The sequence below is a fragment of the Hyperolius riggenbachi genome, chromosome 3 (assembly GCF_040937935.1).
Source record: "Hyperolius riggenbachi isolate aHypRig1 chromosome 3, aHypRig1.pri, whole genome shotgun sequence".
Classification (NCBI taxonomy): Eukaryota; Metazoa; Chordata; class Amphibia; order Anura; family Hyperoliidae; genus Hyperolius; species Hyperolius riggenbachi.
In genome coordinates this window covers 100941741-101007441 of record NC_090648.1, presented here as the reverse complement: position 1 = coordinate 101007441, position 65701 = coordinate 100941741, and the positions used below count along the sequence as shown (strand labels likewise).

At 45.1% G+C, this 65701-nt stretch overlaps 1 long non-coding RNA gene across 1 annotated transcript; it reads left to right on the top strand.

Moving 5' to 3' along the window:
- The first annotated feature begins 30930 nt into the window (after positions 1-30930).
- Positions 30931-65429, top strand: LOC137561072 (uncharacterized). Its single transcript, XR_011029864.1, has 3 exons — positions 30931-31014; positions 58667-58721; positions 65236-65429. It is a non-coding gene; the product is annotated as an uncharacterized lncRNA (long non-coding RNA).
- Positions 65430-65701: the final 272 nt, after the last annotated feature.

Genomic DNA, 65701 nt, shown 5'->3' with positions numbered 1-65701 from the left:
TTATGGAAATTCAACCCATTCTGGCTTGAACTTATAAATTCAGACGACAATATCCCTCGAGATATATCCCAATTCTTGCATATACACAGAGATGAAGAAAATCGGGGATTGGTCTGGGACACCTTAAAAGCCTACCTACGGGGAACCCTGATGCGGGCTGTGGCAACATACAAGAGAATTAATTCCCTAAATGAACGTAATATACAAACACAAATCCTGGCAGCAAAACAAAGTTATGTACAGAACCCATCGCCAACCCTTTATGAGGAATGGCAAAAATTAATCCGTAAGTTGACCAGCTATAGTGAGCAGAAAGCAAAATCTGCTATCTTTTTTAAGAAGCAAGCATTTTATGAACAAGGGGAGCGTACCGGCACACTGCTAGCTAAAATGTCCCAAAATTACTCATCCCCGCCAGTGATATCCTCTATTATGAATGCGGCGGGAGTGGAGGAGAGGGGCCCAGACAAAGTTAACCAGGTTTTTAAAGATTACTATTCAGACCTCTATAAGTCTAAATCCCCAGCCAGTCAGAGCGACTCAGAGATATACCTTTCAGAAATAGCCCTTCCTAGACTTACCCCCGAGCAGAGACAACAGCTTGAGGAACCCTTCACAATTGCGGAACTTGAAATGGCCATAGCTAGCTTTCCGAATAAAAAAGCACCTGGCCTGGATGGCATCCCTGTCGAGATCTATAAAAATTTTTCGGAAGACCTAGCCCCCATCCTTCTCGAAATGTACAATGAAGCATACGAAAAGGGAATACTTCCACCCTCTATGCGTGAAGCATTAATAGTGGTCCTACCCAAACCAGGAAAAAATCCAGTACTATGCGAATCTTATAGACCTATTTCCCTTCTCCCAGTAGATGCTAAAATACTCGCCAAAATGTTAGCTATCCGATTGAATGGAGTTATATTGTCCCTAATCCATCCAGATCAAACTGGATTCATGCCAGGCAAAAATACCGCCATAAATATACGTAGATTGATCGCTAACTTACAATGCACCCATTTAAATACTGGTCAACGGGCTGTCGCCTCGCTAGATATGGCCAAGGCGTTCGATACTGTAGAATGGCCCTACTTACAAGCCACGTTATCCAGATTCGGTTTTGGGGATGGATTTATGAGGTGGGTTAGTATACTCTACACAGACCCCCGTGCAAAAATATGCACTAATTCATGGGTATCTGGGTCTTTTGATTTACAACGTGGAACCCGACAGGGATGCCCGCTTTCTCCCCTTCTCTACGCCCTCGCGGCAGAACCCCTGGCATGCCGTATCCGGGCACACACTGGCATAACAGGCCTACTCACCCAACACACCCAAGAAAAATTGTCTATGTATGCAGACGATACAATTCTATACCTATCTGACCCGGGCCCCTCCCTCTCGCTCGCACTAGAAGTCATTCAGGAGTCGGGATACTACTCTGGCTTACAATTAAATAAAGATAAGTCGGTTGTTCTACTAATTGATGCCCCACCCAACCCTGGTTCCTTACCAACTTCCCCACTACAGATAGTTAACTCTTTTAAATACCTAGGAGTAACCATTCAACTAGATCCCAGGGAGTACTTAACAAATGAGGTGTACCCATTGCTCCAGCTGGTCAGGGACAAAAGTAGAACCTGGACCAAGTTGCCATTGTCAGTAGCTGGCAGGGTGAACCTGGTCAAAATGGTGCTCTTACCCAAAATATTATACATTATACACCACTCTCCCATTTACATCACACAGCAATTTTTTAAAAAACTACGCTCTTTATTACTAAGTTTGATATGGTGCAATGGCAGAGCCAAACTTAAATATCTAATAATGCAAAACCCCAATGGAGAAGGAGGGATGGCCCTCCCCTCATTTCAGAAATATTACATGGCAGCCCAGCTGCACCAGATGGCTGCATGGTTTACCTCTGATGTCTCCTACAATCCAGAACTGTACGGATATGACATTGACCCCCACCGTAGCTCCCTAGCATTAAACCTATTAAGGGCTACCCTCACAAGCCTGGCACCTGGCAATACTCTGTTAGAGCAGGCAACCAAGGTGTGGCGATGGGTTCTTAAATATTACTCCAGTACTGACTATGAGACAAATACTCCACTATGGGAAAATCCCAAACTCCCTGAGTTCTCCAAGATTCCTGACTTTCATATATGGGTCTCTAGAGGTGTAATCTTTCTTGGTCAGATCATACATAATGGAAGGCTGCTCCCATTCTCAGACTTGGCTGCTAGATTCGCCCTTCCCCCACAATATGCATTTAGATACGCCCAACTACACCATGCATACAACGCCCAATTTGGATCCGCTCAGATCCCCGCTTCTACCTCTGTAATTATTGACCTGATTAAGGATGGTCAAGCTAGACACATGATTGGCTCCCTCTATTCAGCTCTCCTACACCACAAAGCTGACATCTATAATGCCCCCTCAAGAGATAAATGGGTTGTATGCGGGTTACATATAGAAAACGATGACTGGGATGATATCCTTGTAGCAGTTAGACTAGCCTCCCCGTGCGTAAGAGATAGACTTACTCAACTATATATTATCCATCAGGCGTATCTCACTCCTGCAAAAGTTGTTAAATTTGACAAAAGCCGCTCTGACCAATGTCCTAAATGTCTACTTCCCAACCCAACTTTCTTTCACCTGATATGGGAATGCCCAACTGTTGTTACCTACTGGACTCAGGTGGTAGCATTTCTTCATGACAAAATGGGCTGCCCAGTCACGCTTGATCCCGCACTTTGTTTACTAGGCCTTATCACAGATGAGGATACTCGAATGACAAGCTGTTCGTAAGTCAGACCCTATTCCATGCTAGGCAAGAAATCTCCCTTAAGTGGCTTTCTCCAAACTCCCCTACACTTGCTGAATGGATAAGGCGTGTTGACAATATGATACCCTACAAGAAACTCATCTATATACATAGAAAGGCCCCCAATAAATTTCATCTAATATGGGATAGATGGATAAACAGATAGATACCTCCTCTAGTCCTGATGCAACAAGAGTATATATAAGTTTATATCTTTATGTATGCGCTGTTTGGTTTGCTGGAACCCACTTTATATGTCAAAGTTGTCCCCCGGTACTCTGTGCTAGTTCCATTGTATTAAAACCTATATAGGAAAAATGTTTATATGGAATAATATTCTGCTTGTGCATACTGGATTTTGTACTTGATCTCTGCCTCACACCGGCAGTGTTGTATTATTACCTTGATGCTTAATAAACTCGTTTTGGGTTAAAAAAAAAAACGGAATGTGTTTTTTTTTTTATCCACTTTCATTTGATGTACTTTTTAAAGTCGTTATCTATTCTCGAACAGAATAATCAAATTATTTACTCCCCTCCACCCACAGGATCTGTGTGTGTTTCTGTTTCTGGAATAATTATATTTTTGCCAAATGTTTCTGCAGTATAAATAATTACAAAACACTTGTTTATAGTAAGACACATCTTTAGAAAAGATTATTCATATGGACCCATCTGGCAGGGGACCACGTTTCTCCACACAGGACCAGATAGCACTAGCAGAAAAGAGATCTCTACTTTTGGCCATGAGGCCACCACTTCTAATTCAGACGCACTGGTGCCACTAAGCACCTGTAGAGCTGTTGCTTGCTTGCTTCACAACATGACAGCTCTGGATTCATTTGCCTCACTTTCCAAAGATGAGATGAATGCTTATAATGAACTGACAGTGTGAGAGAGGCCATCTATGTTAAACAACCATTCCAAAACATTTTTAGGGAAGGCGGGCTTCACCACCACGTATCGTTGACCAGGGGCGTTGCTAGGATCCTAAGAGATTGGGGGCACTTTTGGGCACTCTAGCCGAAAAATGAGTGTGGCCATGCACATGAATGTGGGTGGCCATGGGTGGAGCCTAATTTACATGAACTTAACAGCAGTCTAGGTAGGCCTGCCGAGCAGAATGTTGGATGAAGCTCCCTTCTCCATTAATAAAAAGAAATAGCATTTCCTGACTTTCTAGTAGACTCCCTCCCAGGCTTCCAGCTCACCACAACTCCTAGCTTGTCCCCATAGAAGAACTATAACTCCCTGCATGCCCCCATAAAGGCATCATAACACCTAGCATGGCATCACAGCACCTAATATGTACACATAGAGGCACCATAGCACCCAGCATATTCCCCATTGCTGTGTTCTGTGGTGCCATGCTGCGTACTATGGTGCCTCTATGGGGCACACTGGATGCTGTGTGGTGCCATGCTGGGTGCTGTGGTGCCTCTACTCTGTCTTGGGGACAACCGGGGCACCCCAGAATAGATCCGGGGCACGTGCCATTGATCTTTGGAGCTAGCAACACCCCTGTCGTTGACATACAATGCTGTGCATTGATCATGTAGCCCTGCCATACAACAGTGACATGTTCCTGACTCCCTGGACTTCAGACCAACTTTCAGGTACAGTTTGCTTTGCTGCAGATTGAAGACGGAAAGGGACATGAGTCGCTGCCTGTGAGTCACAGGTGACTTTTGTCCCTTTCTGTCCCTGATCGGTGGGCATTACAAATGACAGATCATCCACAGGACAACAGCCACCACAGTAGCAACAGATAGGTGCGTCCAGGGCGTTAAACCAGCACACAGTCCGGTCCATGGCCACCGTTGCCCGCAGCAGCACACACACACACAGTCAGTCTGTGCAGTGCAGACAGACTGTGCACAGCAAAGCGGGCAGGCGGCTGCGGATCGGGAGAGAGATGGCTTCTTTGCTCTCCCAAGTCCTGGCGGCTGTTGCTCTTTCAATTTTGGCGCCCTAGTCCTGGGCCTTTATGGGCCTTCCCACAAATCTGGCCCTGCTTGTGTCTCCACCCGACTAGCCTTTAGATTGTAAACATGGAAGGGCAGGAACCTCCCCCTAGTGTTTCCCGCTTCTGCTGCACTTTACCAAATGAACATTTATTATTATTATTTAGTATTTATATAGCGCTAACATCTTCTGCAGCGATGTACAAAGTATATTGCTATAGGAAGATACCAAACTACAAAGCTAAAGTAATGATGATAATAGATAAGGTCCTATAGCAATATTGGGGTCTCCCATTAAATAGTAGATCAGAGCATTTAGTGGGAGATATAGAGTCTACAAAATAAGTAAAGACTGTGTTTTTAGTAAGAATACGTTTGGTGAACCTAGAATTAAGATGGAATATAATTTGATGTGATATATAATGTATTATAATATCATATTTAGTAAGCAGTGCGTACCTGTGTATATATATATATATATATATATATATATATATATATATATATATATATATATATATATATATATATATATATATATATATATATATATATATATATATATATATATATATATATATATATATTTTATTTTTATTTTTATTTATTTATTTATTTATTTTTTGAAAAATGAAAATAAAGAATCTTTAAAAAGAAAAGTATATTGTCTTGTTACTTAATTGTCCCTCAGAGGGGCTCCCAATCTAATCCCTGTCAAAGTCATACATCTATGTATGTATCGTGTGGTGTTGTGGTGTATGTGTCATAATCTAGGGCCAACTTAAGGGAAAGCCAATTAACTTGCATGTATGTTTTTGGGACATGGGAGGAAACTAGAGTACCCGGGGGAAACCCACACAGACACAGGGAGAACATACAACCCCTGTGCAGATAGTGCCCTGGCTGGGATTCGAACCGGGGACCCAGCACTTTACCAGTATCGGTGATGTTTTCATACTATACATCATTTGTGTGTATTTGTCCTTGTGTTGATGGATGTTCTGATTGTTAAGTGTGTTGAACTGCTCATGTATCTATGCTCCCCAGTATTGTTAGTGAATGGGGAGGTTTCTTTGCTAATTGGCTGCACTTGCTTTTGGGGAGAGGGAGGTGAAGGAGTCCCGATGTGCAATCGTAATGCAAAATTTTGGGAAAAATCGTAACGAAGTTTGTCTGTAATTGTAATCATTCTTAATTTTGCATAATTTTTGCGTAATTTCGTGCCGACTTTAGTGGTTAATAGTAACGCTCCCATACATGCTATTGGCACCAGAATTGCTGCATATGTTCAGGAAAATAGTGTGTAGGGGTACAAGTAAAAAAAAAATAATAATTTTTAAAAAAGACCTTGTAGTATTTGAGAAAATCAATTTTAAAAATGCAAGAGACAAATGGTTTTTATTTTTTCTGAGCTTCAAAACCATTTTCCTCTGAATCTTTAAAATCGATTTTCTCAAAAACTACTACGTCTTTTTGAAAAATTTACTTTTACCCGCTATTCTTCTTAACATATGTAGCAATTGTGGTGACAACAATAGCATGTTAGGGAGCTTTTCAATTCACCGCTAAAGTTGGCACAAAATTATGTGAAAGTGATGCAAGATTACGAATGAGTGCACAAAATCAATTGAATTTACAAATCGTAATTCCGTATAGGGGTAATTGCAAAAATGTATGTGAAATTTTGTGTAATCATAATTAGCTATTTAGATCATCACTAATGTAGAAGTCTCTCTCTTTATCACATAGGCTCTATGTTCCCCAACCCTGTCCTCAAGGCCCACCAACAGTGCATGTATTGTAGAAATCCACAGAGGTAGTTAATCGGCTCTGCTTAGACTCTAATTAACTCACCTGTGAATGTTTGTGGTTTCCTGCAAAACATGTACTGTTGGTGGGCCTTGAGGACAGGGTTGGGGAACTCTGATTATAGAGTACAGCCTGCTTCCCTTTCTCCAAAGACTACAGAAAGGTAGACTGTGGGACCTTGCATATAGCATATTCTGATTCAGATAGCATATTCTGGCTTAATTATTTGTTATGACTATCAACACATAATATGGTATTTAAATAAATGGGTGAAAACAGCTGCATGGTTTAAGTATGCCTAGGGAACGATGAATACTAGATACAGCCCCGCCCACAATGGCATGCTTGAAATTCATTGCCTCAGTGTCTACTTTTGTCAAATCCAGATGCTCTCTTTGTTAACTCCTATGCTGCCCAGTTAAAAGGTACAGAGACTGGATTCAGGCTGGGTTCACAGTTTACACATAAAAGGTGACCAGTCCTGTCCTGTTTTTGACAGTTGACATTAGTTTTGTATGAGTTTATATAGGTGTGTACACACATAATTCTTTACATTTCCAGTCCTGTCCTGTCAGTTTTGCATCAGTTTTGTATGAGTTTTCTATTGCTTGGTTCACGCTTAAAAGGTGTACATTTCTGGTCCAGTCCAGTCCTGTCCTGTCAATTTTATATATTTTTTTATGGGTGTGTTCACACATGTTCTCTGGTTGAACTCGATGGACGTATGTCTTTTTTCAACCAAAATAACTATGTAACTATATATTTTTAATAACGCTTTTCTCCTGTTGGACTCAAATCGCTTGCGCGGCAGCCACTACAGTGCACTCAGAGGGCAGTAGCAGGAAGTCTTGCCCAAGAACTGTGCTGGCTAAGATTTGAACTCAGGTCTCCTATGTCAGACACTACACTATCCAGCCACTATAGGTGTAAAGTTCCAATCCTGTCAGATAAAACTGCTGGAAAATGAATGCAAAGCTGACAGGACTGAACTAGACCGGAAATGTACAGATTTATGTGTGAGCCCGGTTTAAAAAGGGCCTCTGTAGGTAAGCGGCATCTGCCCAAAAGTGTAAGGAAACGCGGAAATGCCGCCGTCTCTCAAGGTGAGGCGGCTGTTTCCGCGTCCAGCATGGCGTCACAACGCGGAAAAAACGCTGCATGCCGCATAGGCAGTGCGGCGGAATCCGCATCAGAGGCGGCCCCCGCACTAGATACATTGCATGACAGTACTGGTGTGGCTGGGACTGATAGTCCACCAAGATTCAGACTTACACGCGCGCGAGCAGAAAGGCAGAGTTTAAATAACAGTTAGAAGGGTGTCGGCTGACCAGCTGGGTCAGCTGACAAATTCCACTGCTCTCATTGGACCAGCAATCAGGGAGGTCCTGGAAAGGTCCTAGAGTATATATACTGCTGGTTGTTCACTTGCTCTTTGTCTGGCGTGCGATCACATACGTGGGAGCACCCAGATCCGTAGTCAGATCCTGAAGTGTGCCGGGACCAGCTGGAGCTGTAATCCTACACTTAGCTAGATATTTGATAGCTAAAGTATTAGTTTGATTGTGATTATATGTTATGACTTTTGCCTGCCTCGACTATCCTCCTGAACTCTGACCTTGTACCTCGATATTTCTGATACTCTGTTGCCGAACCTCGGCTCGTTCCAAGACTCTGTTTCTGCCTCCTGATTTTGTACCCCGATATATCTGATACCCCGTTGCCGAACCCTGCCTGTACTTTGACTCCGCCTTTGCCTACTGTATTTGTACTTTATCTGTCCGTGTGTGTACGACCTGGCTTGTCTGACCTCGAGAACCGACCTCACGATTGGAGGCGGTTCCCAGTCCTGTTAGTGACACTTCTTCCTGAGTGTCACTCTCGGACTTTCCTTCCTACTGTCAGTCTGACTCCTCCCGTCTTGGAGAGCTCAGGTCTGCAGAAGGAATACGTGCAGTTCTCCCTGCTGCACTGAGGCCTAGGCCTCCTAGTGTTACTGTTACACCAAAACACTACACTCTACTCAGGCGAACAGAGGTTAGTTTGTATATCGGATTATCGGTGAGACTGCAGATCACTTATAATCTGGTATATATCTGTATTTCCGGCGATACTGCAGATCACCGGTAAATCAGATACTCTCTGCGCCCACCGATCGTTACAGAACGCCAGACCCAAATACAAAATGGACGCAAACACTGATTGTCTGGGTGTACTTGCCGCTTCGGTGGACAACATCAATCAAGTACTGGGCACCCACATAACTCTTATTGATGCCCTATCAGGGTCTGTACAAACCCTCCAGACATCAGTGAATCATGTGCGATCCTCTCCTAGCTCTGACATACGTATGCCTGTCCCTGAAAGCTTTTCCGGCCACAGATCTGACTTCCGGAATTTTAGGAGTAGAGTATTTTCCTATTTTGAGTTGAGACCCCAATCTTCGGGTACTGAGACCCAGAGGGTCACGTTTATTAAAACTTTGTTGTCCGGCGACTCCCAGTCATGGGCATATAGCCTGCCCACCGGAGACAAAGCGCTTACCTCTGTAGAGGAATTCTTTAAGGCTATGGCGGTAATTTACGACGATCCAGACCTTGCCTCGACTTCTGAGCGGAAGCTCAAGCTATTGCGTCAAGGCGAAGGTCCGGTCGAAGATTACGCGGCCGAGTTTAGGAGGTGGTCAGTTACGGCCAGGTGGGACACTCATGCCCTGTTAGATTGTTTCTTGTCAGGGCTGTCCGATGAGGTCTCTGACATGATGTTAAGTCAGCCCGAACCCAGAACAGTCGATGAGGCCATCTCAGCGGCCATCCGGATCGACCGCAGGCTGGGCTACCAAAGGCAGACCAGGGGTAGTTCCCGTGTCAGAGGGGTGTCTTACGCCACAGCCCCAGTGATTCCACCTCCTACTGTTTCGTCTTCTCCGGTCTTGCTTCCATCCGAGCCAATACAGATTGGTCGGTCAAAATTGACCCAGGTGGAGCGAAGACGGAGAATGACCGAACAGCTGTGTCTGTATTGCGCTGAAGGGGGGCATATAGTACGAAACTGCCCTAATAAGCCGGGAAAACGCTACCGCCTGGGAGTGGTAGGGGGTAACACCCTGGGCGTCCGACTTTTACCCTTAGAAGAAAAACGGTTGCTTCTTCCCTGCACCATTACGTGGGAAGATAAAACCGAGGTCACGGAAGCCTTTATCGATTCAGGCTCCGCGGCAAATTTTATGGATTTTGAGTTTGCTAAGAAATTGGGTATCCCACTCACACCTGTACAACCACCCATCCAGGTTACGGCAGTGGATGACTCTCCTCTGCAAGGGAGTCACCCACTGTCTCAGACACCAGAGGTGGGAGTCACCATAGGGGTTCTGCACTGGGAAAAATTACAATTCTTTGTGTTGCATATGTCTACTTCCACCATTATACTCGGCATGCCATGGTTGCACCTTCATTCTCCGCACATCGATTGGGCCACCGGCCAACTGGTTTCTTGGTCAGCACGCTGCTTTCAGCAATGTTTAGGGAAGGTGACACTGGGCCAAATCAGGGTTCATGTACAAGGGGTCCCTGAGCAATATTTAGAATATTCTGATGTGTTCTGTCCCAAGGCAGCAGACAAATTACCCCCACATCGCTCTTTTGATTGCCCCATAGATATCCGTTCTGGTTGTATGCCTCCTCGGGGTCATCTGTACAATTTATCTGGGCCAGAAAAGTTGGCCATGCAAGAATATATCCGTGAGAATTTAGCCAAGGGTTTCATTCGTCCGTCCCGATCGCCTGCTGGAGCAGGTTTCTTTTTCGTTAAAAAGAAAGACGGGGGCCTGCGGCCCTGTATCGATTACCGGGGACTGAATAAAATCACGGTAAAGAACCGATATCCGTTACCCCTGATAGACGATTTATTTACGCAGGTCACAGACGCCAAGATCTTCTCAAAACTGGATTTACGGGGCGCGTACAACCTGGTACGCATAAGAAAGGGTGATGAGTGGAAAACGGCCTTTAACACGCCAGACGGGCATTACGAGTACCTAGTGATGCCCTTTGGGTTATGTAATGCCCCGGCCGTTTTCCAGGAACTCATCAACGAGGTCTTCAGAGAGGTGTTGGGGAGATTCGTGCTGGTCTATCTAGACGATATACTTGTTTTCTCCAACAACCTCTCTGAGCACAGAACGCATGTGAAATTTGTACTCAGCAAACTAAGACAAAACTCGTTATACGCTAAACTTGAGAAATGTATTTTCGAAGTAACATCTGTCGCCTTTCTGGGTTACATTATTTCCACCATGGGCCTGTGTATGGATCCCGCCAAAGTCTCTGCTGTGTTAGAGTGGCCCCAACCCGTGGGGTTAAAATCTTTACAGCGGTTCTTAGGCTTTGCGAACTATTACAGAAGGTTCATAAAGGGGTATTCCACGGTCATTTCACCCCTCACCAGTCTTACAAAAAAAGGGGCAGATACTAACCACTGGACTCCAGAAGCTCTACGAGCATTCTCCACTCTGAAAGACTTGTTTTGCTCAGCACCCATTCTGAGGCACGTTGACACTTCTTACCCCTTTATTGTTGAGGTGGACGCCTCAGAGGTCGGGGTAGGGGCTGTGCTGTCTCAGCGATCAGGGTTGCAGGGAAGATTACATCCCTGTGCCTATTTCTCTCGTAGGTTCTCTCCGGCAGAGAGAAACTACGATATAGGCAACAGAGAGCTCCTTGCCATTAAACTTGCCTTTGAGGAGTGGCGTCATTGGCTGGAAGGAGCAGAGCATATGATTACGGTATACACCGATCACAAAAACCTGGAATACATCGAGGGGGCTAAGAGGTTAAGTCCCCGTCAGGCTCGATGGTCGTTATTTTTTTCGAGGTTCAGGTTCCTGATTACATACACCCCGGGCAGCAAGAACGTTAAGGCAGATGCTCTGTCCAGATGCTTTGAGCCAGAGACAGCCGAGCCTCCTGCCCCAGAGTCCATTATCCCACAGAGGCTAGTGTTAGCGGCAGCTGAGACTTGGGAGGACTGGACAGAGACCCTGAGGCCTTTTCAGCAGGATGTCCCCGAAGGGAAACCTGAAGGGGTGATGTTTGTACCCCTACCCTTTCGTCTCCGCACTTTGCAGATGTTTCATTCTCACAAGAATGCGGGACACCCTGGGGCATCTAGAACTCAGGATCTAGTATCCAGGTGTGCCTGGTGGCCTTCTTTAGCAGCAGACTGCAAGGAGTTCGTTAGGGAGTGTGCAGTTTGCGCTAAGAGTAAACCCTCCCGGCTGGCACCTGTGGGTACCTTGCAGCCTTTACCCACCCCGAGTGAGCCATGGACTCATTTGTCCATGGATTTTGTGGGCGAACTTCCCAAGTCAGAAGGTATGTCGGTCATTTGGGTGGTAGTCGACCGCTTCAGTAAAATGGCCCATTTCGTGCCCTTGAAAGGACTCCCCTCAGCCCAGGAATTGGCCGACTTGTTTATTACACATGTCTTCCGGCTGCACGGCATTCCGGAGAACATAGTGTCGGATCGGGGAGTCCAGTTCGTTTCTAGATTCTGGAGGGCATTCTGCCAACAGATGGGCATGAAGCTGTCATTTTCATCGGGCTACCACCCACAGACCAATGGGCAAACGGAGAGAATCAACCAGTCATTGGAGCAATTTTTGAGGTGCTACGTTGCGGAGACGCAGAGCGATTGGGTTAAATTTCTGCCCTTCGCGGAGTTCGCACAAAATAATTTGAAAAGCTCTTCCACCGGATTCTCTCCGTTCCAGGTTGTGTCTGGAAAATTGCCCAAGTTCTCACCATTTCCAGTGGCCTCCACCCCGTTTCCAGCTCTGGAGGCCTGGCAGAGGTCTTTTAAAGACATTTGGCGCACGGTGAGAGATAGTTTACAAAAGGCGTTTTTGAGTCAGAAGGGTCAAGCTGACAAAAAACGCTCAGTGGAGTGGAGGTTCAGACCAGGGGACTTGGTCTGGGTATCTACACGTCACTTGACCCTGAGACAACCTTCTGACAAACTTGGTCCCAGGTTCGTGGGTCCATTCCCGGTTGCTAGGAAGATCAACGAGGTCACATATACCGTTGATCTTCCCACCAGCATGCGGGGAGTGAGGTCCTTCCACGTATCACTTCTTAAACCCGCAGTCCAGGTGGGTCCCACTCCTCCTCCTCCTGTGTTAGTAGATGCCCAACCTGAATATGAAGTGGAAAAGATTTTAGATTCCCGCACGGTTCAAAACTCGGTTCAGTACCTCGTACATTGGAAAGGGTACGGCATTGAGGAGAGACAATGGGTACCGGGTTCACGCATGCATGCAGACGAGTTAAGAAGGGAGTTTCATGCCTTACATCCCGAGAAACCTGGTAGGAGTTGTCCGGAGTCCACTCCTCGGGGGGGGGGGGTACTGTAAGGAAACGCGGAAATGCCGCCGTCTCTCAAGGTGAGGCGGCTGTTTCCGCGTCCAGCATGGCGTCACAACGCGGAAAAAACGCTGCATGCCGCATAGGCAGTGCGGCGGAATCCGCATCAGAGGCGGCCCCCGCACTAGATACATTGCATGACAGTACTGGTGTGGCTGGGACTGATAGTCCACCAAGATTCAGACTTACACGCGCGCGAGCAGAAAGGCAGAGTTTAAATAACAGTTAGAAGGGTGTCGGCTGACCAGCTGGGTCAGCTGACAAATTCCACTGCTCTCATTGGACCAGCAATTAGGGAGGTCCTGGAAAGGTCCTAGAGTATATATACTGCTGGTTGTTCACTTGCTCTTTGTCTGGCGTGCGATCACATACGTGGGAGCACCCAGATCCGTAGTCAGATCCTGAAGTGTGCCGGGACCAGCTGGAGCTGTAATCCTACACTTAGCTAGATATTTGATAGCTAAAGTACTAGTTTGATTGTGATTATATGTTATGACTTTTGCCTGCCTCGACTATCCTCCTGAACTCTGACCTTGTACCTCGATATTTCTGATACTCTGTTGCCGAACCTCGGCTCGTTCCAAGACTCTGTTTCTGCCTCCTGATTTTGTACCCCGATATATCTGATACCCCGTTGCCGAACCCTGCCTGTACTTTGACTCCGCCTTTGCCTACTGTATTTGTACTTTATCTGTCCGTGTGTGTACGACCTGGCTTGTCTGACCTCGAGAACCGACCTCACGATTGGAGGCGGTTCCCAGTCCTGTTAGTGACACTTCTTCCTGAGTGTCACTCTCGGACTTTCCTTCCTACTGTCAGTCTGACTCCTCCCGTCTTGGAGAGCTCAGGTCTGCAGAAGGAATACGTGCAGTTCTCCCTGCTGCACTGAGGCCTAGGCCTCCTAGTGTTACTGTTACACCAAAACACTACACTCTACTCAGGCGAACAGAGGTTAGTTTGTATATCGGATTATCGGTGAGACTGCAGATCACTTATAATCTGGTATATATCTGTATTTCCGGCGATACTGCAGATCACCGGTAAATCAGATACTCTCTGCGCCCACCGATCGTTACAAAAAGGTATTGGAATTGCCTGGTCTGTGGTATGTAGTTTTCAGCCTCATTTGTGCCCAGAGATAGGTACTTCCTCCAGATATTTATCTGATGCTCCCATTTTCCTGGCATAGGGTGTTGCCAATATCAAATTGTTATAATATTTAAAGACCATCTCCAGCCAAAAAAAGGTCTGAATGGCAATACATATGTAGTCTAGGCACTGTGTACAGTTAGATTAACATATAAAGTTTACATTTGGTACATCATAATGGATAGAACAGACTCACATTTATATCTGTAAGTAGCACTTCCTTATTCCTCCTGAAGCTGAAAGCATTTTGCCCACCTCTTCAGCCTAGTTAACTCCCCTGCCCCTCCCTCCCCTCCTGTCTGCCTGCATGGATCAAATTACTTCTCTTTTCACAGTTTGTAGGAGTGAGAAGACATCGGAAAACTGCTGCAGCCTATCTTTTCATGTCTGTCTGCTATAATTCTTATTTCTGATGTCTGTCTGTCTGCCTAGATTAGATCACATGGATATGAGGGGTGGAGTTATGACATCAATATCCCAACATCCTTTGCATCTATGGTTTGGAAAAAACAAACAAAAAAAAGGCCCAGGGCCCAATTTCACACTGGGGACGGGGATTTCAAGACAATATGTGGAATTCGGACACTGGGGGAGAGAAAATCACACTTTATCATGTGTGATTTTATATATTTTGGCAACTTAGTAGGTTTAAAGCAAACTGTAATTTATAATTTAGGTACTCTTTTTAAAAAAACTTTTCTTCTCTACTTGCTGCTCATCCCTCCCTATTCCCCCTCCCTGCGCCAAGAGGAAGCACTGCCCAGGGCAACATCATTTGTCATCTGGGGTATGTTTGGATGGGTTTCCTCGCTAGTGAAATTTAGGTAATCTACAGGTAGCATTAAGTTTTAGTTGAACCCGAAAGCCATGTAAATAATTACATTTTCTCTGTGATAAGCCCCCGCAGACCTGCACGCTTTCGCCATTGCGGCTTACTTTAGAAGCAGGCGCAGTTCACATTGCAGCAGCAACATCTCCAGTAATTGTAAACACATTTATGGACCCTTTTTTAAAGGTTATGTGAGTTGTTCTCATTTTTCCTTTTGTGTTTTGTCTTCTCTGACACTGTTATGCATTCCATTTCTGCCCTTCACAGAGCTCTGGTGACACACAAAAGCTCTATTTTTTCTCTTTTTTTATTGAAAAAGGTACCATGGCAAATTATATATCATTTTATCTACAAAAATTCTATAAGATCGTCCTGTAATTCCATGGCAATGTAATTGCCCTCTAATGGTGTTTCCTTTATGCCTATAGACTTCCCATGCTGTTGGATAGCATGGACTTTAAAAGCAGCTCTTTCACTACTCAGTGGGGTTGGCTTACCAAGCTCCAGGTTGTCCTGGATTTATTAAAGGGCCACTATCGTGAAAAATTGTAAAATGTCAAATAGATGTTTGCACATATTCATAAAAAGTATATTTCACCCAGATTAAAATACACTATGAATTGCCTTTCTCCTATGTTCCTGTCACTAGTAAGCAGCAAAAATCTGACAGACCTGACATGTTCTGGACTAGTTTACCTCCTCATGGGGGATTCTCCGGGTTTATTTAATCATATCAAAAGCTCTTACTGAATGGCAGTTGCATCAACCAGCCACCGAAATAGTGTGCAAATGAGTAGGCAGGCTGGTATCTGCTTTTTGTAAAGAACAAGGAAATACTGAGAATCACCAATGAAGAGATGGACTAGTCTAAAACCTGTCAGATCTTTACTGCATACTGGAAATGCCCATACCCACGCTGGTCTGAACTCGACCGTGGCAGACGATAACGACCGCCATGGCCAGAGCCGGGACAAGGTCCTCCAGCACCCAAAGCTGAGACACCAAAGTGCGAGCCTCCATCCTTCCCACCCCAGCCGTCACACACTGATTGCTATTAGACTAAGAGGCGCCCCAGGGCCCACAACACCTTATTCTCTAGTTATATGACTTGCAGTCACTTTCATGTATCCCCTTTTCTTATTTTTCTCTGCATCAAACACAATAGGGGAATGATTATCTGAGTAATTTGTGCGCCCCCTTCTACACTGCACCCTGAGGCTGGAGCCTCTCTCGCCTCTGCCCTGGCCATGGCTGAGAATTGGCTGGTCAGACCAGCATAGGTACAGCAGCTGCACGTAGTGGTATAGCTACAGATTTCGGGGCCCAATGCGGAATTAGGACCGCCCCCTACCTTAAATAATGTGCCCCCCTCCCACCCCAGTATAGGTATAGTAGCCAGATGGGCCCTACTTCCTCCCACCCAATCCCCCCCCCCCCCCGTATGGTAGCCAGGTATAGGTGTCTACGGTATAGCTAGCCATGTATAGGTGCCCCCAGCATAAGTAGCCTGATTTAGGTGCCCCCAGTATAGGTAACCAGATACTCACATTGCGGTGATCCACGCCTCACATGTACTTACTTTTTCCTGTTCTGCGTTCCATCTCACAGTAACAGCACCCTCTTGGACTCCAATAGAGCCCAGCCTGCTACAAAGAAAATAGGAGATCTAGCATGCAAGAAAAAAGGGCGCCAGGAAAAAAGAGCCGGTTGGATAACGAATTGATGCCGGTGGATAACAAAATCTCAATAACGATAAACTTTGTTAAGGAAATAGGTTAACGATAAATACCGTTTTAAAACAGATGGGCGATAATAACGAAAAGAGAAAAGATATTAAAGTTAAAAATCACTACGAAATTCAACAATACAGCTTAATCCAACCCTAATCTCACACAGAACCCTCCCCTGGTGGTGCCTAAAACTAAACCCTCCCACAACTCCTCCCCCCCATTGGTGCCTAACCCTAAACATCCCCCCCGGTGGTGCCTAACCCATTTTCATAATTAAAATAACTGTTTCTATACAAAACACAAAATTACTAAATTTTGTGTTAAACACGAATTTGCACTGAAACGCGAAATTACGTGAAGGAAATTTTGCATACGGAAGTCCGAATTACTGTTTGTATGGCACTTACGAAATTGCAAATTTGGGACGTAGTGGCAAAATTTGCGTCCGTAATTATAGAAACACGAAATTACGCAAATTTCATCTCAACACTAGTACATACAAACAAAATAATATGACAAAAGCTATAACGTTGCAAGATTCTAAAACAATAACATATTTCAAAAACTTTAATGTTGTTAACGATATTTATCTGGCGCCCTTTTTTCTGCTTTGGGCGCCATATTAATGATAAATGCATTAGAACCTATGGCGGCGCCCTTTTCGTCCACTAGCCACCGGCGCCCTTTTTTCCTGTTTCTGATATCTATCCATCAGGGTCACCTCTGAGGGAGGGAAACCCTCTTCAATTCAGGAAATGCTTGCCAACCTACAACATATACATTTCCCTACGTATATAATCACATACATACACAGACACACACCCTCTCCCCCCCCCCCCCCCCCCTCCCACCATTCCAGTCCTCTCCTTGTCTCTCTAACTATCCCTACCCTCATTTTGTCTGTCTCATTAACTATTTCTGACTGCCAGGGCATTCTCCCTCTCTTGCATAATTTTAGCTCTTGAAGAATCGTCAGCTTTTCCATCTCACTGACCAGCTAAATTCTTGGATTTCTGGAAGGCTGCTACGAGGGCCTGCTTGACGCGCACGTGTATCTGAGAGTTAATTACAGCCGAGGAATGGCAGCAAGACTCCTGCTTTACATTCGGAATGACCTATAATGATTTAAATTGGTTACATCAAGTAACTGACAAAGCACATACATAGCTGCCAACATTTTAACGTAATTTCCAGAGACAATTTGCTGTCCAGCTGAAGAAGCAAAGCTCCTGCTGTAGCTGAGGGCCAAACAAGCTCTGGGAAGAATTCAGCAATGCTTCCAAGTGCTTCAAATAGGAGGCATTGCTTGATGCAGACCAGCGATATAATGTACAAAACAACAGAATGATAGGAATTTAGAATATGTTTTTATATCTTGCTTCATTTAGTTTATGTACTGGTGAATGCAATTGAAGAGTGGAATCTCTAGCCGCTATGGCTCTGTGTTGGAGAGGAGGGCCAGAGACGCACATGTTCAGGGCTGGAGTTCTGGAAAGACCACAAAGGCCTGGGCCCTGGGTGGCTGCAGCCCCAATGGGGCACCTGGACCTGAATTAGGGGTTGCTACATAGAAAAGAGAAGACAGCAAATGTGGAGCAACAAATGAAAAGGGAAGTTGATGTCCATAGGAAGCTGTACATGAAAGAAAGAGGCTGCAGTACATGGATGTTACACATGGAAGAGGGGGCTGCACATGGAATGGGAGGGGCGCTGCCACACATGGAAGGGGAGCCACAATATACTTGGCTTAGGGGTGAAAAAGTATAAATACAGCCTTGCAAGTGTTAGGCTCCATTCACACCTAAAAATGTAAACTGTTTTTTTCCCCTCCCAGTGCTCCGCTGCGCGCTGCGTTTTTGTAAAAATCGCTTTTCTTAGGGCTCTTTCACACTACAGTCCTTTTTAAGCATTTCAATGCAAAGTCGAAACTTTGCATTGACCAAGGTAAAATGAAAGTCCATAGACTTTAATTTTACCTTGCACACCCGACGCTGCGTTTCGATGCGTTGCGGTCCGATGCACCCAGGAGCATTTTAACGTCGAGAAACGGCCTTTCCCCATCGGGTTAATTAATTAATACTGCCGCTACTCAGCGTCACACCGCAGATTCCCGACGACACGCCGCAGGCTAGTCAACGCGTGCAGGAGAACGGCTCCTGCACACATTGTCTAATGTGAAAGAGGCCTAGAGCGGTTTTGTAATTCACTACCTGACGCAAGTCAGGAAGTGAACTCTTTGACCCGGAAAAGAATAAATACAATGTATTTATTCTTAAAAACGCTCACGCAATCACTGCACAAAGCGATTTTGTGAGCATTTGCGTTTTTCCCATATCTTTTATTATAGCAAAAACGCCTCAAAAATAGTACAGGCACCTCTTTACTGAGTGGATCGGAAACAATTTATTTTTTAATATAATAAGTCTTCTGTTTTTTTAATATAATAACTGTAACTGTAGTTCAATGGAGATCTTGAACTGAAAAAAAAAAATAATAATATGTAGATATTTTATAATATTTATTATTTATTTTTACAATTTCTGGTGAAATGTTCTTTAAAGAGAACCCAAAGTGGGATTTCATTATGTTACTGGGGCACAGAGGCTGGTTGTGCACACTAACACCAGCCTCTGTTGCCCCATGGTGTGCCTCCATGTCCCCCCTGCGCGCTGCTATAGCCCCCACAGTGCTGGCGACACGCAGCGTGTCACCAGCACAATGTTTACCTATGCGCTGTCAGTCAGCGCCGCTCCCCCGCCTCCTCAGCATCGGCGCTACCCGCTGATAGGAGGGAAGTGACGCGGGTGGGTAGCGCCAATGCGGAGGAGGCAGCCTCTGTGCCCCACTAACATAATTAAATACCACCTCGGGTTCTCTTTAAGCTAATTAAAGGGATACTGTAGGGGGGGTCGGGGGAAAATGAGTTAAAGTTACCCGGGGCTTCTAATGGTCCCCCACAGACATCCTGTGCCCACGCAGCCACTCCCCAATGCTCCGGCCCTGCCTCTGGTTCACTTCTGGAATTTCAGACTTTAAAGTCTGAAAACCACTGCGCCTGCGTTGCCGTGTCCTCACTGCCGCTGATGTCACCAGGAGGGTACTGCGCATCCCCAGTATGGTCTGTGCCTGTGCAGTACGTTCCTGGTGACATCGGGGGGGGGGGGGGGGGGCGAGGATGCGGCAACGCAAGCGCAGTGGTTTTCAGACTTTAAAGTCTGAAATTCTAGAAGTGAACCGGAGGCGGGGCCGGAGCATCGGTGAGTGGCTGCGCGGGCACAGGATGCCTGCGGGGGACCTTTAGAAGCCCCAGGTAAGTTCAACTTATTTTCCCCCGACCCCCCCTACAGTATCCCTTTAAGTGAAAATGATTATATGATATTGTATGTGTGATACCTTAGGGTTGTCTATCAGTATACACTGTATAACCATAACAGGTGAAATCAAAAGAGGGCAAATTATTTCTCACGGTACTGCACAGAAAAACAAGTATAGCGGGTTGCTAGCACTGGAATACAGGTACCTTGACACAAATGCTGCATTTCTACATGCTAAGTGGAAAAAATGGGTTTTTCATATATTCACATTTTTAGCTATTCTACCTATTATAGTATTGCAATATTCTTTCCTCCATTATATTTAATCATCTATAATGTTCCTATTCATATATTTTTACTTTGATGTGTTCTACCGCTATGTGTGGTCTGTGGACACATGAACTCCAAACTCTCTTTAAACATAATGGCTACATGACAACTATCTGACCTAAATATTACTGCAGATTAATCATAGCACACATTACTAGCACTTTAACTGGGCAGCACTGTGGTGTAGTGGTTAGAACTAGGGCACTGCATGGAGTTTCCATGTTCTCCCCATGTCTGCATGGATTTTCAGTCACAGGTGTCCCCTAATATCAGCCTGAACTCATGGGTAGCTTCTAATATCAACCAGCACTCATAAATAGGTCCCAATATTAGCCAGCAGCCATAGATGAATCGTATTGTCTGCAAGCAGTCCCCCCCCCCCCCCCCCCCCCCCCCCCATATCAACCAGAAGTCATAGATGGCTCTTAGTATCTTCCAGCAATCATAGGTGGCCACAGTCTCTGGCAGAGGTGATCAGTGCCTCTCTCAGTTATTAGCAAATACTACAAAGCTGAGAACATACTGTGGGGTAAACTAGAACGTTGTCACACGTTCTGAGGGTAATTCAGACATAAGGCACTGAACAGCAGGATACACTGGAGAGGACTGAAGAGATGGGGCACAGCACTCATGGCACCACCCAATCCTCTCTCCCAATCACCCTTCTAGAAAGGGTCACTTAGTTGTGTTTTCTGCCAAAGCCTCTCTAATTTATTCCTCACATTCAATCTATAAACAGCTCCTATCTTCTCTAGCTTTTCCAGAGGATCTAGTTCAAACTCTTAACCCTAACCTACAAATATAGGGTTTTTTTCTTTGGTGATTCTCGTAAGGGCCAAGAATACCTAAGTGAGAAGTAGAGAGAGACCAGGAGCCCGATGGTGCAGTATCATCAGGCATAGGATAAACTTGTATAAATACTGTATATACTCACAAAGGTGGATTGCAGTTCCTGCAACCACCGTATAGGCCGGCAAGGAATTAACCATCCCTGCTCGGTACTCCAGGTCCTGCTGGATACTGGATGGTCGCTCTCCTGTAGTACGATAGACTTTCCAGAAAAACTGCAAAGCTATTACCTCCAAAAGAGCTCTGACTGGTAATGTGGAGGATGGAGGCGCCCAATGTGTGTTCTATTTTAGTATTTTAAAATACAAATAAAAAAATTATATAATAAAAAGAGAGGTAATTGCTTACCTCTCCTGAGATATAGACACTAGTGTTGGGCGAACATCCAGATGTTCGGAGCGAACTTGAAAGAAAATAAAGCAGAGGGACACCAAGAGCCCCAATAGTGTAATTCGTCTTGGGGACAACAAAATAAATGAGAAGTTAAAATTATACTCACAAACCAGGGTTACCAATAGGCAACCACTGTATAGGCAGGTGGGGAGAACAATCCTGACCCCACTCAGGAATAAAAAGTCGCTCTCTGTAGACAGGAAGATAGGGTAACAACCCTCCACCCAGGGTGGACTCAATGTAGTGTACAAGATACAGAGGCGCCAAAAGAATAAAAGGTAATTAAATGAACTTAAAAAACCAACTGGTTAAACAGAGGAGGCAGCGGTGGTCTTACCCCCTCCAAACAGACACAGGCAAGGACTGCGATTCAGACAGTCAACAATTTATTCGGAACTCCAAAAAACAATGCAACGCGTTTCACGGGCCATACATCCCGCTTCCTCAGGCAAAATACAGTAGGAGTCACAGCTGCAGAAAATACACAAACAGACAACCAGAGGCATAAAATCGTCAAAGTGCTGATATGAATACGTAAATTTACATTTTGCATTACATTTTAGTGACAAGTTGTGCGCGGGTTATAAATATTAGTTTCAGACTGATAGTAGTCTCATAGGTATGCTTGACAGCTATAGAATGGGTAGGGGGAATGTTAAAGGTGCATTGTGCTAAACAGAGTAAGACCAATGATAAATACAAACAAATATGCAAATACATAAAGTAAAAAATTGGCTGGGTTTGCTGCCGGTTGTTGTGGACATCATACAGAACAACAGTGAATAGTGGGTGAAATTGGGAGAAAGGGTTGACATGGTCTAGAGGAGGAGGAGGAACAGAGGGTGTTGGAATGGCTAAAAAACAGGTGGGGTGTTTTAGGCAGCAAGTAAACAAGAGTATAAGGAGAAGGCAGACTTACCATCTGTATTATATCAGCGAGCTCGGCGCCTCTGTAATGCCAGAGGACACCTGAGTTCATTAAGTAGCATGGATCAGTATGAGGAATGTGAGAGTACTTCCGGGCGGAAGTGTGTCATAGAGGGGCGGGGCCATCATGTGTGTAAACTTTGTAAATTTTGTAAATAAAGTTGAAGAAGAAAAAAAAAAAAAAAAGGAACGGCTAGAAAAATTAGTTTCGAACTGATGGAAGTCTCAAAGGTATGCTTGACCACTTTAGAATGGATAAGGGGGGGTGTAAAACGTTGCATTGTACTGAATCAGAGTAAGACCAATGATAAATACAAACAAATATACAAGTACTCAACATAAAAATGGTAGAAAGACATGTAAAATGCATAAAATGTATAAAAATCAAAATAAACGTTGTATATCATAAAATAAGAATAAACATATACATTATTAGAAGGATAAAAGAGAGGACTATTAAAAGACTGAACGGATTAGGTAAAGTGCTTAATGTATTTTTTCTAGTACTTCATTAAGACCCTCAGGAACCAAAGTCCTGAGGGTCTGTATCCAATACATTTCCAGTTTTTTTAGGGTAACAGAGGCCGCCGGGGCACTGTCGTTGATCTGATCAATGAGAGTGATGGTGAAGGTGTCAGGGGTGCCGTCGTGTGCGTGGTGAAAGTGACGTGAGACACTGTGCAAAAGGAAGTGTTTGAGGATATTCCTTTTGTGTTGTCCTATCCTACTACGGGCTTCTTGTGTGGTTCTGCCAATATACTGGAGACGGCAAGAACAGGAAATGAGATAGATGATAAATTTGGAATGGCATGAGATATGTTTTTTTATTTGGTATTGAGTACCTGTGGTGTGAGAACTAAAGCTGACTGTGTTGGTAATGAAAGGACAGGCTAAACAGCGGGTGTGGTTACAGGCCCAGGAGCCGGGGGGAAGTGTACTAGAAGAGGCGGAGGGAGGATGGTTGCGAAGTTTACTAGGAGCTAACAGGCCACGGAGGTTGGGTGCTCTCCTATAGGTGATTTGCGGTCGGGTAGGTAATAGGGGTTTAAGGTAGGGGTCCTGGAGCAGGATTTCCCAGCGATTATGTAAAATAGATCTAATGATTGAGTGTTCTTTGCAGTATTTTGTGATGAATCTAGATTGAGGGTTATTGTCAGTGGTAGGATTGGAGATGGTTTTTGTAGTGGATGGTTGGATTTTGGCCTTATGCCGTGCATCGCGGATCAGCTTCTTGGGGTATTTTCTCTCAGAGAATTTTTTTGCAAGAATATCGGATTGAGAATTGTAGTCATTGATATCGGAACAGTTTCTAAAAATCCTTTTAAATCCAACCATCCACTACAAAAACCATCTCCAATCCTACCACTGACAATAACCCTCAATCTAGATTCATCACAAAATACTGCAAAGAACACTCAATCATTAGATCTATTTTACATAATCGCTGGGAAATCCTGCTCCAGGACCCCTACCTTAAACCCCTATTACCTACCCGACCGCAAATCACCTATAGGAGAGCACCCAACCTCCGTGGCCTGTTAGCTCCCAGTAAACTTCGCAACCATCCTCCCTCCGCCTCTTCTAGTACACTTCCCCCCGGCTCCTGGGCCTGTAACCACACCCGCTGTTTAGCCTGTCCTTTCATTACCAACACAGTCAGCTTTAGTTCTCACACCACAGGTACTCAATACCAAATAAAAAAACATATCTCATGCCATTCCAAATTTATCATCTATCTCATTTCCTGTTCTTGCCGTCTCCAGTATATTGGCAGAACCACACAAGAAGCCCGTAGTAGGATAGGACAACACAAAAGGAATATCCTCAAACACTTCCTTTTGCACAGTGTCTCACGTCACTTTCACCACGCACACGACGGCACCCCTGACACCTTCACCATCACTCTCATTGATCAGATCAACGACAGTGCCCCGGCGGCCTCTGTTACCCTAAAAAAACTGGAAATGTATTGGATACAGACCCTCAGGACTTTGGTTCCTGAGGGTCTTAATGAAGTACTAGAAAAAATACATTAAGCACTTTACCTAATCCGTTCAGTCTTTTAACCCTCCTGGCGGTTTGCAAAAAAATCGCCAGGGGGCAGCAAATGTTTTTTTTTAAATTTTTTTTTTTTTTTTTCATGTAGCGAGACAAAGTCTCGCTACATGATAGCCGCTGCTCAGCGGCATCCCCCCAGCCCCTTCGATCGCCGCCGGCGATCGGAGATCCGGAGATCCCGTTCAAAGAACGGGATCTCCTGGAGGGCTTCCCCCGTCGCCATGGCGACGGGCGGGATGACGTCACCGACGTCATCGACGTCGTGACGTCAGAGGGGACTCCGATCTGCCCCATAGCGCTGCCTGGCACTGATTGGCCAGGCAGCGCACGGGGTCTGGGGGGGGGGGCGGCCGCGGCGAGAGGAATTGCGGCGGATCGGCGGGTAGCGGCGGCGATCGGGCACTGCACGCAGCTAGCAAAGTGCTAGCTGCGTGCAGCAAAAAAAAAATTATGCAAATCGGCCCAGCGGGGCCTGAGCGGTGCCTTCCGGCGGCATAGCCCGAACTCAGTTCGGGCTTACCGCCAGGAAGGTTAATAGTCCTCTCTTTTATCCTTCTAATAATGTATATGTTTATTCTTATTTTATGATATACAACGTTTATTTTGATTTTTATACATTTTATGCATTTTACATGTCTTTCTACCATTTTTATGTTGAGTACTTGTATATTTGTTTGTATTTATCATTGGTCTTACTCTGATTCAGTACAATGCAACGTTTTACACCCCCCCTTATCCATTCTAAAGTGGTCAAGCATACCTTTGAGACTTCCATCAGTTCGAAACTAATTTTTCTAGCCGTTCCTTTTTTTTTTTTTTTTTTTTTTTTTTTTTCTTCTTCAACTTTATTTACAAAATTTACAAAGTTTACACACATGATGGCCCCGCCCCTCTATGACACACTTCCGCCCGGAAGTACTCTCACATTCCTCATACTGATCCATGCTACTTAATGAACTCAGGTGTCCTCTGGCATTACAGAGGCGCCGAGCTCGCTGATATAATACAGATGGTAAGTCTGCCTTCTCCTTATACTCTTGTTTACTTGCTGCCTAAAACACCCCACCTGTTTTTTAGCCATTCCAACACCCTCTGTTCCTCCTCCTCCTCTAGACCATGTCAACCCTTTCTCCCAATTTCACCCACTATTCACTGTTGTTCTGTATGATGTCCACAACAACCGGCAGCAAACCCAGCCAATTTTTTACTTTATGTATTTGCATATTTGTTTGTATTTATCATTGGTCTTACTCTGTTTAGCACAATGCACCTTTAACATTCCCCCTACCCATTCTATAGCTGTCAAGCATACCTATGAGACTACTATCAGTCTGAAACTAATATTTATAACCCGCGCACAACTTGTCACTAAAATGTAATGCAAAATGTAAATTTACGTATTCATATCAGCACTTTGACGATTTTATGCCTCTGGTTGTCTGTTTGTGTATTTTCTGCAGCTGTGACTCCTACTGTATTTTGCCTGAGGAAGCGGGATGTATGGCCCGTGAAACGCGTTGCATTGTTTTTTGGAGTTCCGAATAAATTGTTGACTGTCTGAATCGCAGTCCTTGCCTGTGTCTGTTTGGAGGGGGTAAGACCACCGCTGCCTCCTCTGTTTAACCAGTTGGTTTTTTAAGTTCATTTAATTACCTTTTATTCTTTTGGCGCCTCTGTATCTTGTACACTACAATCCAGATGTTCGGGTTCGAGAACATTCGGCCGAACGGTGTCCCGTGGACGGAAGTCAATGGGGACCTGAACTTTCCTGCTTTGCAAAGCCTCCTTACATATAACATAGACCAAATTTTCAGGGTATGTGGACAGGGGGGGGTGGGTATAAGAGGAAACTATTTTTTTCCGAAAGGACCTTATAGTTTTTGAGAAAAAAACGATTTTTACGTTTCAAAGGGAAATTGTCTTTTAAATGCGAAAAATGTCAGTTTCAGTGGCAATAAGACAATGCTATATAGTATGCTATATACTGGTGACGGACGGAAGTACTACTGATCCCAGCAGTACACGCTGACTGTGGCAATACAGTGGCAATAAGACAATGCTATATAGTATGCTATACACTGGTGACGGACGGAAGTACTACTGATCCCAGCAGTACACGCTGACTGGCAGGACAGTGGCAATAGACAATGCTATATACTGGTGGCAGAAGTACTACTGATCCCAGAAGTACACGCTGACTGGCAGTACAGTGGCAAATAGACAATGCTATATACTGGTGGCGGACGTACTACTGATCCCAGCAGTACAAGCATGCTGACTGGCACTACAGTAGTATGACTAGGAGGCTGGGGGGGCCCTGACTAGCCTAGCTGGTGAGAGAGTCTAACCTGCCTGCCTACCCAAAGCTAAACCCAACTTCAAGTGGCGGAGAAATGACGCGGTTCGGGTATTTATTTACCCGAACCACGTGACCCGCTCGGCCAATCGCAGTGCGAGCCGCGTGTTCGAGCCCGAACCACGTGACCCGCTCGGCCAATCACAGCGCGAGCCGAACGTTCGGGGAACGTTCGGCCATGCGCTGTCAGGCCGAACATACGTTCGACCGCATGGCCGAACGCATGGTCGAACACCACGAGGTGTCCGGCGGAGCCCGAACCGAACTCGAACAGCCCAAAATCCGGGCGAACCCGAACAGTGGCGAACACTGTTCGCCCAACACTAATAGACACCAGTTCAACTGGAAAAAAATTAAAGGTATTAGAGGCGCCTACACTCTATCCCCTATGCTAAGAAAGCATTTTGTATTGACCTGAGGAAGCGGGCCATGAACTGTGAAATGCGTTGTTGCTTTTTGGATGAAAACTTTTTTCCAGTTGAACTGGTGTCTATATCTTCTGGAGAGGTAAGCAATTACCTCTATTTTTATTATATAATTTTGTATTTGTATTTTAAAATACTAAAATAGCCCTCCTTTGTGGGTGGAAATTGAAATCGATCCACTGCACCCTTTGAATCTAGGCTCTTTAATGTGGTCTACCAAAACATCAGTCTCCTCACTGAAGAATCTTTCCCGTGTTGTTCACCATGCCCTGGTAATGTGGTATAGAGTACGGTTTACCAAACAACTTAAATTAGCACTCCCGTCAACTCAAATATTTCACAGCCCAGCATTTCCCCCGGTCAAGATGGCTCCTTTACTCGGTGGAAGTCTAAAGGTCTCGTACTCTTAAAGCACTTCCTTATTGATGGCAAAGTCCCTACTCCCTACTTGGGATTAATTCAGGAGGACCCGTGAGTATCCCTCCTCTGAGTTTTTTTTAGCTTTACAATTGTTTCATTTTTTAAAAACCATGTCTCGTCAAACAAAAGGCTTTACAACCATTACCTATTTTGAACGCTGGTGTGAAAATAGACCTCTGGAACGAGGATTAATATCATATCTTATATTCTATATCTTCCCAGCCAGTTGAGTAATCTAAATTGAAAACCATAACTTAGGGGGAAACTGATGTTGGACAAACATTAACTGTATCAAGGTGGACTAAATGTTGTCTTACCATTAATAAGGGTAGTAGCTACTTTTATCATATTGAGACAGGTTTTAAAGTGCTACATAGGGCATATATTACACCAACTATACTCCGTAGAGATGATCCTAGCAAAGCAAAAAAAGTGTTTTTCTGTGGTTGTGGCAGAGAAGGCGATACCTCTCCTGTGTGGTGGTTTTGCCCCCTGGTTCAGATGTATTGGTCAGGCATTTTGGCTCTCATTAGTACAGTTTTAAATAAGACTATCTCCCTTGACCCATTTATGCTACTGCTGGGCGACCAACCACAGGGATGGAAGTTTCCACCACATCAGATGGCATAGCACATAGCCAAGGCTGCCAGGCTACATATAGCTGAAATGTGGATGACCCCCCACACTCTCTATAGACATGACTAAAGCTATCCTTAGGGATATACTTATCTCTGAGAGACTTATCTCTATAGTCAATGACACTATGGATGGTTTTACCAAAACCTGTCAGCCTTGGCTTAAAGCGGATCTGAGATGAAAAACGAACTATAACAAGTAACTTGTCTATATATCTTATCTAAAGTTTAGATAGCTTACACAGCAAATCTAGTTGCAAACAGCTTCAACAGGATAAGATTATTTCTTCCTGTGATGCAATGCAAGTAGCCATGTTCTGCGTGTGATCATTACGCACAGGCAAGCTGCTCTTCATCTCCAATCCTCAGCCTATGAAAACTACACTCCTCTTTCCTCCTCCCCTCTGCCTCTGAAAGAACTGGCTAGTAACACCTCCTCCTGCCCAGACTGAGCTCCCACAAGCCGTTGCTACATGAGTCTCAGAGTGCCTAGGCGCTGGAGGAGCTGTGGGCGAGGCTTGTTTAGTTTATAGGGAATTGGGGTATTAAAACAAAACAAAAAAAAAAGGATTTGGTTTGAGGAATGCCCTATAAACTATATGAAAGGAACACAATTATGCAACGAGTAAAAGCTTATCCACTTTAATTATACTGATAACCTAGGCCTACGCCCAATGATTCTTGCCTCATAAATCTCTGCAATCCTTTTGCATTTTGGATTTCTTACCACTGTACTGGTTACCCCAAACAGGTTTGCTTAGCTGTACCGCTGACTCTCCACTTTTATAAGCTTTATAAAATCAACAAATTTCCTACTTGATGTAACTGCTGTTGTTTTAATGATGTACTGTATGTTATAACACTATTTGTGTTAATTGTTGCAGTTTTCACTTTCACTATTCCCCACTAGGGGAAGTTCAAGAGCATTGTATGTTAAAATAACTTTTTTGTTCAATAAAATGATTCTGAAACTAAAATACTAAAAAAAGAACACACATTGGGCACCTCCATCCTACCTATTACCTAACCTAAAAGCTCTCCACAATCTCTCTCCCTGTACATCTCCTCCTCACTAGTTTCCAGATGCCAACCCAACTGCAATCTCAGATCTGCACACAACCTTCTTTTGTCCCCCTCTAAAATCAGTTCTCCCATTCACGTATACAAGATTTCTCACGTACCTCACCTCTCCTCTAGAATCCCCTTCTAAAACACATCTGTCACTCTCCAACCTTCTAAATCTTTAAGCACGCTTTCAAAACTCACTTTTTACAACAAGCATACGCTGTAAGGCCATGCCGCTTCAACCTCTGGCCAAGTTGAACTCCTTACTAGATAATCTAATACTCACTGCCTCTAGGTATACTTATTGTATATTACCACACGTCTTGTTTCCTCCCTATTTCTTTGGATTGTAAGCTCGCAAGGGCAGGGCTCTCCCCCCCCTTTTGTGTCTTGGAATTTTCTATACATTCTGTTCATCCTGTTACAATTGCCTGTAATTACTATGTCTACCAATTCTGTATGTATCATGTACCAATGACTATATTTTGTGTATACCATTGTCTGTATAACTTTGTACCCCATGTTTGCTTCTTACTCTGTACAGTGCCACAGAATATGTTGGCACTTCATAAATCAATTATATTAATAATGGTCCCAGTCCTCGTCTGGAGGGAGCTTCAGTTGGTCAGCAACTGGTTAAAATGTAGTAGCTCAGCTTAAAAGATGCAAATATTAATAACAGTCTGATTTAATGCGGAGTACTCATCTAATTGCGGTGTATTAGCACACAGCCAGCTTCCACAATTGATCTGTAAAAAACGCAGAGGTTTATACAAAGCAACTCAATCTGAAATTCCTGACTTACCAGAGCTTAGGGAATGCATAGGATGAATGCACGTAAATGGATCTCTTCCCATACACAGGCATACATAAATACATATGTAAGTGTTGTATCTATTCTGCCGGGTCTGAGCCTCCCACGGGGAGCTCGCCGCAGTGACTCCGTAACAATGTATATAAATATTTATGACATGCTGTGTATACATGGGCCCGAGTACTACATGCACTCTTGTTATCATGCACTGCTTTGGTGTCCTCTGCATAACGTGTTCTATTTCAGGGATAAGTGGATAATGTGACAGCTGAACACCAGGATGAATACGCACACATTGTGAGCCACTATACCCCTATACAAATCCACTGAAAGGAGACAGCTCACTCAATGCCCTTTAAAAAAACCGAACACATGGCGCTACACAAACACTTAATGGAAGGTTACAGTTTCATTAATAAAAAAAATATAAACAGAAATGGATTAAGATGAATTGGGGCCCTAGGCAAGATAGCAGTTTTTGCCCCCCGCTGAAGGTCATCTAGCTTTTTTTTTGTAAGATTTGGGGGGGGGGGGGGGGTGTTGCAAACATTCATAAAAGCATTTTGCGTCTTTTGGTGGCTTTTAACAGCGATTGTCGTTTTTCACCTCCCTGCAGGGGGACATGGAGACACAGCGGTAAGCAACCCTAGAAGATGCATGATGCTTCCAGGATCGGCTGAAATGTCGGGAAAAAAAGAGGTTAGAAAAAAAATGTGGCGTTTGTGCAAACGATGGTAAAGAAGAGCTTTTGACAGATCCGTCTGGAGACAAAAATTCCCCACTTGCTCATTACTGTGGTTGCCACAATATTGTATCAGGCAGATCGGGCGCATGAGGCTTGGCATCTGGACAAATCAGGCGCCAATAATTATTGTTATTGTGGGGTTTTTCTCTGTGACAAAGGGGACCCGGTAAATATAGATTTTTTTCCTGTTTTTTATTTCCATCATTTGCACCACTGGGGGAAGGGGTGGGGGTTAGGGTTAGGTCCAACAGGGATGGGGGTCTTAGGTTAAGGCACCACCAAGGGGGTCTTAGGGTTAGGCACCACCAGGGGTGATTTTAGGATTAGGCACCACCAGGGGGGTGTTAGGGTTTGGCACCACCAGGGAGGGTTAGGCACCAGAAAGGGGGGTTAGGGTTAGGCATAGGTAGTGGAGGGCTCTGTGTGAGAGTATGGTTAGGTTTAGCTATAGTAAAATATTGGTAACAATTACCGATATTTTACTAATAAAAATAAACACTTTAAATAGTAGATTATCTGTAAATTTACTGATATTCTACTATCAGCACTGTTCCTGTGCCCGATTTTCCATAGCGCCCAAAATTCATGTACGCCCACAATATACCCTGATGGGGTCTGCTGAATCTCGCCACTTACTTTATTAGTATTTGCCTTTTAAGTAAACCTTGTTGTAAGGATAATACACTTCCATTACACTTCTCCAATAACCTTACTTCAAATACTGCATTGTACTTCCCTGTTATTTGTAGCTCTTTTACCTTAGCCAGTTATAGATCTATTGAACACTGGACAATTTAAGGTTTATTGGTCTTTAAATATCTTGCCATCTGAGCATTCAAAGTGCAGCTCTAATACAAAGCATGCAAACTCACACGGAGAATATGCGGCGACAGTCTCGTGTCCCATTATACTACGCATTCTAAGCGTCTGCCATCTGTGCCCTGGGAGCCCCCACCCATAATCTTCCACCGAGTTCTAAACAGCATCGTGATCTTTAATATCCTAAGTCGCCCACCTTTCCCCAGCCACTTAGAGCCAGCAATGTCCCCTCACACGAGTGCTGACTGTGACATTAGCAGCAGTTTTTGGCTTGTCAATTAATGGACAGGGAGGGAGGTAGAGACTAGGGGAGCGGGGTCAGCAGTGATTAAAATGACCGGTGCTGAGGCTATCAAATTATAACCCCCCATTGCAATAATATAATGAAGTGCTGAGGCAATCATAAGGTTATTATAAGAAAGGGGAGGAGGAGAGGGATACAGACCAGATGAAAGCAGCTACAGAAGCGCTGAGACTGAAGGAAGAGATAAAAGCCATGGAGATGGAGAGAAATAAAAAATACTACATATAAAAGAGTACCAATATATTACGCAGTGCAGTACATTACATGGGGATATACTGTACATGGCAAACATGCATATACAGTAGAATCCCTTTATAGTAAACTCCAAGGGACCAGGCAAAGTGGTTTACTATATCAGAAGTTTTACAACGGTAAAATACCGCTCACCCCGGGTAAATGGCAGTGCAGGAACTTGGAACAGGATTCCATACAATACTGGAGACAGACCAGGAATTCCGCACTTGTCCAAACTGGTAACTTTTATTCAGGACGTATCCCACATCGAATAAAAGCTGACATGTTTCGGGCCTCTATATCAGAAGTTTACTATATCAGAAATGGTCATACTCAAGTACATAAAGTATCTAAACTAGAAGATCACAATGTACAGTGCTCAATATGTAGGGATTTGCATGCAAAAATCACACAGCAGCTTGCACAGGAAGTATAGATCTCACCAGTTAATGCAGGTACAGAACTTATGCATAAAAATGACGCCGCATTAAAAAGATACGCTTATCGCTATTTATCGTTAGTACTGCATAATAATGGCGCACAGAGAAAAAAGAAGAATAACAGCACATTGTAACGTTATTTATTAATAGCGCCGCTCATATGCCAAACAGCAGATATTATTGCGCGCAGTAACGTTATTTATCAATAGCGCCCTACATAAGCCAAACTGCAGAAGTTATTTAACTGCAAAACGGTGAATGGATTTAATATAACACTGTTAGGGTTAGGCACCACCAGGGGAGATTTAGGGTTAGGCACCACCAGGGAGGTCTTAGGGTTGGGCACCACCAGGGGATGTTTAGGGTTAGGCACCTCCAGGGGGGTGGTTAGGGTTAGGCACCACCAGGGGGGTCGTTAGGGTTAGGCACCTCCAGGGGGGTGGTTAGGGTTAGGCACCACCAGGGGGGGTTTAGGGGTTAGGGAAAGGTACAGAGAGGGTTCTGTGTGTTAACGCTAAATAACGATAAGGCTTTAACGCTAAATACCGATAAGCGACAAACGGATTAGCTGCAACACCGTGCGCCATTATTCGCAGGCGCCATTTTCAGATGGATCCATATTAGAGAGTCTTGCCCAAGGTCTCCTGCTGAATTGGTGCTGGCTTACTGAACTGGGAGAGTCAAGATTGGAACCCTGGTCGCTTGTGCCAGAGGCAGAGCCCTTAACCAATACTCAATTCAGCCACTAGAGAGTGAGCAAACTACAATTTGCTGCCAGCCTGCCCACCAACCACAGCTCATGGCTGATGTAAGACACATGAGCCCGCCCACTTTCCACTATAGCCAGATACAGAGTATTGCAGAGGCCAAAAACAGGTTTACTCTATGGCCCATACTCACGGGCAGCAAAAGTTGCCTGTCGCCAGCACACGTGAGTGTGTGGGCGACAGGCCGGCACAGCTCCTCGCCAGGTCCCTCCGCGTACACACGCGGAAGAGGGACCAGCGGCGCGACAGAAGCTGTCGCCGATGTTCCTCCTCCCCCCGCCGGAAGCTCCGCATTCTCAATGGAGGTTGCTGTCGCTAGTCCGCGTACTCACGCGGACTAGCGACAGTTGCGGCGGAGGTGCGGCGGCGACTGTCGCCAGGCGATTAAAACTTTCAATCACCTGGCGACATCAGCGACGGGCGACAGTTCGGGGTGCGCGCCCGTGCGACGGCCCATACTCATGGGTGACCTGTCGCCGCAACACACGCGCGCCGCGTGTTGCGGCGACAATTGTAGCCCGTGAGTATGGGCCATAACAGAGGTTCTATTGTATCAGGATCTACAATTCCAGGCTTTACTCCAATAGGATTTTAAGGGTGCTTGGCCATGACCTGGAAATTGAATTGACTATACATGAATGTTTACTATATCAGAGTTTATTATAACGAGATTATAATGTATAGCAAGACATACAGTTTCATTCAATACAAGAGGCCAGTTGCTGTTCAGCCTGAGTGACCAATAAGAAATCACAGTTATGAAGTCAGAATAAAGCATGGCATACTCTGTGCAAACTTCAGCAGATCAGGTAAGTGATGGACACCCGCCTGATATCAGTTGTTTCCCTAATCTACCCACTTGCAGCGTTAGATATCTCAGAAGTCTCAACTGATATTAATCATGCTGCCGTTACTAGAACGCAATATAAAAGCTATTAATATAATTATTAATTTATAAAGCGCCAACATATTCTGTGGCGCTGCACAAAGTAAGAAACAAACATGGGGTTTATACCAATGTACCAGTATTTATTATCTAGCTTTAGGACTTACAGAAAAAAAAAAAAGATCACATTTAGGTCATATTTATAAAAAAAAAAAATAATTCAGAATTCAAGTCTTCAGAAACTTCAATCGCTGTTGTGACTGTATGGATCAACAGATGATGGAAATCTCACCACCCCTGTTTATAGTCACTTTGACAACACTTCTTATGGTTCATCATGAATTTCCACACTTGCCCACTGATGTATTTCCTAAACACATTGCAGTATAGACAGGCCCGGACTTACATCACAGGAGCCTATAGGCACAGACGTCCTGGCACCATAGACCTCATCCTCCATGAACCTATAAACCCCCACCAAACTGCAATGCAAGTGTGCTGGCTGTCCCAGCTGTCACTTCTCCCTTACTTCCCTTACCTGTCACAGGTAGCTATAGGTGCCCCTAAGTATTAGGTTGCCAGAAGTATCCTAAGTATTAAGTAGCTAGAGGTGCCCCCAGGTATTAGGTAGCTAGAGGAACCTCAGCATTAAGTAGCTAGAGTTGCCCCTGAATGAAGGGAGATCTGTCAGTGGAATGCAGAAAGCAAGGTGAGTAACCTCTCATTTACACTCTCATCAGGACTCATAGGAAAGAAGAGAGGGAGGCGCTCGGGGAGAGGAGTGAACTGCCTTTCCATCATCAGGCGCCTGTAGGCACATGCCTACAGTGCCTTATGGTAAATACGGCCCTGAGTATAGAACTTCAAAAAGTCTACAGGTGAAGTAGATGTGTAGGGTGATTAAAAATCACCCCCTGGCCATATGCAATTCACTTTTTTACCTGAGTTTTCTCCTAGGTGATATTTTTAAACTTGTCAATAAAATGCCTTTTAAGCCACCAGAAAGCAAGGAAATACTCAAAATAATTTTGATAGTACCTTTTCACCTACTTTTTGGTACTTTTTTAGTTGTAAAGTGCTGAAAAGTTATTTTAATCGAAGATGAAAAATTATCTCCTGGGAGAAAAGTCAGGTGAACAAGTGAATTGCATATGGCCCCCTGAGTGGAAAACACACAGAGACAACGCGAGCCGCAATGGTGCAGAAAGTCACAGTGTTGAGTAAAATATATAGTGGTGGATTGTGGTACTCACAAACAGGGGTGCCTCTAGCCATTTTGTCACTCCAGGCAAGAAAACCTGTGCATATAATCGCAATGCAGCAATGTTTAACCATAAAATAATCATAATGCAGCAATGTTTCACCAGAAAATAATTGCAATGCAGCAATCTTTCACCAGAAAATAATCATAATGCAGCAATGTTTCACCAGAAAATAATCATAATGCAGCAATGTTTCACCAGAAAATAATTGCAATGCAGCAATCTTTCACCAGAAAATAGTCATAATGCAGCAATGTTTCACCAGAAAATAATTGCAATGCAGCAATCTTTCACCAGAAAATAATCATAATGCAGCAATGTTTCACCAGAAAATAATTGCAATGCAGCAATCTTTCACCAGAAAATAATCCTAATGCAGCAATCTTTCAACAGAAAATAATTCTAATGCAGCAATCTTTCACCAGAAAATAAAGTAATGCAGCAATCTTTCACCAGAAAATAACGTAATGCAGCAATCTTTCACCAGAAAATTATCTTAATGCAGCAATGTTTCACCATAAAATAATCGTAATGCAGCAATCTTTCACCAGAAAATAATCGTAATGCAGCAATCTTTCCCCAGAAAATTATCTTAATGCAGCAATGTTTCACCAGAAAATAATCGTAATGCAGCAATCTTCCACCAGAAAATAATCGTAATGTGGCAATCTTTCACCAGAAAATAATCATAATGTGGGCAGTGTTTCACCAGAAAAAAATCGTAGTGCAGCAATGTTTCACCAGAAAGTATTTGTAATGTGGGAAGAATTTCACCAGAAAATAAATTGCACCTGGTAAAAAAAAGCATTTACTCACCTGCAGAAGACTCCTCTCCTGACGTGCAGCTCCCCCGATAATCTTCACAACTCCCGCGCTGACAGTGACACAGGCAGAGCAGGGCTACAGGAAGATGGCGCCTGAAGCCCTGTACTGCAGACACAAATATTCTCCAGTGCAGGGCTTTTTTGTCACCATCTGCTATGCCTTTTTGGTAGACTCCGCAGGCTGAGATGAGCTGCGATGAGTGAACTGGTGTGGCGTCTATTAGACGCTGGAAGCCAGTTCACCACGGAAGGTCCCACAATCTGGCGGGGGGGGGGGGTCACCCCTGCTCACAAAGGAGGGTTACATACGGGCAACCGACCACTGAAGGCAGGTGGAAATCAATAAACCCAACTCCACTCAGGTGTTCAGCTGCACTGGACGTGGTCGTGCTCTTGTTAACAGAATTCAGATGGTTATGGGGATAAAACACCTAACTACGTAGAACACCCCTCCTGAGGGAGGGTGGGTAATACAAGGGGGAAGGAGGCATCTATTCCAAGGAGTAATAAAACTGTAAAAACAGCTAAAATTGGAAAGATTGAGGTGGCATACCTTAAGGACGACACATTCATATGGGGAATAAACAAATGTAATATGCACTAGGCACTATAGGTGAAGTGGGGTAAGCTCACAGCTTTGTGGGTAGTTGCAGTGTTGTCAGAGACGGCTCCTACACTTTGCCCATACTCGCAGCTCACCTGTGTCTTCTCCAGCTGCGTCAGTATACCACTGTGTGTGACAAGCCAGTTGTAAGCTCATAGATCTTCCTTGTTTAAGCTGCTAACTGAGCCAAGAAACTGTATAATTGTTCTGTCAAGTGAGCCAAATGCCCAGCAGCTCTGCTGTGCTATGTGACGTGCCAAGTCATTCCAGTTGCCGTTATAATAACGGTGCCTAACAATTCTTCTAAACTGCATATTTCTGCTCATTTCAGGCTTCTGTTAAGAGGAATTTACTTCACCTCACAATATTTATACCTCAACTGGCTGCAATATATCATCAGTAGGACATGGACATCCATCTGTCTACCATCCCTGTAGACAGAACAACATAGTTTCCATAACTTTCTGAGCTTGATCTACAGAGAGGTCAACCTCATGGTGTGTCCACACTAATAGTCCATTTCATCCATTTTAATAAATACTGAAGTGTTCTGAAAAAAATTAGTTAGATACTCTACTCGTAGTAGTTACTGATTGCAGCTATTAAGATAGGGGCCTGTGGCAGTGCCCATATTAGGCATTGGTGAAGGGGGGTGTTAAGGTTAGGCATTAGCAGGGGGTCTAAGTTTAGGCCTCACCGGGGAAGGTCTTAGGGTTAGAAATCATGAGAGGACTTTAGGATTAGGCATTGTGGGGGGTCTGTAAATTTAGGCATCATCTGGGAAATTGGTTAGGGTTAGGCATCAAGAGGGAGGACTCATGTGAGAGTAAGGGCATACTAAAATTTACAGATACTTTGCTATCAGAATTAAGTAGTGAAACATCTGTATTTTTACCTATACCCATGGATAGGGAAAGGTCTGGATCCCCTAGAGCCTTCCTGGCCCTCTCTACATCCCCTTGTTTCACTGATCGATGAGCCATGGTGAAGTTATTTGCTCAACTTGGTCGAATACCTCTTTAGCCCTCCTCAGACAGCCTTCAGAATTACTCGCCTCCCCGAGGACTTCTAAAAATAAGCGGATCCATGGTGCACCCGTGGGAGTCCTGGTTCACGTCTGTGCAGTATGGATGCACCTGTCTTCAAAACTTCAGAAGTATTCAAAGAGGCAAGTGTTTCCGAAGCCTGCCGAAGACTCCCAAAGGTGTGGATATTAAAGGCGATGGAAGATCTAACTTACTAAGAAAGCTGGACAAACTGTGTTTTTTGAGCTTGGAAAAAAGGCGACTGAGAAGTGACCTGATTAACATGTATAAATACATCAGAGGGTAATACAAAAGCTTTGCAGATGAGCTTTTTGTCCCTAGGGTTATACAACGGACAAAGGGAAAGGGAAAAAATGTTTTTCTATCTATTTAAAAAGAAGCCCTTCACAGTGAGAATGGTTAAAATCTGTAATATCTTACCTCAGGAAGTAGTTGTGGTGAACTCTATATCTGCATTTAAAGAGGGCTTGGATGCTTTTACTTGCATTGAAGGGCATCCACAGCTGTAATTACTAGGTAATTCCCAGGAGTGTTGATCCAGGGATTTATCTGACTGCCACCTGGAGTTGGGAAGAAGACATTTTTACCTTCTAAAGTACAACTGTGCAGTACGCTCCTGATGACGACACATTGAGGCTGCGTCAATACTTCAGAGGCTGCCAGTGGGACCCAGGAGAAGATAGGAGCGGAAGCGAGGGACACACGTGACTTCTAGGGCCTGGAAGAAGTAAGTAAAGCTAGATTTTTTTCATTGCTTCGGATATCCTATAAGGAAAATTGGGCCAGGCCTTGTAAGGTTTTTCGCCTTCCCCTGGATCAGCTGGGATATTTTTTTCATCATTTTTCATCGGGTACTCTGAAAGATAGAGGAGGAAGTCCCTTCTCCCTGCAAAGCACTCTTATCAAAATGTGAAGGATAAGGGGCTTAGCCATATCTTTGGTACTCAGGGGGAGGTCGGACAAATTACTCCCAAACATAAGAGGGTAACCCCTGGAGATAGACTTATTTTGGAATCTGTAAGACTCCCTCAGCAAAAGGGGACCACAAATATCTACACCTCCACTCCCTCAGGTGGAATGAATGTGGAAATATATTGTGAGGTGGGCCCCAAGGCTGTGAAGGGCACCAAGGGGAGGCAAGAGAAGGGATGTATTCATTGGGTGGGCCCATCAAAGTTTTGCTGGGGGGCCTATGAATTGTAGTTACACCACTGCTAGTGTCCAGGTAAATCTGCCTCATTAGATCAATAACAGCCCAACAGGGCCCATCCTCGAGGATCGTATCATTCATCATATGTATTATTTTTAGATCTCATCACAAATAGTCAGAGCCAGCGACAATCATCTGATGTCCGTAACTAGATTATGACTACTAACAAAGTTTACTCTTCTTTCTTCTTGACATTTATAACAATTTCTCTTGTACATGTGCTGGATAATTAGGAAGTGGCTCTACTCAGCTCTGTAGCAAAGAGCTGCTTCGGACACAACTGCTGAAAATGATACCAAGCACCATTTAGCTTTGTAATGATCTGAAGAAAACATGGAAAGTCTTTTACCGCCGCTCCTTCCTGCCCCCTTGGTACCCCGTCCAGAGTCCTGCTTTCTCTCAGGCTGTCACCAGTGACAACACAGGGGTGTGTGTGAGGCTACTACCTGCCAGAAAGCCTTTCTGTCTGCCAATTTGGAGGCTGGTTGTTTATTAAAGGACACCCGAGGCGAAAATAAACTAATAAAATAAACAATTGTATCTATCTTCCTTCTCCTAAAAATGACTTTTTAAGATATTCCACAGTTTTATTTTATGTTTAAATCTACTTTTTACGTTTTAACTGTTTTATTGTTTTTGCTCAATGCCACATTTATTGAAGTATACCAGAGCTAAAATGTATGAACTATTGACCCTTTTTATCTCTTTCCTGCTCTCAGAAGCCATTTTCTGCTAGGAAAGTGTTTTATAGTTGGAATTTCTTATCAGTGAGGGTCACACTGAAGTCACTTCCTGTCAGGACTGAGTCAGCCACTTACATATCTGATATTTAACGCTTTCAGGCAGAGAAAGAAAAAAAAAGGAACACAGCCTAGTTATTTGTGTGCTAGGCACTGTACATACATACTGTATGTCTATCTCTTCATGTGACATGTCACCTCGGGTATCCTTTAAAGGGAACATTTTAAGCAATACCAGTTGCCTGGCAGTCCCCCTGATCCTGTGTCTATAATACTTTTACCATAGACCCTGAATAAGCATGCAGCAGATCAGGTACTCTGACTCAGCTGACTCAGGTTTTCCTGGATTAGCCATATGCTTGTTCCAGGGTTTTGACTCAGGCACTACTTATGCCAGAAGATCATCAGGGCTGCCAGGCAACTGGCATTGTTTACAAAGAAATAAATATGGCAGCCTCTATATCTCTCTCGCCCTGGGTTTCTTTTAAAGGGAACCTCCAATGGGGATAAAACAACAAAATATACATACCTGTGGCTTCCTCCAGCCCTTGATGATCGCTCCCACGCCATCCTCCTCCGACTCCCCGTTCGTCCGCAATTGGCTCCGGAAAATGCACTGGTCTGGGACCAACTGTGCATGCGCAGCATGGCCATGCGCGTGCTCCCGCCGCGTTCATGTCGCCGGGAGCTACTGAGCTAGTGCAGAACGCTCCCAGTGACGAAAACGAGATGGGGGAGTACGATTGGAGGATTTTCCAGCGTCAGTTGCGGACAAATGGGGAGTCAGAGAAGGACAGAGTAAGAGCAATCAGCCTGGAGGGGGCTGGAGAAAGCCCCAGGCAAGTATACATTTTTTATGTGGCCCCTTCTCAGGTACACTTTAACTATAGTAAAAAATAAAGTTATAGAATTACACAGCACTCTCACCAAGGAGTACAACAACCCAGAGCACATAAACATGCAAATACTGTCTACTCCGAAAGATGGACAGTTGGCAGCTATGGATTTTCTGTGCTGTTTCATCTCAGTCTCTGGGTGTCATTCTTGAAAGTGTCTGAGGGGAAGAATTATCAGCTTGTCTCATTCCCTTTGCAAACTATTAGAATGAAAGCAAGAGATTTTTTTTCTTTTTGGCTGCACTGCTCGGGCCACATTGTCTCCTGCGTGGATACATTGTCAACGTACCGTTGTGCATCTGGAACAATGTGAACCCAGCATTAGGGTCCTTTTACAAATGTGTTGGTACGCATTTTTTTCTTCTCCATAGCAGTGCATTGCGAAAAAGGTTTCAGTTAAAACACATTAGTGTGAACTGAGCCATAGGGAAACATGGACATTACTTTGAAAATCCTTGTTGTCCTTTCAGTTCTAACTGAGAGCATTTGATTAAAGGACCACTCCAGCAAAAAAAGCAAACAGTTCAAATCTGACATAACCAACAGGTTTTGGACTAGTCCATCTCCTCATTGAAGATTCTCAGGGTTTCCTTTGATGTCAAAAGTATTTCCTGGATGGCAGTTTTAACTGCTTACTTTTTTCCATAGAGGATCACTATAAAGGAGAACTGTAGTGAGAGGTATATGGAGGCTGCCATATTTATTTCCTTTTAAGCAATACCAGTTGCCTGGCTATTCGGCTAATCCTCTGCCTCTAATACTTTTAGCCATAGGCCCTGAGCAAGCATGCAGCAGATCAGGTGTTTCTGACAAATTTAGACAAATATGAAAGATTAGCTGCATGCTTGTTTCTGGTGTGATTCAGACACTTCTTTAGGCAAATAGACCATCAGGGCTGCCAGGCAACTGGTATTGCTTAAAAGGAAATAAATATGGCAGCCTCCATATCCCTCTCACTACAGTTCTCCTTTAAGTGTAAAAGGACCCTTACAGACACACAAGTCTTCTTCTGTGCATTTTTATATACTGTGTATATGATGAACAAATGTGTGCACAGTGGCATAGTGGTTAGCACTCTTGCCTTGCAGCGCTGGGTCCCCGGTTTGAATCCCAGCCAGGTCAACATCTGCAGGGAGTTTGTATGTTCTCCCCATGACAGTGTGGGTTTCCTCTGGGCACGCTGGTTTCCTCCTATATCCCAAAAAAACATACAGATAAGTTAAATAGGAACTCCAGTGAAAATAATGTATTGCACAAAAGTGCTTAATTTTTACAATAATTATGTATAAAAGATTTAGAAAGTGTTTGCCCATTGTAAAATCTTTCCTCTCCCTGAATTAGATTCTGACATTAATCACATGGTGACATTTTTACTGCTGGCAGGTGATGTCACTGGAAAGAGATGCTGCTTGCTTTTTTTGGCAGTTGGAAACAGCTGTAAACAGCTGTTATTTCCCACAATGCAATGAGGTTCACAGACAGGAAACTGTCAGCACCATGATCCTGACATCCCACTGTGGGAGGGGTTTCACCACAATATCAGCCATACAGAGCCCCCTGATGATCCGTTTGTGAAAAGGAAAATATTTCTCATAGGAAAGGGGGTATCAGCTACTGATTGGGATGAAGTTCAATTCTTGGTTATGGTTTCTCTTTAATTGGCTTCCTCTAAATTGGCCCTAGACTACGATACACACACTACACCATACATACATAGATATATGACTATGGTAGGGACTTTATTGTGAGCCCCTCAGAGGGACAATTAAGTGACAAGACAATATACTTTGTACATCGCTGCGTAATATGTCAGCGCTATATAAATAAATAAATAAAATAAATGGGTGGTGTTTGCTAAGGTGCCCACTGCCCATACATTCATGGCACCGTTATCCAGCCGATTCAATCATAATGATCATAATGATCGAATCTGATAGAGATCAACGCTGCAACATGACCTGCCAGAATTACTCAAACTGATCCATCCAGCATGCGGGAGAAATCTCGCTCAAAATCAGAAAAGGATTAAGATGAATTGGGGCCCTAGGAAAGATAACAGTTTTTGCCCAGCGCTGATGATCACCTGGATTTTTTTTTGTAAGATTTGGTGTGGGATGCATCCACCAGGCCCCTAGACTCTCTCCAGGCCCTAGGTAACTGCCTAGGTTTGCATGTGGATTTTACAGCTCTAGGGGTTGGTTGGGTGCGTAACGGTAGCAGGGATAGATTTCCACAAGACAGACGGAACCCCGGCCAGTGGATAAGTGGGCCTGCAACACTCACCTATCCACTAGCAAGCCTCCTTCTTTATCCCTTAGTCTTTCTCTATGGCCACTGGGGGTGCCTGTACCACATGACACTGCTGCATATACAGATGTCAGGCACATGCAATGGGGTCACAGGGTACAGGTGCCCCCAGTGGCCATAGAGAAACACACGGGACATCGAAGGAGGTGTGCCAGTTGACAGGTAAGGCTGCAACACTCAGCATAGGCCCAGGCCATATCTCCCAACTTTTTGAGATGAGAAAGAGGGACATTTAAGCCACGCCCCTGCTACACCCCTGATCACGCCCCATCACACCACTAGTCACACGTATCATAAAGATTTAATAAGAAAAATATGTTGTTCTATAATTCAAACCACGTTGGTCCTTTCTATCCTGGTTCATTTTCCTTCATATTAACATTTTAAAATTAGTAATATATAAATTTAAAGGATGGATATAAAGTTTAGAGTCAATCAAACACATTTTTTAGTAGAGAAATATATACTGTATATTTACATAGCAAGAGGGACAAAGTCCTGAAAGAGTGACAAATGAGGAGGAAAGAGGGACAGAGGGGCAGGGCTCCCAAAAAGGGACTCTCCACTCCGAAAGAGGGACAGTTGGGAGCTATGGGTGCACAATCCATGTGGGGGAGACCTGGGGAGACTCAAAGTCGGAGGCGCTTGCACAGATGTCATGCTGAAATCTATTGAACATCTGTTTGCATTACGCTTGCAAAACAAAAGTTTGCCTTCTTAAAACAGAAGGTATGTGCGATTATTCAGGTTGGAGTGAGCAGGGCCAGATTTACCATAAGGCACTGTAGGCACAAGCGTACAGGCGCCTGATGATGGAAAGGTGGATCTCTCCCCTCCCTGAGCACCTCCCTCCCTCCTTTCCTATGCAGAGTCCTGATGAGAGTGTAAATGAGACGTTAATCACACAGCTCACGGCATTCCACTGACGAGATCTCCCTTCAGTTAAGGGCACCTCTAGCTACTTAAAGGGACTCAGAGCTGAATGAAACAAAAAGTTTGATACATACCTGGGGTTTCCTCCATCCCCATCCCCACTCCCACGCCGCCGTCCCCTGCTGCCTGCAGCTTCGGGAACCGGGTCCCGTCACTTCTGTCAGTCGGAGCTAGTCTACACAGGAGAAGCTATCCGGGGAGGAGGGCTGGAGGAAGCCCCAGATATGTATAACACTTTTTGTTTGATTCAGCTCTAGTACACTTTAATATTGAGGTTCCTCTAGCTAACGTATACTTTGGGCACCTCTAGCTACCTCTAGGCACCTGTAGCTACCTGTGATGGGTAAGGTAAGTAAGGGAGAAGTGACAGCTGGGCCAGCCAGCTCACTTGCAGTGCAGTTCAGATGGGGTTTGTAGGTTCCTGAAGGATGAAGACTAAGGTGCCAGGACATCTGTGTCTATAGGCTCCTCTGAGGTAAATCCGGGCCTGGGAGTGAGCATATGATGCCTCCCACAATGCATCACTGATGAATATGCAAATCATCCTTAAGGCTGCTTTCACAGTGGGACGTTACAGGTGCACATTAGAGCAGCCTGTAACGCAGCCCACCGCACAGTAATGAAAAATCAATGGGCTGTTCACAGTGCCCACGTTGCGTTACATTGTAACACAAGACGTCAAGACTACGTACTGCATGCAGTACTTTATACACGGCTAAGCCGCGTTAGACTGCTTGCACATGCTCAGTAATGTTGGGGAGGAGGGGAGAGCGGCCAGGCACATGGCTAATTAATATTCACTGCACTTTGTGACGTGCAGTGTTTACTTCCTGGAGCGGCCGCTCTGTGCGGCGATTGGCTGGCGGGACCACGTGATGCCGCATGCATCCAAGAGTACGCATCACGGCATCACGGACGCCAGAGTGAGCTGCACAGCGCGGCTCGCTCTGACGTCCACATCCAACACCACCAGGCGTTACGTTAGGGGCACGTTATGTGACCATAACTTCCCCTAAAACGCAACATCCTGGTGGGAAAGTAGCCTAAAAGCTAACTACACCTGCAGAACCGCTGCAATGCAATGATGTGTCAGCTTGTTAATAGTAAAGAGCCGCAGTAATCCAACAGGCATACAGACTGTTTCGGATTGGTTGATCCTCATCAGTGTATGGCATGGATTAATGTGGCTCTAAGGAGTACACTTGTAGCAATAGATCCCACTCTGATCAGAAAGGGATCTATCTGATGGTGCTTGGTGTGATTTGCCTTCTTAGGGCCTCTTGCACACTGCAAGCGATTCCGATTCAGATTCCGCTTTTTAATCAGTTTTTACATCCGATTCAGATTCCGATTTGCAGTGTGCAGGGAGCAAACTGCAAATCGGAATCTGAATCGGATGAAAAAACTGATTAAAAAGCGGAATCTGAATCGGAATCACTTGCAGTGTGCAAGAGGCCTAAGGAAAATGTGCAATAATTCAGCTGTAAGTGAATATTACCCACAATGCACCACTACTGAATATGCAAATTATCTCTTTTCGCCCCTGTAAGCCAGGCAAGCATCCAGAACCGCTGGTGTATAGCAAGCCTATAGCTTTAAATATTACACAGCCACATCAACCCCACATGTAGACAGTGTTTCGGACCTTTGGTCTTCATCAGTACATGGCAGGGATTGATATGGCTGTATGGGGATGGTGCTTGGACCAGTACAACAGAGTAACCAACCAGCTCGGGGTGACCCAAACCACTAGGAATGTATAGGGAGATATCTGATGGTGTAAACTGCTGACCGGCATCTGCCAGTGTATGGGCACCACTGTTGCGTTTTACCTGCTTACATTTATCCGCTGGGATGTTTGCGTGATCGTTTGTTTAAGACGAAAGCTTACAGGTTGTGAGTTAAATGTCTAAACCCGCAAGATGCATCAGCAGCAGCAGTAAAATAGTCCTGGGTGTGCAGACTTGTAGAGCGCTGACAAGATCCTAATCTGGAAATGAGTGTCTGTCCCCAGGGAACGGCTGTCATCAACAAACCACAGGACAGACATAGAGACCTGCAGAGTGTCTCTGCATTAACTGTGTCCACTGTCACAGGCCTGCAGAAAATCGCTCCATTACCCCAGTCCCACCAGAGATCCAAAGCTTAACCCCTACCCCGCCGCCATCCTGCGGAGTACACTGTGTGTATGGTCTGCGTCCCAGGGCACCGCGTGGATTCTCTCCACTATACTTTCTCCTAACCGGCTTGCAGATTAATCCTCTATTAACCTCTGATAATGTTCCACTACATTTGCCACGGACCCACATTAATGTTTGTTCCAACAGCTGACTATTTCCCATTAGAGGGGGTCATCTCCTTTCAAAAAAAACACACATGACTTGCAAAGATTTTGTTAAAATTATTTTTGCCTTTTAACTGCATTTATTCAATCTCAGAATCTGTACATTAATATATGGGAAGCGTTAAAGGAAACCTGAAGCCAAAAACAAGACATAATGAATAGAACATTAGTAGGAATAGGAGAAAAGAGTATCATATTTTTATTTATGTGTTTTTTTTTTTATAACATTGCATCATTCTGTCACAACTGCAATTTAAAATCCACACTCTAAGCTATAAAACAAAGCAGAAATAATGACCGTTTAAATGTCTGTTAAACAAGGTGTTTATAAGATATGCAGATATCTTAAGCCGCATACACACACTCAGCAAAAGTCTTTTAAATGCACAATTATCAAACAACTTTTGCTGTTAAAACAAGCTGTAACAGTCAAAAACAGTTGTTTGCTATTGTTCAATCAACTGATAAGACTGATAAGACATCAATGCAACAGTTGGATTGACTTGAGCTGCGTCTTATCAGTTGTTTGAACAATAGCAAACAACTTTTTTTGGGTTGTTTCAACTTGTTTCAACAACAAAAGTTGTTTGATAATTGTGCATTTAAAAGACTGAATGCATTTTGCAGGAACTGATATTTTGCAGATACTGATGTATTGCAGATACTGATGTATTGCATGTGTACAGCATCTTTGTGTAGAGGATCTTGCAAAGATTTTTATCTGATGGGTGTACTCAGCTCAATAGAATAGACTGTGTAGGTATGGCTCTCGTACTACATGGAAGGGGGTAAAATTGGTCTGTGATCTTTCATTTACCAAAGACTTTTATCACAAGTGTGTACTTAGCTTTAGGCTGTGTAGCACCTCCAATCTTTATTGGCCAATGATTGGCCAATTCTACCACCTCTGTGTAGTATGAGGGCTAATGCTGGTAATACCTGGGTCGATTCTGGGCCGATTGGTTTGCCCGCTCGATTCGTTTATCTTCCGTTCGTTTTTCTTATCTTTTTTTTCAATTAACTTCAATGGTGAATTGAGCGGCAAAACGATCGAACGGTGATCGGACATGTCGGAAATTATCTATCGAGCCATCTTAATGGCTTATAATTGAGCCGTGTATTCCCAGCAACACAGAGTTTAAATACTATGAACAGGTTGTGTAGGTAAGCCTTAATATCACATGGAAGCGGTCAAATCTGCCAGTCCTTGGCCAATCAAATTTGGATGTGTGTATGCACTCTAGTTGCAGCCAATCCTACGATGTCAGATTACCCAACAACATTCCTGAACCTATATGGGGCCCTGATGTAGAAACCAGTGCATGAAATGACTGAGTTACAGCTGTCTTTCAGGACCCCCCACTGGGGCACAGGAGAGGTCTGCATTGTGGTGGAGGAAAGGGAGACAATACCTGCACGTGTCATAGAGATGAGACCGTGCGGGAGAGCTGAAGAGGGACAGGTGAGTGAAGCGCGCTCCACTCGCTCTGCGCTCCACTTTGTAGGTTTTGCTCTACGTCCGGCGCTCCACTTCGGGGTTCTCGTTCGTGTTGGCATATGTGACCAAGATCAACCCAGCAGTCCTTTGTGATGTTGATTGATGCATTGGGCACCCCTGTACTAAAGCAAGCAGCAGGAACCTCCCCTGCACAGTAGCTCCTTTCACTTGGATGCTTCAGCTGTAGAAGCCTCCTTTGATATAAGAAAAGACAACATTTAGGGGTTCATTCACAAAGGTTACTTATTTTTCACCTTAACTGTAAGGAGTGCTAATGCATGAGATAAACAAATAAGGAGAGATAATTCATGAGATAAATAGATAAGGGGCTTCATTCACTAAGAGAAATAGCAAGCCTTATCAAAGTTAACACTCCTTATCAACGTTAACACGCCTTATCAGAGTAGCATAGCAAACTTACGCCTGCTAATTGGAAATGACGAGAGCTCCACTCGTCCTGCCCTGAGCCCCTGCAGGTTCGTAGCGCTCGCTATGCTACTCGGATAAGGTGTGTTAACTTTGATAAGGCGTAGGCGTGCTAACTTTGATAAGGCTTGCTATTTGTTTTAGTGAATCAAGCCCATGGTGAGCTAAACCATGAGTTATGTTAAGGAGAGCTAAACCATGAGTTAGTTAGATAAGGAGAGGTAAATCATGAGTTAAGTCATTTAACCACCCTGGCGTTCTGATTAAATCGCCAGGGTGGCTGCAGGAGGGTTTTTTTTAAATTAAAAAAAAACTATTTCATGCAGCCAACTGAAAGTTGGCTGCATGAAAGCCCACTAGAGGGCGCTCCGGAGGCGTTCTTCCGATCGCCTCCGGCGCCCAGAATAAACAAGGAAGGCCGCAATGAGCGGCCTTCCTTGTTTTGCTTACATCGTCGCCATAGCGACGAGCGGAGTGACGTCATCGACGTCAGCCGACATCCTGACGTCAGCCGCCTCCGATCCAGCCCTTAGCGCTGGCCGGAACTTTTTGTTCCGGCTACGCTGGGCTCAGGCGGCTGGGGGGACCCTCTTTCGCCGCTACTCGCGGCGAATCGCCGCAGATCGGCGGCGATCAGGCAGCACACGCGGCTGGCAAAGTGCCGGCTGCGTGTGCTGCTTTTTATTTCACGGAAATCGGCCCAGCAGGGCCTGAGCGGCAGCCTCTGGCGGTGTTGGACGAGCTGAGCTCGTCCAGACCGCTCAGCAGGTTAAAGAGAACCTGTAACAAAAAAAGTTCCCCTGGGGGGCAGGCAGTCCAGCGCTGGCTCCCCCAAAGAGTCTTGGAATCCTCCCTCGACAAGCCTGATAAGCGCTGATTTATTTACCTCTCCTGGCTCCAGCAGGGGCGCTGTTGCAGCCCTACGCACGGAGATAGGCAAAAATAGCCGATCTCCATCGGGTCCGACGGAGATCGGCTATTTCTGCCTATCTCCGTGCGCAGAGCCGATACTGCACCCCCGCTGGAGCCGAAGGGGTAAATATTTATATCCCAGCCGCTCCGGGAGGATTTTCGCCACCCGTCCTCGGTCGCCACCGCCGTGGGACCGAGGAGGACGGGGGAAGCCTCAATAGGATCCGGAGGCTTCCCCCACCCGAGGTGAGTACCCCCTAGGGGAGGTTTTCTTAGTTACAGGTTTTCTTTAACCACTTGATGACCCAGCCTTTACCCCCCCTTAAGGACCAGCGCTGATTTTGCTGATCTGTGCTGGGTGGGCTCTACAGCCCCCAGCACAGATCACACACCAGGCAGAGCGACCAGATCGCCCCCTTTTTTCCCCACTAGGGGGATGATGTGCTGGGGGGGTCTGATCGCTCCTGCCTGCGTGTGGCTGGCGGGTGGGGGCACCTCAAAGCCCCCTCCACCGCAGGATTCTCCCTCTCCCTCTCCTCCCTCCCTGCCCCGGAGATCGGAGGCTGCACAGGAACGGATCTGTCCTGTGCAGCCTCTAACAGGCTCCTGCCTGTCATGTGACAGCGATCCCAGGCCGCTGATTGGCCGGGGATCGCTGATCTGGTACAACGCTGCTACTGTTAGCAGCGTTGTACAAATGTAAACAAAGCGGATTATTTCCGCTTGTGTTTACATTTAGCCTGCGAGCCGCGATCGGCGGCCCGCAGACTATTCACGGAGCCCCCCGCTGTGAATTGACAGGAAGCAGCCGCTCGCGCGAGTGGCTGTTTCCTGATTAATTAGCATGTAGCCGGCGATGCAGATCTGCATCGCTGGTCCTGCAGCTGCCACTTTGCCAACGCGCGTTATGAGTGCGCGGTCGGAAAGTCACTGACCAGACGTCCCACTTTACCTGGGACACGTCCAAGGTTCAGGGTCCCCTGTCCCAGGCTGCAATGTGTCCCAGGTTATGTCCCACTTTTGGCCACTGGGAGTCCCAGGCATGGGACTCTGTGGCCGCATGAGGTAATGTTTGCCTCATTTACCGTTTGCGGAGTCGGAGTAATCGTTTTCTGATGCATTTCATGTGTCAGAGGTAATGGTAGTTGCATTTCATTTGTCAACGGTAACAGTTATTGCAGTTTCTGTGTGAGAAGTAACAGTTACTGCAGTTATCATTTGATGGTCATAGAGACTGCATTTGCTACTTTGGGGTTATTGTTGCAGCATTTGGCATTTTGTGGGCTCATAATTATTAAATGGTATGCTAATACTGTAGCATCAGCAGCTTCTGCAGATTTTGCTCGCAATCTAATCCTACCATAGTCATAATCTCATGTCCTGCCATATTATTATGTATTTATATAGCAGTGGCATCTAAGGCAGCACTTTACAGAGAATGTAGTCATGTCCTTGGTGGAGCTTACAATCCAATCCCAGCCATAGTCAAAGTCTAATGTCCCGCCATATCATTATTATGTATTTATGTAGCACTTGCATCTTCTGCAGCACTTTACAGACTAAATAGTCATGTCATGTCATGGACTGACATCCATGATGCAAATCTCCCATTTCACCACATCATTGTGGGAACACTGCTTTTTCTTATGTGTCTGGGGAACATTGCCTAATTACCTTTAGGGTCACTTTGCCTATCTGTGTTTTGTGAGGAAACTCTGGCCCACTGCCTCAGAGTTACATTACAGTTCACTCCGTCCCTACCATGTCATGGACACGTCCATTTTCCTACTGTGATCATGGACACGCCCTTTTTTTGCGTAGCGTGCTACACACACACACACACACACACACACACACACACGCACACCCTCCGTCCCAGGTTGAGCCAAGGAAAATATGGTCACTAAGGAGAGATAAATTGTGAGTTAATAAATAAGGTGAGGGGGCGTGGTTTGGCGCTGCAACGTGATGGCTGCTTAACTTGGAGCTCTCGCTACACAGTCCGCCCGAAGCTACTTTTCTGCCTTTCTCCGCCACCTATCCATGGACAAACATACTCCCAGACGACAGAAATCATCACGGGCAACCACTAAACATACCCAAGCCAAGGCAGGACAATCCGTTCCGGAGTTGTTTCGGTCACACACACTCCGCTCGCAATCAGCCAAGATGGCGCCCACTAAAGACACCGCATCCACCCGATCCTCCCCGGAGTCCTCCCCGCCTGTGAAAACATCTGACAAGCAGCTCAAATCACCCACACTGGCTGATATGCACGCCATGGCCGAGGATATAAAAGCCTCCTTCCACAACGCCATAGCAGAGGTGAGAAATGATGTAGCGAATATAGGCCTCAAAATACACACGATGGAGGCAGCGGGTGAGAGGAGGGACTCGCAGCTGAAAACACTACAGCTTAAATCAGTGAAACACAAGGGGAGACTAGATGAACACGCGAGAAAGCTAGAAGACCTCGACAATCGAGGCAGAAGATGTAACTTGCGGGTGAAGGGGTTACCGGAATCGGTGACGCAAGAGGGTTTAACTAAGGCCCTGGCCGCCATCTTTAATGATCTTCTAGATCGTCCTCATGACGCACATGTTGGTTTTGTGAGAGCACACAGGGCCTTGAGACTCAGGGCGTTAGAAGGAGAAAGAGCAAGGGACGTAATCTGCTGTTTAGAGTCCTTTACACTGAAGGAGGAAATAACAAGTGCAGCCAGGAACCAAGATGCGATCCTCTTTAACGATGTTCCTATACAACTCTATCAGGACTTATCCCCGATCACCCTTGCCAAAAGACGAGTGATGAAGCCTCTTCTATCAGCGTTGACCGATAAAGGTTATCAATACAGATGGCGGTTTCCATTTGCCTTGGCAGTCCAGATGGGAGGGAAACTGATCATTTTACGCTCCATATCGGGCCTTGCAGATTTCTGTAGAGAACTGAATATACCGACTGTTAATCTACCAGACTGGGATGACGATTTAAGCAATCTTAATGCGATGCTGAATAAGAACACCAAAGCTAATACTCAAGCAGAAGAGGATGAAGGCGCGGAAAGTGAAAACATAGGCTCGTTGGCCGACAACAGAAAGAAGTCACAGGCAAAGACCTCTGCACAAGACTCCTCTGAAGAGGACTGAATACACTAATACTTCAGGAATTAGTTGACTTGAGACCCTGGCCATTCGCAAATCATCTCGATCCCATGGAACCTGTCACCAATCTACAACACCTGAGTTGGCTCCCAGAGACTGAACTCGGAATCTAGCAACACATAATTGGAGCGGTTTGTCGTGTGTTTACGGAACAAGTAAGAATCTTGACTCTTCTAATAAACCCCAGACTTCTAGAGGGAAGTATGATTGCGGTTCATGTTTTTTCTTCTCTTACAGTCTGACTCTACCCTACAAAAGCCAACCTCTACGGGCATAATAGTTTGATTTATCTTTTTCTTATAATAGAACACCGAAAGTGTTGATAATGTGAGGTTATGTTAAGTTAATAGGAAATGAATAAGAAAGTTTTTCTCTAGCGATGATTAGATACAAAATAGGGAGCATTACTAGCTATAGCACTACAGCAAAAATTCCCGAGGTCTTAGAGGTTCATTTTATTATATTACTTAAGTAAGTTTGAATCAATTCTGCACCATAATATGAGTCGATGAACATTGACCTACGAAATATTGAAAGGAAGAACTACCCTCACTAGGTGACAAATTTAAGTCCATGAAGATGGGTGGCTGGAAAACTAAATCAAGGTTTTACATACGGGCGGATAGAGTAGCTATCTCACACTCTATTGTTATCCATATCAATACATTTTATATATTTCATATATATACAATTATCTAATTTCATTGCTAGCGCCACACGCTCCCCATTCAGTGTATTAATACATACACCGATTATTCTGATCCCACATTGTGGGTAGACACAAAAAGCCATATTGTGTCTACGTGGGCGTGTTCTTTCAGTAGTCGTTAGATTTATAAGGTATTTTAGAAGTGAACAGATTTATCCATGCGACAATTATCTAAGTTAATTGCTTTCTTTTACATACTCACCCTTTCTCTCCTCCCCCCCCCCCCCCTCCTTCCTCTTGACCTCCTATACTACACTTTTTCAGGTGGAAGTCTAGCTAGATATTATAGCCCTGAGTACCACAAGATGGCAAAACAACAGCCAAAAAAAACACCATTGAAGGAAAGGAACATACACACTTCGACAGGGCCTTTAACACTAAAGATTATCTCTTTCAATGTCAACGGCATAAATGTGCCAGAAAAAAGATCCACAGTCTTTAATTTTTTATGCAAAGAACAAGCTCAAATTGCTTTTCTGCAAGAGACACATTTGAGATCAACACATATGCCTACCAGATTTGATTCTAGATACCCACTGGCCTTTCACGCCACAACAGATTCGTCCAAGACAAAGGGTGTATCCATTTTCCTACACAGGGACCTTGCCTTCAAGATAGAAGACACTGAAAGAGATCCGGACGGTCGCTTTCTGTTTGTTAAGGGAAGGATGGGTGAACGACAGATCACGATGGCCACGATATATGCACCAAACAAACATCAAGTCACATTTATTACCTCCACACTGCAGAAACTGTTGAGTTTCTCTCAGGGGATCCTGGTCGTGGGAGGAGACTTTAATGTTCCCATTCATCCCTTATTAGACTGCTCTAACGGCTCCTCGGCTTTATCATATAAATCCTTGAAAGCTATTAAAACTAGTCTGCAAAATTTAACGTTAATGGATCCTTGGCGCATAGCCCATCCTAGGGACAAAGACTATACTTACTATTCAACCCTTCACAATAAATATTCGCGAATTGACTATCTTTTTGTGGCGCAGCGGGATCTGTCGTTGATCTGGGACTCTAAGATAGGCAACATCTCGATCTCTGATCATGCACCCATTGCCTTGACTTTGCTGTAATCAGAGGGCAGTTCATCCAGATGGGTGCGAAACTTAAAAGAGAGAGGGAAGAAGGCATCCTTAAATTGACCACAGATATTAATAAGCTTGAAAGCATGCACAAGCAATCCTTGGCTGCCCAAACACTGGAGGAACTATCTTTACGTAGAGCACAACTGCAATCACTATTACTCACAGATGCTAAACGGAAGATTATGGCAGGGAGGAAAATATTTTATGAGATGGGTAATAAAAGCGGAAGATACTTGGCAAAATCTCTTAAGGAAAAAGTATTATGCTCACAGATTTCCTCCATTGTTGACGGTAACTAAAGAAAGCTGGTTAAATCAGAGGATATCGTAGAGGAATTCAAGAAATATTACAATTCATTATATAATTTGCCACCCATGCCACACTCTTCCTCATATCCCTCGGACAAAACAGGTAGACAAACGAAAAATAACAGAATTTCTCCAGAAATACGGGAAACCCCTTCCTATGACACAATCTGAGAAAGAGGATATGGAGGCACCCTTTACGGAGGATGAGTTTCGTCTAGCAGTCAAAGCGTTAAAACCTGGAAAATCTCCCGGCCCTGACGGGTTCACTGCCCAATACTTTAAAGCTTTTAAACAAATCCTAGCAACCCCATTTGTCTCAGCCTTCAACGCAGTTTCTCCTACTTCCACTCTCTCCCAACAATTTCTCTCTGCCCACATAGCAGTGATCCCCAAACCAGGGAAAGACCCACAACAATGCTCTAACTATCGCCCAATCTCACTGCTAAACTTGGACGCCAAAATCTTGGCTAAGATGTTAGCAAACAGATTACTCCCCTTCATCCCGGGCCTTATTGAGAACGATCAAGCAGGGTTTGTCCCAGGAAGAGAGGCAAAAGATAACGTAATGAGGACAATTGGAGTAATGGCATATACCAAAAAACAAAACATCAAAGCTTTTATTGTATCCACAGATGCGGAAAAAGCCTTTGACAGGGTGGCGTGGGATTATATACGCGCCACCCTGTTAAATCTTGGCCTGGGACCATTTATGAGACAACAGATTGAGTTGCTTTATTCGAACCCCTCGGCACAGGTAAAAGCTAATGGTTGCCTCTCCAAAAGCCTGCATATCAAGAATGGGACGAGACAGGGATGTCCCTTATCCCCGATCATATACATTCTTACATTGGAACCCTTCTTGAATGCAGTAAGGCAGGACAGAAAGATTAGGGGAATCCAGACAGGCTCGTCCTATCATGTAGTCGCAGCTTTTGCGGACGACCTCTTATTCTATTTACAGGATCCCGTAGCGTCACTCACAAGCCTAATCAAAAGATTTGACGAATTTGGGTATATCTCAAACCTAAAGATAAACATTCATAAGTCGCAAGCCCTTAATCTATCATTAGACCCCTCCACTGTAAATTTATGCAAAAAGAAATTTTCTTTTACATGGACATCTGACCAACTACATTATCTGGGGATAAACATAACACAAAATTGAAGCGACTTGTTTAAAAAAAATTTGGGGGCGATAGGAACTGCGTTGGAGGCTGACCTAACTCAATGGGGACAAATGAAAAGCTTAACCTGGTTCGGTCGAATGGCCGCAGTTAAAATGAACCTGCTACCGCGGTTCCTATACATCAGTCAATGCCTTCCAATTGCACTCCCAGCGTCATATATACGCGACCTCCAAAAATGCATCAACAAATTCATCTGGGGAAACAAACCCCCTAGGATTAAAAGATCCCTCCTCTCACTACCTAAAGAGAGTGGAGGCACGGCCTTGCCGGATCTACATACATACCATGTAGCCTCTCAATTATGCAAAATTGTTGAATGGGCAAGCAGTAAGAACCCTAAAAAATGGGTATTAATTGAACAAGAGACAGCTGGCAGAGGAGCGCAAGTTCTAGGTTGGGCAGATGTATCAGGTGCCGAACAGAAATCTTGGACGAACCCTCTTTTAGTAGCAACATTAAAAACAATGAGACGCAACCTTCCCTCTTTGGGATTGTCCTCATTCCCAAGCAAGTTGACTCCACTTTACGGAAATCCCTCCTTCACCCCTTCCTCTGATATTCCCTTTCTTCAAAACTGGCCAAACAATAAAATTCCAAGAGTAAAAGATTTTATCACAGATGGCTCGGTGAAAACCCTGTCTGACATAAATGCCATGAGGGAAGATGTTTCACTAAACTTTTGGCAATACTTCCAGATTAGACACTTTTTAAATTCCCTGAAACATAGATTTGACTGGAAGAAGCCTTTCACTCAATTTGAAGATTTAATTCTTACAACAGAAACTCCCAGACATCTGATCTCAGTACTATACAAGATGCTGTTATTGCCCCCCCCCCCCCCCCCCCAAAAAATGACAAACCAAAATATCAGAGGTAGTGGGAGGAAGACCTGGGACTCTCATTGGATGAAGATCAATGGGTTAAGATACTTATTTTTAACCACAAAGGTACATTAAATGTTAACATGCAGGAATTGGGCTATAAAATCATGTCTAGGTGGTACAGAACACCGACCATTCTCCATAAAATACATCCGTCCACGCCAGATGCATGTTGGAGATGTGGCTCTACAGGGGGTAACATTACTCATATTTTCTGGTCATGTCCACTACTGAACTCTTTTTGGGCACAAGTCCACCAAATTGTGGAAAAGGTATCATGCGAGAGGATCGAATTCTCCCCAGGTTCATATTTGCTACACAACACGATGGATTCCATCAAGTCATATAAAAGATCCTTGGTCCTTCACATGATCAATGCGGCTAGAGCCATGATCCCTATTAAGTGGAAATTCACCACACCTCCCACAATCAAAGATTGGTTTGAGAAATTAGCGGCAATTGAAGCCATGGAGAATTTGATCCATATCGCAAATGATCAATCTGAAAAGCATTCTATGACCTGGCTGCGGTGGTTTGATTTCCAATGTTCGGATATTTATAAAAATATCATGACTTCTTGAGCCGGAAACGCACCCTTCTGATACCTACCCATCTTCCTTTCTTTCATTTTTTTCTCGCGGTCGCATGGATATCTCTAAAAGTTACCGTTATAACCCCAAAGTGTTGTTAGTGTTTTCCATTGAGCTTTCTAACTGACTACTTGAATAATATTGTTGTATTCTACTGCTGAAATGTTGATCTGTCCATATAGGTATCTTGTAAAAGGAAGCATAACGTATAATTATGTATGATGTTTCATCATAATGTACCTTTTCACTTCTGATGTTTATACTAATGTCATTTAATGTTTCTTCAATAAAGCTTGAATTGAGAAAAAAAAAATAATAAGGTGAGATAATTTAACAGAAAGGCTTTGTGAATCAGGCCCTTAGTCACTTTGCTTCACCTAGTATGCTGAGACCAGTGCCCAGAGTTGACATCTATCACCTCCCTGGCAGCTCTGTAGAGTTAGTTACTGTCCTTTCATTAACTTATTCTGCCTGGTCACCTAACTACATTAACCCCTTTCTGCAAGGTTGCACATAGCGGACGTCCCCGAGAGACCCGCGGAGCCTTTTTCTCTTCTCTCCCTGCACCGCTCAGCCCTCTTCTCCTAATTGATTTCCGAAGAGCTGATCCCTGGATTAATGGCCAGTTCCACCTATCAATCAGCCGACGTCGCAGTAACGCGGCCTCTCATCGCATTCTGCTGAGTGGTCCCCAGGGAGAGCTGAGTGGACCATTGTATTATTATTTATGTGTTATTCTTATTTAATGGACTTAATGCTGAACAAGGGAAACAGATCCTGGCAAGGCAACGTTGTTTAGACCACGGGGCTAACAATCCAGTGACATAATTCATAGGCCCCATTGTGACTCCAATATATCAACTGCCTCCCCCTTTATTGACATCATCATTCCATTTAATACTAGGATATTGTGCCTTTGCTTAGAGTGATATCATGGCTGTGACTAATTGTGACTCCGCAGGATGACTTCAAGGCAGCTTATAGTAATAATAACAAGGCAGGGGATCTTATCAGTTTCATGTATACCAAAGGAAGGGGAGGGGGTGAGACAATCTTGTTTATTTTGACTTGTTATTCATAGAAGGTTCATTTTACGCCTGCATTGGGAATATTTTAATACTATGAAAGGTGTCTTTTTTTTTCAACCTGTGTAACTATATCATCTATTAGGCATTTTTTTTTTAATCTGTGCAGTGAGTAATTACCTCTAATCTTTTTAGATCAAAAGGAAAGTCGCCTTGGTAACAAATGATGGAGAGAGCACTGGAGCCTCAGGTATGGAAAGTGAAGATAATATCCTCAGTGGGACATGCTGGTTTCCCCCATACATATGTATCCAAAAGCTCAGGGGCGTAGCAATAGGGGGTGCAGAGGTTGCGACCGCATCGGGGTCCTTGGGACAGAGGGGCCCCCGAAGGGCCCTCCCTCAACTTCAGTATTAGCTCTCTATTGGTCTTGTGCTCATAATAATCAATTCTATAGATACTTTTAATAGTGGTAATCAGGCACGTGCACAGGGGAGTGCTCTGGGTGCCCAGGCACCCCCTTTTTATAATCCTCAAAAAAGGCCCCTCTCGACGTGCAAAATAAGCTCCGCCCCAACCGTGATAAGCCCCGCCCACCCACGGGAATCTCCACCCCCGCCTGGGACACTTTCAAGTGAAGAGGCCCAGACAGGAATCCTAGTGTGGCATACTGACCTCTCCCTCCACCTAGGACCCATACTGACCTCTACCTCCCCCAGCACCCATAGTGACCTCTCCCTCCACCTAGTACCCAGTGACCACTCCCTCCCCTAGCACTCACAGGGACCTCTCCCTCCACCTAGTACCCACAGTGACCACTCCCTCCCCTAGCACTCACAGTGACCTCTCCCTCCACCTAGGACCCATACTGACCTCTCCCTACCCAGTACCCACAGTGACATCTCCCTTCACCCAGCACCCACAGTGACCTCTCCTACCCAGCACCCACAGTGACTTCTCCCTACCCAGCACCCACAGTGACCTCTCCCTCCACCCAGCACCCACAGTGACCTCTCTTACCCAGCACCCACAGTGACCTCTCCCTCCACCTAGCACCCACAGTGACCTCTCTTACCCAGCACCCACAGTGACCTCTCCCTCCACCTGGGACCCATAGTGACCTCTCCCTCCACCTAGCACCCACAGTGACCTCTCCCTCCACCTAGCACCCACAGTGACCTCTCCCTCCATCTAGCACCCACAGTGACCTCTCCCTCCACCTGGGACCCACAGTGACCTCTCCCTCCCCCAGCACCCACAGTGACCTCTCCCTCCCCCAGCACCCACAGTGACCTCTCCCTCCACCTAGCACCCACAGTGATCTTTCCCTCCACCTAGGACCCACAGTGACCTCTCCCTCCCCCAGCACCCACAGTGATCTCTCCCTCCACCTAGCACCCACAGTGATCTCTCCCTCCACCTAGGACCCACAGTGGCCTCTCCCTCCCCCAGCACCCACAGTGATCTCTCCCTCCACCTAGCACCCACAGTGATCTCTCCCTCCACCTAGCACCCACAGTGATCTCTCGCTCCACCTAGGACCCACAGTGACCTCTCCCTCCCCCAGCACCCACAGTGACCTCTCCCTCCCCCAGCACCCACAGTGACCACTCCCTCCCCCAGCACCCACAGTGATCTCTCCCTCCACTTAGGACCCACAGTGACCTCTCCCTCCCCCAGCACCCACAGTGACCTCTCCCTCCACCTAGCACCCACAGTGACCTCTCCCTCCCCAGCTCTAGCAGTGATCCTGCCTATCCCAGCACCCACACTGACCTATCCCTCCCCAGCACCCACAGTGATGTTTCCCTCCCCCCAGTGGCTACCCTCCTGTTCCCTGCAGCACCCACAGGGACCTCCCATCCCAAAAGCAGCACCTACAGTGACCTCCCCCATTTCCAGCGCCCACAGTGGCTTCTCCCAACACCCAACATCCACTCCCTCCTCCAGTAACCACACTGACTTCTCCCAGCACCCACAGTGGCCTACCCTTCCCCTAACACCCACACCTTCCCCCATCAACCACACTGACCTCGACCTCCCGTAGCAGCAACTATGCCATTCATAGCAGTACCCACAGTGACCTCCCACCCCCTGCACCCACAACAATCCCACCAATATTCAGCACCCACATTACACTCAACCAGTAACCCCCACTATAGCAAGCACCCAGTACTTGCACCAAGCACCTTGCACCCAATACTCACATCCGGCCACAATATGGCACTTAGTACTTGCATCAAATAGCCACATGACACCCAATACCTGCACCCCTTCACCCTATAGCTGGCACCCAGTACTTACACCTACATGGCACAGTACTTGCACCCAGCTCTGACATGTCACTCACTACTCACACCTGCACACAGCCTCCACATGGCACCCACTCACATAACCAGTAATAGCACCCGAATTACCTGCACTCAGAACCCACGTGACACACAACACCCACCCAGAGCTAGCACCCAGTGCAGGCATGGCTCCAAGTATTTGCACCTATGTGATACCCAGTACCTGCACCCAACACCCACATGTTTCATCTGCAGTAGTTCCAGTTGCACTAAGCCTCCACTTGGTGCCCAGCACCTACAGCAAGCACTCACATATGACATCCAGTACTTGCACCCAGAACTCAAAAGGGACTGAATACCTGCAATCATCACCTACATGATGGTTGATACACACCCATGCAGCCAGAATCCACATGACACCCTGTGCCAGCACCCAGAACCCACATGGCACCCAGCATCTGCCTTTAGCACCCACATGACAACAAATACCCCACTAGCCATCACCCATCACCCATATGTCACCATGTACTCACTCCCAGTACCCACTTGGCACTCAGTATTTGCACCTAAGACCCACATACCCCCATAATCAACACCCACATGGCACAGTACTCACACATCACCAAATTCCAAAGCCATTATATGCACCTAGTACCCGTCCATGGCCAGCACCCAAATAGCACCCAGTACCCATCCTTGGTCCGAACCCATATGAGACTCAGTACTCTCCCATGGCACACATCCAGACCACACATGGCACTCCCTACTCACTCATGTCCAACACTCACATGGCTCCCTGTACCAATTAGCACTCGCATGGCACCCACTGCAACTCACTGCACTCACTGCAACTTACCACAAAGTGAACCTTTGCGTCTCACCATCTACTGCACCTGGGCACCCACTGCACCTTGGCACTTACTGCAGTTTTGCATCTACTAATGCTTAGCAACCACTGCATATTGGTAACCACTTCTTTGCCTGAAAAGAGGCTTGGGTGCTGCTCAAAAGGGACAGAGGTCCCAGTAATGAAAGGGGAGTCTGTGCCTCCACAGTGGGCTTCACTGTGCCTACTCTAACGCACTAACAGTGGGCACCTATCACTGCTGATTTGAGGGTGGTAGCACCAAAAGAGTTGGAAGGAGACACAAAGTCTGCCTGATACTGCTTTAAAGGTGTGTGTGTGTGTGTGTGGGTGGAGGGGGGGGGGGTTAAGACTGCCTTATGCTTTCTGGAGAGGGAGTATTACATACACAATTTAGCATGATTTATCGATTTCAAATTTGAGCACCACACCCTTGAGGATCCTCTGCATGGCCCCGCCCCTTCCTGCAGCACCCACACTGACCTCTACATTTCCCATCAGCCACCCATTCCCCTCCTAGCTGGCACCCAGATCTCACACTCACATGACACCAAGTATCTGCACCCAGGCATAAAATTGCACCTAGTACTCACACCTGCACACAGCTTCCACATGGCACCCACTATCTGCACCAAGTATCCACTTAACCCGTACCCGCACCCAAAGTACCTGCATTCAAAACCCATGTGATGCCCAAAGCCCACCCATAACCAGCACCCAGTACATGCATGACGCCAAGTATTCGCACCCATGTCACTCCCGGTACCTGCACCCAGCACCCACATGACATCCAGTACATGCACCCAGATCTTACATGGCACTAAGTTCTTGCAATCAACACCCACATGACACTCGATACCCAACCATAGCCAGAACCCACATGACACTCAGTACTTACACCCAGAACTCACATGGCACCCATCATCTGCATTCAGCAGCATGGCAATCAATACCCCCCTAGCCAGAAACGAGGAAGGGGGGGGGCATGCGGAGGAAGGCATTGCCAGGCCCCTTTTTTAAAATTTGAGCACCCCCCACTTAAGGACCCTCTGCACGGCCCTGGTGGTAATGATTAACAAACTGTTCCCCATCCCCTTCTTGCACCTCTGACACTGTATTTGCCATTGGCAGGTTTTGGTGTGCTGTATCAATTGCTACGTATCTAGTGCTTGGGGGGCCCCAATGTAAATCAGGGCGAACAGCTCCTTAGTTATGCCACTGCAAAAGCTATAAACACCTATAATTTCGGGTACATTCAAAAATACAGCAATTTTATTGAAACAATATCTAAGTACAAACAACAAAGAAGTAGTACAGGACAACATTCAAGGCACAAAAAATTGGTTGCCTGCAGCTAGAATAGCAGATCAGCTGGGAGCAAGGGGAAGCTAATACTTAAAATATTGGTAAAGTGTGATTATCGATGTTCTACCCAGAACCGGCCCTACCACGAAGCCAACTGAATCACGTGATTCAGGGTGTTACACGCTGGTAAGTCCTGACAGTGTGTCACATGATGCCGCTATGGCCATGGAAACCCAATGCTAGAAGCAGTGACTAGGTGAGTTAACCTCTTGCTTAAAGAGGAACTCCAGTGAAAATAATGTAATAAAAAAGTGCTTCATTTTTACAATAATTATGTATAAATGATTTAGTCAGTGTTTGCCCATTGTAAAATCTTTTAAATTCCTGATTTACATTCTGACATTTATTACATGGTAACATTTTTACTGTGGGCAGGTGATGTAGCTGCTGCATGCTTTTTTGGCAGTTGAAAACAGCTGTAAACAGCTATTTCCCACAATGCAGCAAGGTTCACAGACAGGAAACTGCCAAGAGTACATACTCAAGAGTTTCTTGGGGGAGGGGTTTCACCACAATATCAGTCATACAGCGCCCCCAGATGGTCTGTTTGTGAAAAGGAATAGATTTCTCATGTAAAAGGGGGTATCAGCTACTAAGTGGGATAAAGTTCAATTCTTGGTCGGAGTTTCTCTTTAAAGGATACCTTAGCTCAAAATTACATTAAAAACTGGGGAGCAGGCATGTTTAGTGGGCTTTCCTCATGCCAACTGCTCCCCCCATTCTTCTCTGTCCTCCTCCGGTACAGGCTACCGACCCCAAACTTACTTCCTGGTTGAGGTAGTCAAGGCTGACTGCGCAGGTGCACTATGTCGTTGTGACGTCGCAACTACGTAGTGTGCCTGCGGAGATCACTCTCAGCCGCAGGCGTGCGAACAAGGACATGCATCGCCGGGCAGCACCTGCGCAGTCAGCTGTGACTACCCCAAACAGGAGATAAGTTCGGAGGGTCGGTAGGCTGTACTGAAGGGGGACGGAGGAGAACGGTAGGGAGTGGTGGGCATGAGGAGAGCCCACTAAATATGCCTTCTCCACCAGTGTTTAATTTAATTTTGAGCTAAGGCATCCATTAAGCCCTCTCGCAACTCAGCAGGGAGGGAGGAAAAGAGGAGAGGAATGCGGTCCCTGGTCCGCAGCCTGGGGAGGCAAAAAGTTTGCCCAGCCCTGTCCTAATCCCACTCGGGGCAAATCCTGGTCATTCCAAGTGATAGTTACAACATACCGTGGCAATTACCTTTGTATCCTAAGGCTACTTTCACACCAAGACGTTGCGTTTTAGGGGACGTTAAGGTCGCATAATGTGCCCCTAACGCAATGCGTGGTGGTATTGAAGTTGGACGTCAGATTGAGCCGCGTTATGCGGCTCTCAAAGCAGTCGCTCCAGGATAGTGATGGGAAGTCCGGATCTTTTTAAGGATTCGGATCATTCGAATCGGATCATTGAAAAGATCCGGATCTTTGAACCAAATCATTTGAATCATTTTACTAGGGAAACAGACTGGGTGAAATGACTAGCAGGACAGGACTTTCCCTGCACTGTACATTGTGTATGTTCCTGTTTCTTCCACACAGACATCCACTGTGAACCGAATCTTTCATTGTGATGATCCGGATGATTCGACTCACAAAAAAGATCCGGATCAAATGAACGATTCGTTCATGATCCGGACAACACTACGAGTCCCACCACAAGTCACCACAGTGCAGTGAATTATAATTAGCCATGTGGCTAGTCACTGAGCATGTGCAAACAATCTAACGCAGCTCTATAGGGGTATAACGTACAGCATGCTGCACTTTCATTTAACGTGCAGCGTTATACCCTAATGCAACGTGGGCACTGTGAACAGCACATTGATTTTACAGTGCTGTGAGTTAGGCTGCGTTTCTGGCTGCTGTAGCGTGGGACTTTACTCTCCCACTGTGAAACCAGCCTTAATGTTCTCCTTGGTGCTATTTTCGCCACCAGCAAGCAAGAAAATACTCCGAATAATGTTGATAGTTCTTTTCCACCTACTTTTTGATACATTTTCAATTGCAAAGTGTTAAAAAGGTATTTAAAAGAGAAGATGAAAAATTATCTCCTAGGAGAAAACTCATGAGAAAAAGTTAATTGCATATCCATATGTACATCAGATGATTATGGTGCTTCCATCATTTCAGTAATAACAGTTTTTTTTGCAATTGTCGTGAAAACTAGAAGCTCATTATTTTTTATATCTTGTGTTCCTTAATTATTATTACAGGAAGTGATATGCAGGAGAAGGCATCAAATCAACATCATCATTAGATGTTTATGAGCATAAAAACGCATTATCCCAAACGCAGCAAAAATCCATAGTTCATCATGAATATATTACTGGAAAATAATGAATATGATCCGAACTTACGCTGGTGAGCTGGGACACCCTGTGTCTTCACCATTCAGCATACACACCATATGATTATTGTGCTTTTATATAATTCCTTGTTCAAACTTGATTTATGTTGCCAATAAATCCCAGTTGACAGTCAGACAAGAACAATCCGCCTGCAAGAAGATGGTTTTGTGGCCATGTTCTTCATACAAAAGCAAGCTTTTTCTCCTAAGGCAATGGTTTCAGTGCCATCTGTGTTAAAGTGTCGTTGCACTTAATTATACTTAAAGGGAACCTGAGAGGTGGGGGTCAAAATAAATGATACATACCTGGGGCTTCCTCCAGGCTGATCGCT